General features: G+C 40.7%; 1 protein-coding gene and 1 long non-coding RNA gene across 2 annotated transcripts; one reads left to right on the forward strand and one right to left on the reverse strand.

Annotated features, from left to right (window-relative positions):
• Positions 1 to 18,679: 18,679 nt before the first annotated feature.
• Positions 18,680 to 28,134, reverse strand: LOC122981968. Its single transcript, XM_044350863.1, has 5 exons — positions 27,933 to 28,134; positions 26,534 to 26,766; positions 22,124 to 22,940; positions 20,388 to 20,431; positions 18,680 to 18,769 (listed from the first exon to the last, which is right to left on the reverse strand). Exons 1-5 carry the CDS (start codon positions 28,132 to 28,134, stop codon positions 18,680 to 18,682), a joined length of 1,386 nt encoding a protein of 461 aa, XP_044206798.1.
• Positions 28,135 to 58,322: 30,188 nt separating this feature from the next.
• On the forward strand, positions 58,323 to 58,643 carry LOC122981698. The gene is made up of 2 exons (XR_006403295.1): positions 58,323 to 58,424; positions 58,484 to 58,643. It is a non-coding gene; the product is annotated as an uncharacterized LOC122981698 (long non-coding RNA).
• The last annotated feature ends 13,446 nt before the right edge of the window (positions 58,644 to 72,089 follow it).

Consider the following 72,089-nt stretch of genomic DNA (forward strand, 5'->3'; position numbering starts at 1 on the left):
ATGAGTTTGGATGATTCTTCCTAATGGGAGTATGTAAAGACAGAAAAGAAGAGGACCTAAAACTGAACCCTGCGGAACCCCACATGAAATATTTGCTGGTGTGGAGGATGAGCTGCCAATAGAAACAGTGAATTGTCTGTTTGAAATGTAGCAGTGGGACCAATCAAGGGTGTATCCAGAGAGGCCGACCCAGCGTTGCAAGCCATCCAGGAGAATTGTGTGGTCAACAGTGTCAAAGGCTGCACTGAGATCTAGAAGAATTGAGATGGAGCATTTACCGACATCTGCAGCACAGAGGTCATTAGTCACTCTTAGTAAAGCTGTCTCTGTGCTGTGGTGTTTGCGGAACCCTGACTGGAATTTCTCAAAAATATTGTTTTGGACAATATCTGATTAAAAACAATCTTTCCTAAAACCTTAGATAAAAAAGAAAGCTTAGAAATTGGCCTAAAATTGTTTGGAATAGCCAGGTCAAGACCAGGCCTCTTAAGGAGTGGCTGAACTATGGCATGTTTAAAACAAGACGGGACTGTGCTTGTGGCTAGAGAACTGTTAAAAATCATCAGTATGCTAGGACCAACTGCTGCAAATGACTGTTTTAGGAGCTTTGTTGGAATTTTATCAAGCTGACAGCTAGTGGGCTTCGTGCCTGCAATTATCCGACCAAGCAGGGGGAAAGAGACAGGGTGGAAATTATTTAAAACAGGAAGGTTCTCAGTAGCCAGTGAGAAATTTTTGATAGGGTGTGAAATATTTGAACTAATGCTGTCAATTTTGTTTATAAAGAAGTCCTTAAACTCCTGACAAATGATTTGGGAGGAATTTGTAGTGCAGCAAGCAGAGGGGTTAACGATAGAATTTATGGTGCTAAACAGGATCCTGGAGTTATGACTGCTCTTGGTGATGATATCTGAGAGGTGTTGGGTCTCACTAGCTGACCACATGTTTCAAGACAAGGAAACAGCAGGAGTCCTCAAGAAACTCTACCCATGGATCCAGAAGACGCAAGAGCCTCAGGCAGTTTTGGTATGGATAGAGGAAGCTGAGTGTCAAATAAAATAACTTTACAGTCAGACACACAGATGTCATGTAGAACACAATCGCTAAGTGAAAGGCCAAAGGAAAGGACTAAGTCCAGAGTATTATTTTTAACATGTGTTGGGCAGGTCATAGATTGAACTAAGTTAAAAGAGTCAATAAGATGCAAAAAATCTGTAGCCAATGTATTGGTAGGACAGCATACATGTATATTAAAATCACCTAAAATTAAAAGCCTGTCATATCTTGACATGACAACAGAAAGGAGCTCAGAAAATTCACTAAGAAAGGCTCTGTTCTGATTTGACAGTCTATAGACTAAAACACACAATACAGGTAATTTACCATTTAGTACAAAACCCAGAGATTCAAAAGTAGAGAAAGCGCCAAGGGAAGCAGGAGAGCAAGTTAAATATTTCTAAAGATTACGGCAACACCAACACCGCGACCTGTAAGTCTTGGCTGATGGAGATGTTCTTAACCGGGGGGCGTGGCTTCTATTTGTGGAATGATGTCTGTATTTAGCCACGTTTCCGTGACGAAAAACAGCTTATTAGAGGAGATAATGTCTTGACATATAAATGCTTTATTTGATGGGGACCTCACATTCAGTAAGGCAACTCTGGTTGGGGTTTGAAGAGGTAAACTGATAGGTTTAATAATGATTAGATTTTCAGAAATGACACCTCTGCTTTCTAGGCTGTCATAAAAATAAGTTGGGCGGGAGAGGGAGCCAGAGGCACAGACCGGTGGTGACGGAGGTAAAGGAGAAGATACTGGGGGCGAAGAGAAACAATTAATCATAATGTTTTCCTGCAACTGCCTGTTGCTAATCCTGGCAGGGATTTTAAAAGTGTCATTTTATGGTCCAAGTCCAGTAGAAAGTGTACTGCTGTAAGCGGCGGAACAATTATGGACCAGGACCAAGGGAGCATCAATGACTGACGGACCGGTCAGCACTTGACTGGTGGATGGGCATGCTGTAGTGACGTGATGGGCAGGTGGACATGGGAGCATGAGGATGGTTGATGTTGTATGTCAGGTTGGCAAAAAGCATACGTGCGCCAGCATTGTTCAGTTGGAGACCATCTGCTCCAAAAAGGTGTCCACGTTCCCAGAAGAGATTGAAATTGTCAATGAAGTGCACACTGTTGGAGTTGCATGCAGACAAGAGCCAGGTGTTGAGGCTGAGCAGTCTACTGAAACACCCCACTCCACGGCCGAAAGAGGGGGTTGGTGCTGATATGTAGGTACTGCCACGGGACTGTTTAAGGACATTGAAGAGATGGGTAAAGTCTCGTTTTAACAATCTGGACTGCTGTTATTTAATATCATTCATACCCACATGTATGACAATTTTGTCGACTTCAGAGTAGGATTTTATTATGTACCTGTTTGAACCTGTATGTACCTGTTTGAACAGAGGTATTGTTTCCATTCTGCATTTGTTTGAATATTGTTCAATGTAACACAGAAATAATCAAATGTGGTATTAGAATTAGTACTGGAACAATTGTCTTCAAAATAATTTAACTTGACAATTAATACAGTACCTGTATAACAATTTGACTTTAAGTAAAAATTATGGATTTAGAGAGGAAATGAAAAACAATTGAATACAGACTTGTGTTTTCAGGCAATATCATGGCAATGAGAATCAAAAAAAATTTTGAACAAATATTGCTTTAAAGGACTACACTACGGTTAGTCTGCTCAACCAGACTCCATAGTAATTTCCTGTTGAAACCTAATGACTTTTATGACCTTTTACAATTGGCTTGGTCATCAGTAATAACAGTGCTTACTGTGTGTTAACTTTTGAACTTTCAAATTTTACATTTAACTATCAATGACATCAAGTGACAAGATGGAAATTTTGTCCACATTTAGTTATAATCTCAGTACCTGATTTTCATATTATAACAACGTAATCTTTTCTAAAGTATTTCTTTTGTGGACTCTGAACAAACAGTGTTTATCTCAGTTTGAGTGTATGCTTAAGAAATATAGTCGATTATATCAATCAGTAATTTTCAACATATTTCCCATTTACATGTCTTTTTTTCAAAGATACAATGACTTAGTCCATGTTATGTTTTCCTCCTGCTGTTGGAGCCTGGTGATATGTAGGATCAGCGTTGAGAGGTGGAGAAACACATCTTCCCATCTTCTGCGTCAAGTGTAGGGATGAACAGCCTGTGTACACAGAGGTACCTAGACTGTCTGCAGCACTGGCCTTTTTAAGGTCCCTGACCTAAAGAGGACAGCAGTTCAATTTAGTGTGTTCTGTACTGTATGTTCAAGTTCTATGTTCAGTGTTCTGTGTTGAACTAGAACTCAGGTCATGTCTCTTTGCACCTGAAGGGGGCTACCATGGCACTGGATGCAGATGTAACACTCCTGAAAGATTTTGGACTTTGAGTAACACTTGTTCTGTACTAAATTATTTATGTTTTTGAGCTTGTTGATTTCCCCTCACCAAAACAATCTCACATTTGTCAGGCTCCTGATGAGCATGCATGAGGCATTCTGAGTTTTACATGGGTTTGGTCTGGTCTCAAAAAGTAATTTTCAACAGATTTCCCATTTACATCTTTTTTTTTAAACCTGTTTGATGCTCAGTGTTTGTCTGTTTGATGTTCACTCTTGAATAAATCAAAAATACTGTTTGAATGTGTGTCCATTGTATATTTAAATATGTGTTTAAACATGCAAACGTACCAATATTAAATTTTATTTTATACACATATCTAGATATTATTTCTTCATTGAATTTCAAAATCACATCAGCTAAGGTATGGATGGATAGCAGCTACAGACATAATTGTGCTAAATGATAATATAAGGGCTACAAACGTTCAATGCTGCTTTTTTTTTTCTTACTCAGGGATTTGGCTGAGTACAAATGTAGTCAGTCTGTTTGAGTAGACATGAAAATGTGTCTGCTGCAGAAAATGAATTAAAGGCTAAAGGGCATCGTAGTCGCCAATACGAGTATGGTCTGTGATCGTGAGGTAGCCTTGTCTGTCTGTTTGTCTGTCTGTCTGTGTATGTTTCACTATATATGTATGTATGTATGTATGTATGTATGTATGTATGTATGTATATGTATTTGTGTTGACATGCACTGTCTAAAGGCAAAGAGGTAGAACCTTTATTTTGAAGAGTACAGTGCTAACATAATTGATAGAGCACACTAGCCATTCAGGGGCAAGGGGGCGCTGAGGGCCCACCCACCAATGAAAATGAAACATTGAGCGGTAAAGTTGTACGTTTACGTATATTTATATACGTGAATGTATATTTATGTACGTTTATGTATATGTATATACGTTTATGTATATTTATGTATGTTTGTGTACATTTGAGGCACTGCGCGGGGCGCACTTGACTGACATTTTCGCCACATCACTGGGTTCACATCACTGCTCTGTAACGTGTCAACAACACACAGACTGGTATGAAGTACTTTTACATGTCCACTGTTTGCCTCTTACAACGTGTTCTGCTTTTAGTCCTGTTCAGGATATGCCTGTATGAGTCTTACATTATCCAGGTTTCTGATGGTCTGTGTTGGAGTGACAACCTCTGTCATTTCTGCATTAAGGTGGCTTCTATTCTCATCTGCATCAGTTATCCATGTCCTGACCACGTTTATATTATGTTATGTCAACTTTCTTGTCAAACTCAGTCCATTCGAAAAAATATACAATACAAACAATGTACATCACATACATTCAAATGAAAAGAAAAAAATCACAACTTTTTATTTATTTGTTTATTTTTAATAAAAGTCAGTTATACCATTCTTCAAAACGATACTCCCTCATTTGTTGTTTTGATGGTGGTGGAGAGCGCTGTCTAACACGTCAGTCCAAAAGTTCTCATAGGTGTTGAATTTGGGTTGAGATCTGGTCACTGCGAGGGCCATAGTATAGACTATGACTCACATCATTTTCATACTCATCAAAACATTCAGTGAACCCTTTTGAACATATAAATTGGGGCATTGTCATCCTGAAAGAGACCACTCACATCAGGATAGAAATGTTTCATCATAGGATAAAGGTGATGACTCAGAACAACTTTGTGTTGATTTGCAGTGACTCTTCCCTCTGAGGGGACAAGTGGACCCAAACCATGCCAGCAAAATGCCCCCCACAGCATAACAGAGCCACCAGATCCCCTCACTGTAGGGGTCAAGCATTCAGACCTGGAGCAGCTTTTCCTTGAATTTGTCAAGCGTCTGTATGTATATAGGATGATATGAATAAATTGATAATGAGCATAGATTAAAAGAGCAATTGGCCATATGTTATACAAGTATGTATCTTTATTGAAAACATGAGACATTATCAGTGAGTGATCTTTGGGAAAGTGTTGACCTGTTTGATGAAGCTTCAACACTGTAGTTGGCATTTTGGAAGCTAGATGGCGCTGGAAGGTGCTTGTTGGCGACATGACTTTTGTTAAATCCCAAAACTGGGATGAATCAGGTGTCTCTGGCCGGGTGCGGTGGCGCGCGCCTGTAATCCAAGTTACCGGGAGGCTGAGGCTGGAGGATGGCTTGAGCTCAGGAGCTCTGAACTGCAGCGGACTATGTGGATCGGGTGTCGGCACTAAGTTGGGTATGGATATGGTGCTCCTGGGGGAGCTCGGGACCACCAGGTGGTCTGAGGAGGGGTGCACCGGCCCAGGTCGGCAACGGAGCAGGTCAAAGCCCCCGTGCCGCTCAGTAGTTGGATGGCGCCTGTGAATAGACGCTGTAGTGCGGCCTGAGCGATACAGCGGGACCCAGTCTTTTTACACTCTGCACACTTTACAACAAACAGCTGTGACAGCTTCATGTTCCAGGAAGAAACCTCAGAAAGCAATGCTGCTTAGTCTGGCCCACACTGCCTCCATCTGGAGAAGAGGAGCACTTACTATCAATGGCACCAATCAATGCAGCACCACAGACACACATCACTATAACACTAAAACTAGCCTATATTGTGTTAGAACTATTTTGTTGTATACCATAACACTAGTTTTTACGGTGGTGGAAGAAGTAAGCAAAGTATTATCTTCCGGCCTCATACACAGCTCCCACAATACCATCACACATAGCACAGAGGGCTTTGGGGTGAGAAATGTCCATCACAATTGACATCAGAACACATAATTGCTCCTTTGCTGAGATATACATCACTCAGGAGGACATCAGTTTTCCCATAGTATGACAAGACATCCTCATGATCCAATATTAACTCTATGACAATTTTTTCCTAAGTTACACCGTTTACAGATCATACAGCCTAGTAACATTACTGACACAATTTGGGAATGATTTCAAGTTGATTACTTGTGTAAAAGGAATATTTACAAGAACCTGCTGGTTTCATGTAATATTTTGTACATTATATGCTAATTGTCTGCTAACAATGTGCACACTGCACGTGGTGACAGGAATTTCAGTGTCTCCTGCGACCGAAATTCAAATCTTACCTCCAAAGCATATTTGGCATACTGTATAAATGTGGGTGCTGTCTGTTAATATTCGGTGTGCTCGGGCTGTATAGTCATATTTAGGGAAGTGTATATATTTTTTTATCTTGGGAAGAAGAGTTTTCTCCGGAGCTCTTGGCTCATTAAACTGCCTGCTGCTTATGAGAGGAGCTGTTGTGATTGGCATCAATCAAGCTTCCCTTAACTCCACCTGTTGTTGTGAGAAATATTCTATTTATCAATGAATTTGAGTTTGAGATGTTTATTTTACTCTTTCATTTCATCTTATGTTCGTCGTGACGGCTATGTGACATCACAGAGGATGTCCATATTGATGTGTCATCAGTTGTCAGTTGACAGCAGTGCTTATTTGACGTCATCAATGACAGCGTCAAGGCTTGGAACCGAGTTTATAAATAGGACCCCGTCCTGCCATCAATCTCCATTCCACACTCCCTCACAGGAGACGTGGAGGCTCTGATGCACCGCAAGCAGCATGCGGCAGCCGTCGCCTCGGTCCGCAGCCGAGGGGAGTCCTCGATAGCCGCCAGGTGTCATGCATGGCTGAGCTCGAGCTCGCGGTCCACCGCTTAGCTCGAGCTCGCGGTGCACAGCTGAGCTCAAGCTCGCGATGCATGACACCGGGGGGCCCTGCCAGTGCATAGATCTGGCCTAGTCTGTCGTGCTGGTATGGGAGGCTCAGGCAGCCTGGTTGCTTCAGAGCCTGTATATATTGCTGCTTCTTTTTTTCTTTCTTTTCTTTTCTTTTCTTTTCTTTTCTTTTCTTTTCTTTTCTTTTCTTTTCTTTTCTTTTCTATCCTCTTGCTTTCTTTCTTCACTGCATGCATACATTTATCTACATTTATGTATATTTTTGTACGTGAATGTACATTTATGTATATTTATGTACTTTTATGTATATTTATATACGTGAATATATATTTATGTACGTTTATGTACATCTGCGCTGCGCGGGGCGCAATTGACTGAGATGACTGCCTGCACACATGTCCCGAACAGGACTAAATCCAGGACAAGTTGTAACAGGCAAACAGTGTAGGTGTTAAAGTACTTGTAAGCCAGTAGAGAATTGGGTCCAATTCTATCTTTATTTTTCTATAGTTTCCTTATTTAGCTCATTTTCATTTGTTAATCAATCTGTCAATGACTTATTTTCCACACACAGTCCTTATTTGTCATATCAAGTAGAGCAAACTTATGATTGGTTAGAGGGAGTTAAGTCCCACCCTCTCTTTACGCAGAAGTCAGTGAGTTGCAGTGCGGGTAAAACAGCAGCGGTCGGAGTAGATGAGAAATAGAGAGTTAGAACAGCGATTATTAACATACCCATGAGATAAAATAGTCATCTGAAGACGTCAGAGGTGTGCGAGGGTCCGTGAGCCAGGAGTAGTAGTACTTTTGGCATTATCGTCTGGGTGAGTTGCCGAGCTAATTAGCGCCAGCGCATGCTAAGTGTATTAGCCACAGTGTGAGTTGATGTGTGAGGTGGCAGAAAACGTGTCTGTGCTCCATAAACGCTTGAACTTGGCTTATCACTGCTGCTCACTGTTTCTGTTAACTATCTTAAGAGTTAAAAACTGAATATTATTGCTCTGATAATTTAGAAGAAGTAAGGTATGATGTTTATTTTGATAGTGTGTGTGTCGTTATATTGAGATACCTTGTATGATGAAACTGATGGATAAGTTCATTTATAACTAAAAGTTAAAACATCATAATTCATGGGTTAACAGCTAAAATTCATGTTGATTAAATTCATGTTTAAAAGGTTGATTAAAAATGTATAAAATGTGGGAAATACTTACATTTAGATTAAAAAAACAACAACAACAACAACTGTACAGTTAAAAGAGAGAATTCATTTAATCATTATTGTGCTACAGTAATGTGTGGAGAATTATTATATTACTATGGCCATTAGAGAAAAGTAGTGATGTCATGAAAATAACAGTCCTGTCTTCATGCAGGCTGGGTTTTTTTGAGAACTAGAGAACTGGATCTGGATTCTCCCTGTGGATGGGAGATGGCGAGCCCCCAGTGAGAGCTCTTCTTAACCTAAGGAGTGAGGAACCGAGACCTGAGAAGAGGACCTGGTATCTTTTTTTGCTTCCACTCAAGTATCAGTGTGGTAGGACCACCACACATCCGACTACTTGAATTTTTCCCCCTGACTTGACATAAAACATTGACTTGAGCGCGCTGACTGATATGGCAAAGACATTAAAGGGACATTGCACTCATGGACACTTTCAATTCAAGTTCTGCTTAAAGACTGTGAAATCTTGGGATATTGATGATAATTGCACTGCATTTTATGTTCATGTTTTATAACTTGGTACAGTAAACTTACCTGAAACGTTCCTGGTGGCTCCATTTACCTGTTTTGTCTGCCATTCCCTTTTCAACCCTCCCATTACAAACCTAGCCCCTGGTCCATATATTCTTTATTCTTTACCCTGTAGCACCTAGTGGGTTACATACTCAATAACAGGTGGTGTGCCATTGACAAGTTAAAGAGTGATGTGGCGAAAATCTCAATCAAGTGCGCCCTGCATGTGTGTTCTCATGTTATGTTATTGTCACCATTCACCGTTATGTCTAGACAGTCTAAAGCAGTTATAGCAACCAGCTCGAAACTCGACTCCCCCCACCGTCCTCCTCCCCCCTTTCACTGGCTTCTTCTTTATGCTTCACTCAAAACAAGATAAACCAAACACATAACAATGCAGACACTCAACCTGGTAACGTGGAATGTACGTGGCTTTCGTACACGGACTAAAAGAATCAAAATCATCAATCATCTCATAAAATTAAAGGCTGATATATGCTTTATGCAAGAAACCCACCTTACAAACTCTGAATTACAATATATTAGACTCAAACAATATGATAAAATATTCTCATCCACACTCAACACAAAACAAAGAGGAGTTTCGATCTTAGTCAATAAAAACATCCCATTCATCCATAACTCATCCATCACTGACCCACAAGGAAGATTCATCATTGTTAATGCATCTATTAATCAGACAACATACACATTCGCAAACATTTACGGCCCTAACAATGATGACCCATCCTTTTTCCATAATTTTTTCTCCTCACTATACAACTCAGCAAACATCATAATAGCCGGAGATTTCAACACTGTTATCAATCCTACAACCGACCGCTCTAGCACACCCGGTAACACAAGAACCTGGCACTCAACTGAAGTTATTAAACAATACATGAAGGAACTTGGACTTGGCGATAGTTGGAGAATGAAAAACCCATCATCCAGACAATATTCATATTTTTCCTCTCTCCATCAGTCTTCCTCCAGAATTGACTTCTTTCTTGTAAGTAATTCACTCTCCCAGCACATCCAAGGAAACAAAATCCATCCAATCATAATCAGTGATCACGCTCCAGTTTCCTTATCAATAAAAACTCAAACACATATCAAGTCTCCCACAAGATGGCGTTTCAATACATCACTCTTGGAGGATCCAGATTTCATCACATTAATTCAGAAAGAGTGGGCATCCTTTCTGGAGATGAATGACTCTCCAGAGATCTCAGCATCACTCTTATGGGAAACAGGAAAAACAGTCATCAGAGGAATAATCATTTCATATTCATCACATAAGAAACGACAGCAACAGGAACAAGAAACTAGCTTAAACTAGACAAAAATCAAACACCTAACACACCAACTAACCAGCAATCCCTGTGAACAAAAACAAAATGAATCAGCTCAACTTAAAACCCAATTGGAAAGCATAATATACAAGAAAACACAATTCATTATCCAACAGCTCAAATATGAAAACTTTCAGTACAATAATGAATCAAGTAAATATTTGGCTAATCTATTACAACTCAAAAAAGAAAAAGCAATAATCCCATCCATACTCAATTCCACAGATAGTCACACATAATCCGCAAGAAATCAATGACATATTTCATAAATTTTATAGCAACCTCTACTCCTCAAATCACAAACCCAGTCAATCAGAAATAGACACTTTTTTAAGTAATCTGGACCTACCAACCGTACCATCAGATTTAGCCCACCTTTTAGATTCACTACTCAGCCTCGAAGAATTACATAAAGCTCTACTCAAAATGCCAAACAATAAATCACCTGGACCAGACGGTTTTCCTGCAGAATTCTACAAACATTTCTGGAATATATTATCACCGCTATTCTTCAGAGTAACTACAGAAATTAAAACTACCTCCATTATACCCACCCACATGAACACCGCCGTAATGACATTACTCTTAAAACCCAATAAGGACCCAACCCACCCCTCCAGTTATCGCCCCCTATCACTAATTAACACAGACCTCAAAATCATTATAAAAACATTGGCAACCAGAATAGAAACGGTCATTCCACTTATAATCCATCCCGACCAACCAGGCTTCAACAAGAATAGACACGCTTCAGACAATATCCGTCGACTTTTTAATTTGATCAATACATCACAGCAAAAACACAACAAAACCGTAATTGTATCACTGGACGCAGAAAAAGCATTCGACAGAGTAAACTGGACTTTTCTATTTTCCACCCTCCACAGGTTTGGCTTCGGAGAGTCATTCATCCACTGGATTAAAAGACTATATGCTTCACCAAGGGCCACAGTTACCACAAACGGGATCACTTCACCAAGCTTCACACTCCACCAGGGAACCAGACAAGGATGTCCACTCTCTCCATCTCTATTTGCAGTTTTCATTGAACCACTCGCCACAGCCATACGACAAAACAATAAAATCAAAGGAATACAATATACTAATTCAGAACATAAGCTTAGCTTATATGCAGATGATTTATTACTACACCTACAAGATCCTTTCACATCATTACAAGAAACATTCAAAATAATCAACAACTTCTCCTCAATCTCACACTATAAAATAAACTGGAACAAATCCACTATTCTACCTTTGACCGCAAATGCCTGGGATTCTGCAGCCCAAGATCCCTCTCTCCCACTCCACACTGGTAATATCAAATACTTAGGCATTAATATTTCCTCCAGGCTGTCAGAGTTGTTTAACCTCAACTACACCCCTCTGCTGAAAAACATAGAAGATGATTTTAAACGCTGGACCAAGTTACCACTTACTCTTATTGGACGCATTGCAACAGTTAAAATGAAAACCCTTCCACAAATCAACTACCTATTTTCATTACTTCCCATTACCCCCACTGACAACTGGTTTCAAACTTTAAATTCTTTAACAACTCAATTCTACTGGAACCAAGAATCTCACTTTCAACCTTACAGAGCACAAAATCACAGGGCGGCCTAGAAGCACCAAACTTCCTTCATTACTTCTTATCAAATCGACTACAATATTTATTCAAATGGATCCATAAAGATAATTACAGTACACCATGGTTACAGATAGAACAAAATCAATGTAAAACCACCTCACTCACAGACATCCCATTCCTACCACAATCAATCAAGAAACAAGACTACTACAAGAACATCACAATCTCCTCAACTCTGACAGCCTGGTGGAAAGCCCACAAAATCACCAAATCATCACTGGCACCATGTAGGTTCACCCCGATTTGGTACAATCCAGATTTCCAACTGTACAACACTTCTGTTCACTTTCCATCATGGCACCAAAAAGGAATCACTCACCTCCACCACTTATTTGAAAATAACCAGTTCATATCATTCAATACACTTATCCAGAGGTATGGGGTTGGGAGAGACCAATTCCTCCAATATCAACAACTAAAATCTATTATTAAATCCAAAATCAACATATCCAATAACACATTACAACCTTCCAAATTAAGCGAAGACATCCTCAAAATTACAAACCCCAAAAGAATAATTTCAAAAATTTACAAACTTCTTTCATTGACAGACACCTCCATAACACTCCCAACCTCAAAATGGGAAAAGGACCTGGCTCTATCTCTATATTGCTATCACTAATATAGTCATTTATGCCCCATACTATGAATTATACAATTATTATTATCACTACTATTGTTATTCCAGATATGATCAACTACACTATTATTATTATGGTTGTTGCTGTTGATGTTATCATTATTATCATATTCATTATTATTTTATAATCATTATTATTATTATTACTGCTGTTGTTCTAGTCCTTGAGTGTGGTGGCGGTGGAGGTAGAGGCAGTCGTAAGTCCGGGTAAAGTCTTATTTGCAGGGCGGTGGGGGGTGGAGCCATGCGGGGCGTAGGGCGGGGGGGGCGCCTACCTCTCCCGACTCCTTCGCCTCCGGTGGTATGGCCGCGGTCCTTGGCGAGAACGGCGGGAGGTAACTGGCTGTGGGACCTCTACCCCTACCTCTCTTAAAAAAAAAAATCTATGGTCACCTTCCACTGGACAAACTCTCTCCCAAAGGGTCTGAGAGTGGTCCAGCTGGACTAGGTTTGGACCATCTCCAAAACAGAACGGCAAACAAACAAACAACAGGAGACAGAGAAGGGGAAAAGGGGAAAGAAGCAAAACAAACAAATACTACAAGAGGAATACCCCTTAGCTGGTCTCAGCTGGTCTGGTCCCTGGGCTGTGGCTGTGTTGCTGGGGGGGCTGGCTGTCGTGTGGGAGGGTGATGGTGGCCTCCCCTCCTTGGGCTCTGCATGTTTGGCTCCACCCCCCATAGCCATATTAAATTAATTTAATTAATATACACTCAAATAGAAATAAATTGATATAAATTAATATAAATAGCTAATTATTTAACCCTTTTCACTGTTATTGTGGCTGAAAGAAGGAAATAGCAAATATTCAGGCTCTGAAACTCCCATGGAGCCAGAGCCTCCCATACCAGCAGCGATTAAACAGAGTTGGCCAGGTCTGCGCGCTGGTAGGGCCCCCAGGTGTCACCGACAGATTAAACTCAGCAGCTTCACCTGGAGGTAACGAGAAGCATGGAGGAGACTCCTCGTTAGCAGCCAGATGACTGGAGGAGTTCCTGTTCACAACCTAAGGTCTGAGCCTTGATGGCGTTATGGATGACGTCAAATGACCACTGCTGTCAACTGAGAACTGATGACACATCAATATGGACATCCTCTGTGATCCTCACAGGTGCTACAGGGTAAAGAATAAAGAATATATGGACCAGGGGCTAGCTTCGTAATGGGAGGGTTGAAAAGGGAATGGCAGAAAAACAGGTAAATGGAACCACCAGGAACGTTTCAGGTAAGTTTACTGTACCAAGTTATAAAACATGAACATAAAATGCAGTGCAATTATCATCAATATCTCAAGATTTCACAGTCTTTCAGCAGAACTTAGAGTGTAATGTCCCTTTAATGTCTTTGCCATATCAGTCAGTGCGCTCAAGTCAATGTTTTATGTCAAGTCAGGGGGAAAAATTCAAGTAGTCGGATGTGTGGTGGTCCTACCACACTGATACTTGAGTGGAAGCAAAAAAAGATACCAGGTCCTCTTCTCAGGTCTCGGTTCCTCACTCCTTAGGTTAAGAAGAGATCTCACTGGGGGCTCGCCATCTCCCATCCACAGGGAGAATCCAGATCCAGTTCTCTTGTTCTCAAAAAAACCCAGCCTGCATGAAGACGGGACTGTTATTTTCATGACGTCACTACTTTTCTCTAATGGCCATAGTGATATAATAATTCTCCACACATTACTGTAGCACAATAATGATTAAATGAATTCTCTCTTTTAACTGCACAGTTGTTGTTGTTTTGTTATCTCAATGTAAGTATTTCCCACATTTTATACATTTTTTTCAACCTTTTTATACATTTTTAATCAACCTTTTAAACATGAATTTAATCAACATGAATTTTAGCTGTTAACCCATGAATTATGATGTTTTAACTTTTAGTTATAAATGAACTTATCCATCAGTTTCATCATACAAGGTATCTCAATATAACGACACACACACTATCAAAATAAACATCATACCTTACTTCTTCTAAATTATCAGAGCAATAATATTCAGTTTTTAACTCTTAAGATAGTTAACAGAAACAGTGAGCAGCAGTGATAAGCCAAGTTCAAGCGTTTATGGAGCACAGACACGTTTTCTGCCACCTCACACATCAACTCACACTGTGGCTAATACACTTAGCATGCGCTGGCGCTAATTAGCTCGGCAACTCACCAAGACGATAATGCCAAAAGTACTACTACTCCTGGCTCACGGACCCTCGCACACCTCTGACGTCTTCAGATGACTATTTTATCTCATGGATATGTTAATAATCGCTGTTCTAACTCTCTATTTCTCATCTACTCCGACCGCTGCTGTTTTACCCGCACTGCAACTCACTGACTTCTGCGTAAAGAGAGGGTGGGACTCAACTCCCTCTAACCAATCATAAGTTTGCTCTACTTGATATGACAAATAAGGACTGTGTGTGGAAAATAAGTCATTGACAGATTGATTAACAAATGAAAATGAGATAAATAAGGAAACTATAGAAAAATAAAGATAGAATTGGACCCAATTCTCTACTGGCTTACAAGTACTTTAACACCTACACTGTTTGCCTGTTACAACTTGTCCTGGATTTAGTCCTGTTCGGGACATGTGTGCAGGCAGTCATCTCAGTCAATTGCGCCCCGCGCAGCGCAGATGTACATAAACGTACATAAATATATATTCACGTATATAAATATACATAAAAGTACATAAATATACATAAATGTACATTCACGTACATAAATATACATAAATGTAGATAAATGTATGCATGCAGTGAAGAAAGAAAGCAAGAGGATAGAAAAGAAAAGAAAAGAAAGAAAAAAAGAAGCAGCAATATATACAGGCTCTGAAGCAACCAGGCTGCCTGAGCCTCCCATACCAGCACGACAGACTAGGCCAGATCTATGCACTGGCAGGGCCCCCCGGTGTCATGCATCGCGAGCTTGAGCTCAGCTGTGCACCGCGAGCTCGAGCTAAGCGGTGGACCGCGAGCTCGAGCTCAGCCATGCATGACACCTGGCGGCTATCGAGGACTCCCCTCGGCTGCGGACCGAGGCGACGGCTGCCGCATGCTGCTTGCGGTGCATCAGAGCCTCCACGTCTCCTGTGAGGGAGTGTGGAATGGAGATTGATGGCAGGACGGGGTCCTATTTATAAACTCGGTTCCAAGCCTTGACGCTGTCATTGATGACGTCAAATAAGCACTGCTGTCAACTGACAACTGATGACACATCAATATGGACATCCTCTGTGATGTCACATAGCCGTCACGACGAACATAAGATGAAATGAAAGAGTAAAATAAACATCTCAAACTCAAATTCATTGATAAATAGAATATTTCTCACAACAACAGGTGGAGTTAAGGGAAGCTTGATTGATGCCAATCACAACAGCTCCTCTCATAAGCAGCAGGCAGTTTAATGAGCCAAGAGCTCCGGAGAAAACTCTTCTTCCCAAGATAAAAAAATATATACACTTCCCTAAATATGACTATACAGCCCGAGCACACCGAATATTAACAGACAGCACCCACATTTATACAGTATGCCAAATATGCTTTGGAGGTAAGATTTGAATTTCGGTCGCAGGAGACACTGAAATTCCTGTCACCACGTGCAGTGTGCACATTGTTAGCAGACAATTAGCATATAATGTACAAAATATTACATGAAACCAGCAGGTTCTTGTAAATATTCCTTTTACACAAGTAATCAACTTTAAATCATTCCCAAATTGTGTCAGTAATGTTACTAGGCTGTATGATCTGTAAACGGTGTAACTTAGGAAAAAATTGTCATAGAGTTAATATTGGATCATGAGGATGTCTTGTCATACTATGGGAAAACTCATGTCCTCCTGAGTGATGTATATCTCAGCAAAGGAGCAATTATGTGTTCTGATGTCAATTGTAATGGACATTTCTCACCCCAAAGCCCTCTGTGTTATGTGTGACGGTATTGTGGGAGCTGTGTATGAGGCCGGAAGATAATACTTTGCTTACTTCTTCCACCACCGTAAAAACTAGTGTTATAGTATACAACAAAATAGTTATAACACAATATAGGCTAGTTTTAGTGTTATAGTGATGTGTGTCTGTGGTGCTGCATTGATTGGTGCGATTGATAGTAAGTGCTCCTCTTCTCCAGATGGAGGCAGCGTGGGCCAGACTAAGCAGCATTGCTTTCTGAGGTTTCTTCCTGGAACATGAAGCTGTCACAGCTGTTTGTTGTAAAGTGTGCAGAGTGTAAAAAGACTGGGTCCCGCTGTATCGCTCAGGCTGCACCACAGCGTCTATTCACAGGCGCCATCCAACTACTGAGTGGCACGGGGGCTTTGACCTGCTCCGTTGCCGACCTGGGCCGGTGCACCCCTCCTCAGACCACCTGGTGGTCCCGAGCTCCCCCAGGAGCACCATATCCATACCGAACTTAGTGCGGACACACCATCCACATAGTCCGCTGCAGTTCAGAGCTCCTGAGCTCAAGCGATCCTCCAGCCTCAGCCTCCCGGTAACTTGGATTACAGGCGCGCGCGCCACCGCACCCGGCCAGAGACACCTGATTCATCCCAGTTTTGGGATTTAACAAAAGTCATGTCGCCAACAAGCACCTTCCAGCGCCATCTAGCTTCCAAAATGCCAACTACAGTGTTGAAGGTTCATCAAACAGGTCAACACTTTCCCAAAGATCACTCACTGATAATGTCTCGTGTTTTGAATAAAGATACATAGTTGTATAACATATGGCCAATTGCTCTTTTAATCTATGCTCATTATCAATTTATTCATATCATCCTATATACATACAGACGCTTGACAAATTCAAGGAAAAGCTGGTCCAGGTCTGAATGCTTGACCCCTACAGTGAGGGGATCTGGTGGCTCTGTTATGATGTGGGGCATTTTGCTGGCATGGTTTGGGTCCACTTGTCCACTCAGAGGGAAGAGTCACTGCAAATCAACACAAAGTTGTTCTGAGTCATCACCTTTATGCTATGATGAAACATTTCTATCCTGATGTGAGTGGTCTCTTTCAGGATGACAATGCCCCAATTTATATGTTCAAAAGGGTTCACTGAATGTTTTGATGAGTATGAAAATGATGTGAGTCATAGTCTATACTATGGCCCTCGCAGTGACCAGATCTCAACCCAAATTGATTGAATTGAATCATTGATGACGTCAAATAAGCACTGCTGTCAACTGACAACTGATGACACATCAATATGGACATCCTCTGTGATGTCACATAGCACATGTTTTGTCTGCCATTCCCTTTTCAACCCTCCCATTACGAACCTAGCCCCTGGTCCATATATTCTTTATTCTTCACCCTGTAGCACCTAGTGGGTTACATATTCAATAACAGGTGGTGTGCCATTGACAAGTTAAAGAGTGAGTGGCGAAAATCTCAATCAAGTGCGCCCTGCGCAGTGCGTCGGGACGTGCCCAGCGCACTTTAGTGGATTGATGGAAATCTGGCCGGGCGCACCTGAACCACAACTGGACAACTGGACAACCTGTGGAGAAAAAAAGAAGCGGATGAAAGAAGGAAATAGCAAATATTCAGGCTCTGAAACTCCCATGGAGCCAGAGCCTCCTGTACCAGCAGCGATTAAACAGAGTTGGCCAGGTCTGCGCGCTGGTAGGGCCCCCAGGTGTCACCGACAGATTAAACTCAGCGGCTTCACCTGGAGGTAACGAGAAGCATGGAGGAGACTCCTCGTTAGCAGCCAGATGACTGGAGGAGTTCCTGTTCACAACCTAAGGTCTGAGCCTTGATGGCGTTATGGATGACGTCAAATGACCACTGCTGTCAACTGAGAACTGATGACACATCAATATGGACATCCTTTGTGTTTGTTTTATTGAATGTTTGTGGTGACGTCATCTATCATGCCAGGGCTATGTGACACCACAGAGGATGTCCATGATGATGTCCCATCAGTTCTCAGTTGACAGCAGTGCTTATTTGACGTCATCAAGGACAGCTTGAAGGCTTTGACCCGAGTTTGTAAATAGGTCCCCCTCCTGCCATCAATCTCCATTCCACACACCCTGACAGGAGACGTGGAGGCTCTGATGCACTGCAGCACCATGGCAGCCCACGCCTCGGCCCACGTCTGCAGCTGAGGGGAGTCCTCGATAGCCACCAGGTGTCATGCATGGCTGAGCTCAAGCTCGCGGTGCACCACTGAACTCAAGCTCGCGGTGCATGACGCTTTGGGGCCCTGCCAGTGCATAGACCTGGCCCAGTCTGTAGTGCTGGTATGGGAGGCCCTGGGTGCTTCAGAGCCTGTATATCAATCAATCAATCAATCAATTTTTTTTATATAGCGCCATATCACAACAGAAGTCATTTCAAGGCACTTTTCACATAGAGCAGGTCAAGACCATACTCTTTAATATACAGAGACCCAACTATTCCCCCATGAGCAAGCACTTGGCGACAGCGGTAAGGAAAAACTCCCCTTTAACGGGTAGAAACCTCAAGCAGACTCCGGCTCTTGGTGGGCGGCCATCTGCTTTGACCGGTTGGGTTGAGAGAGAGAAAGAGAGAGGGAAAGGGGGAGGGGGGACAGAAGAAAAACAATCACAACAACAACAACAAGCACAAGCAGCAATAGCCAGGGAAGGATGCCATCAGGACTGTGAAGGACCGCAAAGGTTCGGCCCGGGACTCAGGTTTTCCTGTGAGATGAGAAAGCACAAAAAACTCCGGGGAAGAAGCAAAGTTAGTGACATGCATTGATGTTACATGAATGCATACAGATGGAGAGGAGGAGAGAGGAGCTCAGTGCGTCATGGGAAGTCCCCCAGCAGCCTAGGCCTATAGCAGCATAACTAAGGGCTGATCCAAGGCGAGCCTGGCCGGCCCTAACTATAAGCTTTATCAAAAAGGAAAGTTTTAAGCCCACTCTTAAACATAGAGAGGGTGTCTGCACCCCAGACTGAATCCGGTAGATGGTTCCATAGAAGAGGAGCCTGATAGCTGAAGGCTCTGCCTCCCATTCTACTTTTAAAGACTGTAGGGACCACCAGTAAGCCTGCATACTGGGAGCGCAACTCCCAGATTCCTTACGGTGATGCTGGAGGCCAGGGTAATGCCATCCAGAGTAGCTTTATCATTAGATAATGTGTTTCTAAGGTGTTTAGGGCCAAGCACAATAACTTCAGTTTTATCTGAGTTTAGTAGTAGAAAATTGCAGGTCATCCAGGTCTTTATGTCGTTAAGGCATGTTTGGAGTTTGTTTAACTGATTGGGTTCATCTTGCTTCACTGATAAATATAATTGGGTGTCATCTGCGTAACAATGAAAATTTATGGAGTGTTTCCTAATAATATTACCTAAAGGAAGCATATATAAGGTGAAAAGAATTGGTCCAAGTACAGAACCTTGTGGAACTCCGTGTCTAACTTTTGCCTTCACGGAGGATTCATCATTAACATGTACAAACTGAAATCGGTCTGATAAATAGGACTTAAACCAGCTTAATGCAGTTCCTTTAATGCCAATTAAATGTTCCAGTCTCTGCAAAAGGATTTGATGGTCAATTGTGTCGAATGTGGCACTAAGATCTAACAGGACAAGTATGGAGACAAATCCTTTGTCTGATGCAGTTAGGAGGTCATTTGTGACTTTCACCAGTGCTGTCTCTGTGCTATGATGCGCTCTAAATCCTGACTGAAAATCCTCAAATAAACTATTGTTATGTGGAAAGTCACATAACTGATTAGAGACTGCTTTCTCAAGGATCTTGGATAGAAATGGAAGGTTAGATATAGGTCTATAATTGGCTAAAATGCCTGAATCAAGAGTAGGCTTCTTAAGAAGAGGTTTAATTACAGCTACTTTAAAGGACTGTGGTACATAGCCTGTTACTAAAGGCAGATTGATCATATCTAGTAAAGAAGTGCTCACTAAGGGTAAGGCTTCCTTAAGCAGCCTAGTTGGGATGATCTAAGAGACAGGTTGATGGTTTAGCTGAACAAATCATTGAAGTTAGTTCAGACAAGTCTACTGGAGAAAAACAGTCCAAATATATGTCAGGATTTACTGCCGTTACCAAGGTTCCTGTGTTTGGGGAGAGAACGGTGCCTGTTGAGGGCAGGAGGTGGTTAATTTTGTCTCTAATAGTTAGAATTTTATCATTAAAGAAGCTCATAAAGTCGTTACTACTGAGAGCTATAGGAACACATGGATCAGTAGAGTTATGACTCTTTGTCAGCCTGGCCAAAGTGTTGAAAAGGAACCTAGGGCAGTTTTTATTCTCTTCTATTAATGCTGAGTAATAGGCGGCTCTGGCATTACAGAGGGCCTTCCTATATGTTTTAAGACTATCTTGCCAGACTAAGTGAGATTCTTCTACTTTGGTGGAACGCCAAATCCTTTCCAATTTTCGCGATGTTTGCTTTAATTTGCGGGTTTGGGAGTTATACCATGGAGCTAACCTCTTATGTTTTATTATCTTCTTTTTTAAGGGGGTGATGGAGTCGAGTGTTTGTTTTAGTGAGCCTGCAACACTATCAATAAGATTATCAATTTGGGAGGGACTAAAGTTAACATAAGAGTCCTCTGTAGTATTGAGACATGGCAGTGAATTCAGTACTGACGGCATTGCTTCCTTAAATTTATCTACAACACTATCAGAGAGACATCTAGTGAGGACATTTTTGTCTAATGGTGTATAATCCAGTAATAGGAATTCAAAAGTTATTAAAAAATGATCTGATACAATAGGATTTTGTGGAAAAATTATTAAATGTTCAATTTCAATCCCATAAGCCAGAACAAGGTCTAGGGTGTGGTTAAGACGGTGAGTGGGATTATTTACACACTGAGGGAAGCCAATTGAGTCTAATAATGCGATAAATGCAGTGCTGAGACTGTCATTATCAACGTCCACATGAATATTAAAATCACCTACTATAATTACTTTATCTGTACTAAGGACTAATATATACTAATATGACAAAAACTCTGAGAATTCAGATAGGAATTCAGAGTACGGGCCAGGAGGACGGTACACTATAACAAATAGAACTGGCTGTAAAGTTTTCCAGGTTGGCTGAGAGAGACTAACAACAAGGCTTTCGAATGAGTTATAATTAAATTTAGGTCTAGGGTTGATGATTAGGCTTGAGTTGAAAATGGCTGCAACTCCTCCTCCTCGGCCAGTGTCTCAAGGAATATGAGTATTAATATGACTGGGGGGAGTGGATTCATTAAGGCTGACATATTCTTCATGACACAGCCAGGTTTCAGTGAGACAAAATAAATCAATATGATGATCTGAAATTAAATCGTTTACTAAAACAGCTTTAGATGAAAGAGATCTAATGTTCAAGAGTCCACATTTAATTATCTTATTTTGTTGTACTATTGCAGTAGTGGTTTTAATTTTTACTAGATTTTCATGAAAGACTCTTCTTTTGTTTACTTTGGATTTAATTGATTTATGTGGTCGGGGGACAGACACAGTCTCTATGTGGTTTTGGGTGGGTAACTGCTCTAATGGAAGCGCAGAGAAGCGTGTAAGACTGCAGCTCTGCCTCCTGGTCTCAACTCTGGGTTGTCATGGTTTTGGTCTACTAATAAACTTGGCCATATTTCTAGATATGCGTTTTCAGCATATGGTTGTATGCTGTCTCTCCTAATCAGACCAGCTCTTCCCCAGAAATTCTGCCAATTATCTATGAAGCCCACATCGTTTGCTGGACACCACCTCGACAACCAGCGGTTGAATTGTGACATGCGGCTATACATGTCATCACTGGTCAGATTAGGGAGCGGTCCAGAGAAAATTACGAAGTCCGACATAGTTTTTGCAAATGTACACACCGACTCAACATTAATTTTGGTGATCTCCGATTGGCGTAATCGGGAGTCGTTGCCGCCGACATGGATGACAATAGTACCATATTTACGTTTATTCTTAGCCTGCAGTTTTAAATTTGACTCAATGTCGCCCGCTCTGGCCCCAGGAATACATTTAACTATGGCTGCTGGTGTCGCTAACTTCACGTTTCTGACTATGGAGCTGCCAATAATCAGAGTTTGTTTCTCAGCGGGTGTGTTGCTGAGTGGGGAGAACCTGTTAGAAACATGAACTGGTTGGTGGTGAACCGTGGGCTTCTGCTTAGGGCTATGCTTTCTTCGGACAGTCACCCAGCCGCCCTGGCTTCCCGGCTGCTCGGGAGCTACCGTGGGAGTGGGAGCTACGCTAGGTCGGCCCGCACCGGATACTAGGGGCTGGCTAACTATATTAGCAGCTGATTGTTTTTCCATGGTGCGTAACCGCGCTTCCAATTCACTAAGCCTTGCCTCCAGTGCTGCAAATAAACTACACTTATTACACTTACCACTATCGCTAAAGGAGGCAGAGGAATAACTAAACATTTGACACACCGAGCAAGAGAGAGCAGGAGAACGAGAGGGAGAGAGAGAAGCCATCGCTAACTGCTTAGTTTAAGTTAGCTGCTAGTGCTAGCTGCAGTGCTAAAGTGACTAACAACTTGTGCGATTAGCGAGAAAAGCGCTGAGAGTGCTTGTGTAAAACTAGCGAAAGTTTAAATATACAGCAGATATTAATCCACAGTAATGTGATATATATAGGAAAATCAACTGAGATGAGAGCAGCAACAACGCTATCAGTAGACACAGTCGGCAACCGGAAATGGTACAATACGCTTACCGTAGCACGTCAGCACGTCACTTCGGGGAGAATATGCCGCTTCTTTTTGTTAAATTTTATTTCTTCACTGCATGCATACATTTATGTACGTTTATGTATATTTATATACATTAATGTATATTTATGTGTGTTTATGTACGTTTATGTATATACGTTTATGTATATTTATGTATGTTTGTGTACATTTGAGGTACTGCACGGGGCGCACTTGACTGACATTTTCGCCACATCACTGGGTTCACATCACTGGTCTGTAACGTGTCAACAACACACAGACTGCTATGAAGTACTTTTACATGTCCACTGTTTGCCTCTTACAACGTGTTCTGCTTTTAGTCCTGTTCAGGATATGCCTGTATGAGTCTTACATTATCCAGGTTTCTGATGGTCTGTGTCGGAGTGACAACCTCTGTCATTTCTGCATTAAGGTGGCTTCTATTCTCATCTGCATCAGTTATCCATGTCCTGACCACGTTTATATTATGTTATGTCAACTTTCTTGTCAAACTCAGTCCATTGGAAAAAATATACAATACAAACAATGTACATCACATACATTCAAATGAAAAGAAAAAAATCGCAACTTTTATTTATTTGTTTATTTTTTATAAAAGTCAGTTATACCATTCTTCAAAACGATACTCCCTCATTTGTTGTTTTGATGGTGGTGGAGAGCGCTGTCTAACACGTCAGTCCAAAAGTTCTCATAGGTGTTGAATTTGGGTTGAGATCTGGTCACTGCGAGGGCCATAGTATAGACTATGACTCACATCATTTTCATACTCATCAAAACATTCAGTTGTGGTGTATTTTCATTAAAAGTCATTAGTGTGCTTAAAGACAATATTAAGCTATGCAGATTGATTTTATAAGTTTATAAGTAATAAGGGCTAGTGTGATACAATTTGTATTGGTGTAGTTATAATCCCATGAACCATATTTAATCACACTGTACGTATAGAGGCACGGTAGAAGAATCATAATCATACACTGGAGAAATTTGAGTGTGTTTGTATTACATGTCACTTTGCTTGGGTCTGCATTAAAGTCTTCACCTTTTAAAAAAAAATACCCTCTGAAGGAGATCAAGAAATAATGGTGTAAAATGATTCCCAATACTTATATATAAAAATTGGATATAATCAGGTAGAATTATATATGCCAGTACATATCCTCAAACAGCTCAAAACCTGTTTTGAAGAGTTTTGACCAACAACGAGTGACGGAGATAAAAGATACATAATAATTGGTCAAAAATTAGGGAGGGTGGATGATAAGGTGTGACCTAAGCCGACCCAAGGACATAAAAACAATGCCCCAAAGAAAAATCTTTGGAGTGAGTTGGTTCTTTGTAAAAAGTGCTACTTGTTCCCCTTTTACTTGCCGGCAATAAAAGAACACTTTGCTGCTTGGACCTCTGACTCCCTCTTTATTTACAAGAGAGAGGTTTTTTTTGCTCTGGTACCTTTTTCTGCAACAATTTGATACAAAACATGCTGTGGTTGCGTAAAACATACTGGCGGTGGATGGGACACTACAGGCAAAGCAGTTGAAAATATCGCATTTCTACATGTTTATGCTTGTTGAACAGGTGGGTTTGATAAAGTATTTATTGGCTTTTTACTGGAAATGTTTTTTTTGCCCAGCCCCCAAACTGAAAAAAACTCCTGTATTTTGAAACCTAAATGTTGGCAGGTATGACAGTAGGTTCTCCTACACGCTTGGGGGGTGGGGTGGGGGGTTGCAACCTAACTGCTAGATATCACTAAATCCTACACACGGCACCTTTAAGTCTGTTCTCATCTAAAATCTGTTTAAATCTGTTTATTTTTCTCATTTTGTTTTTATGATCTGCTCGTTTTGAAGTAAGTTTTTGCCTTATGTGGAGCACTTTGTAACATGGGTTTAGAAATGTGCTCTATAAATAAATATTGTTATTATATATACAAAAAAATAACCAAACGCCACATAAAATATAAAGTATTCCGATAAAAGACAACTAAGTGAAAGTAGTGGAATACACCTGGGAATATTTTTTAGTAGTAGTGGCAATGGTTAATCTGTTTGTTAGCAACCCTTAAATAAAATACCTGAACTAAATTTTACTGTTATTTTGATCTATGTGTATGTCCACGCTTCAAATACGGCAAAGTAATCTGAACATACCGGGGTAGACACAATAACATGATCACCTGTTCTCTATGAAATGATCCAGTGTCACAATCCTGCAATAAATATCACCTATATTAAAAAAAAAAAAAAAAAAAAAAGATTTAAGTGTTATTAAGAGAATTCATTTAATCATTATTGTGCTACAGTAATGTGTGGAGAATTATTATATTACTATGGCCATTAGAGAAAAGTAGTGACGTCATGAAAATAACAGTCCCGTCTTCATGCAGGCTGGGTTTTTTTGAGAACAAGAGAACTGGATCTGGATTCTCCCTGTGGATGGGAGATGGCGAGCCCCCAGTGAGATCTCTTCTTGCCCTAAGGAGTGAGGAACCGAGACCTGAGAAGAGGACCTGGTATCTTTTTTTGCTTCCACTCTAGTATCAGTGTGGTAGGACCACCACACATCCGACTACTTGAATTTTTCCCCCTGACTTGACATAAAACATTGACTTGAGCACGCTGACTGATATGGCAAAGACATTAAAGGGACATTACACTCTAAGTTGTGCTGAAAGACTGTGAAATCTTGAGATATTGATGATAATTGCGCTGCATTTTATGTTCATGTTTTATAACTTGGTACAGTAAACTTACCTGAAACGTTCCTGGTGGCTCCATTTACCTGTTTTGTCTGCCATTCCCTTTTCAACCCTCCCATTACGAAATGTTTCATCATAGGATAAAGGTGATGACTCAGAACAACTTTGTGTTGATTTGCAGTGACTCTTCCCTCTGAGTGGACAAGTGGACCCAAACCATGCCAGCAAAATGCCCCCCACAGCATAACAGAGCCACCAGATCCCCTCACTGTAGGGGTCAAGCATTCAGACCTGGAGCAGCTTTTCCTTGAATTTGTCAAGCGTCTGTATGTATATAGGATGATATGATTAAATTGATAATGAGCATAGATTAAAAGAGCAATTGGCCATATGTTATACAACTATGTATCTTTATTGAAAACATGAGACATTATCAGTGAGTGATCTTTGGGAAAGTGTTGACCTGTTTGATGAAGCTTCAACACTGTAGTTGGCATTTTGGAAGCTAGATGGCGCTGGAAGGTGCTTGTTGGCGACATGACTTTTGTTAAATCCCAAAACTGAGATGAATCAGGTGTCTCTGGCCGGGTGCGGTGGCGCGCGCCTGTAATCCAAGTTACCGGGAGGCTGAGGCTGGAGGATGGCTTGAGCTCAGGAGCTCTGAACTGCAGCGGACTATGTGGATGGGGTGTCGGCACTAAGTTGGGTATGGATATGGTGCTCCTGGGGGAGCTCGGGACCACCAGTTGGTCTGAGGAGGGGTGCACCGGCCCAGGTCGGCAACGGAGCAGGTCAAAGCCCCCGTGCCGCTCAGTAGTTGGATGGCGCCTGTGAATAGACGCTGTAGTGCAGCCTGAGCGATACAGCGGGACCCAGTCTTTTTACACTCTGCACACTTTACAACAAACAGCTGTGACAGCTTCATGTTCCAGGAAGAAACCTCAGAAAGCAATGCTGCTTAGTCTGGCCCACACTGCCTCCATCTGGAGAAGAGGAGCACTTACTATCAATCGCACCAATCAATGCAGCACCACAGACACACATCACTATAACACTAAAACTAGCCTATATTGTGTTAGAACTATTTTGTTGTATACTATAACACTAGTTTTTACGGTGGTGGAAGAAGTAAGCAAAGTATTATCTTCCGGCCTCATACACAGCTCCCACAATACCGTCACACATAGCACAGAGGGCTTTGGGGTGAGAAATGTCCATCACAATTGACATCAGAACGCATAATTGCTCCTTTGCTGAGATATACATCACTCAGGAGGACATCAGTTTTCCCATAGTATGACAAGACATCCTCATGATCCAATATTAACTCTATGACAATTTTTTCCTAAGTTACACCGTTTACAGATCATACAGCCTAGTAACATTACTGACACAATTTGGGAATGATTTCAAGTTGATTACTTGTGTAAAAGGAATATTTACAAGAACCTGCTGGTTTCATGTAATATTTTGTACATTATATGCTAATTGTCTGCTAACAATGTGCACACTGCACGTGGTGACAGGAATTTCAGTGTCTCCTGTGACCGAAATTCAAATCTTACCTCCAAAGCATATTTGGCATACTGTATAAATGTGGGTGCTGTCTGTTAATATTCGGTGTGCTCGGGCTGTATAGTCATATTTAGGGAAGTGTATATATTTTTTTATCTTGGGAAGAAGAGTTTTCTCCGGAGCTCTTGGCTCATTAAACTGCCTGCTGCTTATGAGAGGAGCTGTTGTGATTGGCATCAATCAAGCTTCCCTTAACTCCACCTGTTGTTGTGAGAAATATTCTATTTATCAATGAATTTGAGTTTGAGATGTTTATTTTACTCTTTCATTTCATCTTATGTTCGTCGTGACGGCTATGTGACATCACAGAGGATGTCCATATTGATGTGTCATCAGTTGACAGCAGTGCTTATTTGACGTCATCAATGACAGCGTCAAGGCTTGGAACCGAGTTTATAAATAGGACCCCGTCCTGCCATCAATCTCCATTCCACACTCCCTCACAGGAGACGTGGAGGCTCTGATGCACCGCAAGCAGCATGCGGCAGCCGTCGCCTCGGTCCGCAGCCGAGGGGAGTCCTCGATAGCCGCCAGGTGTCATGCATGGCTGAGCTCGAGCTCGCGGTCCACCGCTTAGCTCGAGCTCGCGGTGCACAGCTGAGCTCAAGCTCGCGATGCATGACACCGGGGGGCCCTGCCAGTGCATAGATCTGGCCTAGTCTGTCGTGCTGGTATGGGAGGCTCAGGCAGCCTGGTTGCTTCAGAGCCTGTATATATTGCTGCTTCTTTTTTTCTTTCTTTTCTTTTCTTTTCTATCCTCTTGCTTTCTTTCTTCACTGCATGCATACATTTATCTACATTTATGTATATTTATGTACGTGAATGTACATTTATGTATATTTATGTACTTTTATGTATATTTATATACTATATATTGATGTGTCATCAGTTGTCAGTTGACAGCAGTGCTTATTTGACGTCATCAATGACCTGCCTCTACTGCATCTCAAAACCTTGTCATTGGCTATGCTAATAGCCTAGATAGATAGAATGAAGTTACGCTGCTATGCCTCATGCAAAATGTGCACAGTGTCTCTCTTAATAGGGAAACACACTTATCGTTTCATCTGCTTGAGTTTATCATTTAATAAACTCAAGCAGATATCTTTCAATCTTACAGTCGTTTTAGTACCATATTTTATCTTTTTGTTATGATCCTTCCACTACAGCTCAACAGGGAAATACTGTACAAGGAGACAAAAAGTGGGAAGCAGAGTAACTTGATTATTTAAATCTCCAGACATGCCAACAGGACCAGTCAGGAACTGATGTTAATTAATGTTGATTGAGTGTTTCCTAGTTGAGCTACAATGGAAGGATCAAAACATAAAAAGAGAATATGGCAACATAAAAAAGACTTTAACATTGAGAAATATCTACATGAGGTTATTAAATACCTACAGCATCACACCCACCCTGAAGCAGAAACTATAAGTGTGTTTCCCCATTAAGAGAGATGCTGTGAGCATTTATGCATGAGGCACAGCAGCATAACTTCATTGATTATCTGTCTGTCTATCTATCTATCTATCTATCTATCTATCTATCTATCTATCTATCTATCTATCTATCTATCTATCTGTCTGTCTGTCTGTCTGTCTGTCTGTCTGTCTAGGCTATGGGCATAGCCAATGACACTGTTTTGAGATGCAGTGGGGGCAGATAATATAGATATAACAACAAAAGCGAAAAACAAGTTGTTTTCTGGTTTTGGTATCGTTTCTCTTCTGATTTGAGGACGAAAACGGGAAAAGCATGTGAATTTCCATTTAATTTAATTTACATGAAAAACAGAATAACAAAATAATGCATTGTATATTTGTTTATCAAATAAGTTGAACACAGCTTTGGACGGAGGGTACACGGACTGCTGTGGATGTGTAATGTGGGTTTAATTGTTTGAGTTTATGAATGGTGCATCGCTTGGTCACTTTAAGTGTTGCTGCCGCAAAGAATCGTGGGACGGAATTATCTCCTTTCCTTTCGTAGAGGATAGTCAAGTGTACCGTGTGCTAAAGGAGATTAGAAAGGAAGCATTGAAGCACCTTTCCTTAGCAGTTAGAGAATTCGACCAGCTCTTATCATGGCTACCACATAGATACTTCCGGTTCACTTCACTCAATAAGGAAACTTCCTAAGCAAAAAAGACTATGGGCACATCTCAAGTCTCTTATTTTATGTCTCCTCGCTCCTCGCCTGAACCAGAAGTTGTTCCTGATGCCCCATTTTGACAGGCGTCCCAAGTCTCTTATTCTGCTCCGAGGAGCGTGGAGCGAGGAGGGATCTCTGAGGGATCTCTGAAGAGCGAGGAAACACGAGAGCAGCCTTCATGGAAGTCTTTTACCGGCCGACATGCCCCTTTATTGGATATCAGTTATTGACTGGATGCTGCAGCTGCTCAGACTGATCTGATACATCACTGCAGTTTCATACCCAAGTGGAGACAGATTACAGATTAAATTTAAGTGTATCATTCCCAAATTTATGTTTTGTTTTCTGATTCATCATATAGTTAAAAATCTGTTAATTGTCGGTCTGATCAACAAAAGAACCATAAACAACTTTCTTCATTGATTAGAAAGATTTTTCTTTTCATGATGTTATTTCCTCCATCAAACTGTTTCTTGCAGACAGACAGACTCTTCCTGACTTTAATTTTATCCATAATAACAGTTAAACACATTCATATTTTACATCCTTTATTGTCATTTCCATTCAGTCACATGTGAGGCTGAAAATTCCTGAGCGTCGGGTTTGATATGAGTTACATAATTTCCATTTTCCCTGAAACATTAAGCCAAATACATATTTTCCAGTGTTCAGAAGACACCCTGATTATATTCTGAGTTACCGAATAATGAATTCACGGTCAGGATTATCAAAAAATACAGATGCGAATAATCAATAGAAATAAATAAATAAATAGTATAAACGCATTCTGCGAGTAGAAATGGTTCCTGTGCCTCTGAGCAGGACACAGTATAAATACAGAATGCAGGTTTTTATTTAGGTGTTTGTTAAACAGGTAACAGGCTGCAGAGAGGAAACAGCTGCTCTAGCGGTGATAACTGTGCACCTTTATTAGTTTATCACAGTGCCCATGTGAACTTCTGGTTCAGACGAGGAGTGAGGAGCAAGGAGCGAGGAGACATAAAATAAGAGACTTGAGACGTGTCCATAGTCTTTTATGCTTAGGAAGTTTCCTAATTGAGTGAAGTGACCCAGAAGTATCTAAGTGGCAGCCATAGACTAGCCTAAGACTGACACGGGGGAAATTTACATACAATTTACAAAATACATACAATTTTATTGTGTGATATGAAAAGAGAAGACCATGTGTCACAAGACTAAGTGTCATTATTTGGAAAATGTTTGGGTGCATAATGTGACCAAATATCAAGATAAATACTAACACTGGTGGACAGCAACTAGTGTACTGATATACACTATACACTGATGTACCAGGCTGATATACAGAATGTGTAAAAAATAATATACTCTTCAAGAAGGCTGAATCACCTGTAGAGCAAAAATGTTATCACACTCACAGAAAAGGGGAAACATAAAACACCCAGAAGCCAGACATTTTTCGAAGGACAAACATTCATTGGTGTGTTCCTTTATTAGTCTTAATAAGGTCAATATGGGGCCCAGAGGGAGTGACATGAACTTCCTTAGGAAATGTAAAAAAGCTTTCTGATTTTACAATCTTAAAAAGCTAATTTTAGCATCAGAGTTTTCGTAATTTTGTAGTGTTTAACTGTATTAGCTGTTTATTAGCACCCAGGTTTTAAATTCTATCCCCATTTTTGTGATGGGTATGTTTTCTGCTTTTCACCTTTCATTTTGTTGTGTACTTTTATTTTCAAGTTGCTCTCATTGGATAAAAACAAAATTCAGCCATATTCTGTAACTAAGCCTTATGAAGGCCCTGCATCGAAACACATTGGTAAAATAAAGATTCTTCCATTGTTGTTTTTCACATTTTTTCTACTTTTAAAATTTATACTGAAATGAATAGAAAAATGAATCTACAATTTTATATATTTTAATATGTGATTTAATTAGGCAATTTAAGGATTCAAAATGCATGAATTCCTGTGGAGTCAAATTCCTGTGGAGAGGACAGTTACTGATACTCTGCTGAGCTAAGCCAATGTTAGTTACATTTTAGCAGAACTAGTTAACTGTTCTTTTTCTTCATCATGTTTTGATGCTGCTGCCTCAGTTTAATTGGATAACAAATTTAGCTTTAGCTAAGACTAACCTCTGGCTATCTCATCAGCTAGTTTTGAATTTATATAGTTCTCTTGTTTTAGCTGTGTAGTTGGCTGTGGCACAGTGCAGTAGGTATGATGGTGGTTACTGGTTTTTAGCTCCTTTTTGTAGTTGAAGCAAATTTTATGTGCTGTTTTGACAGAAATTATACTTTGCTATGACATACTAACTTAATGGTAAAACAGATGTCAAAAAGGTGCAAGGTTCATTTTAACTGTCATTATACAGTGCAGAATTGCACAATGAAATTCTGTTGTAACCCCCTCGATACTACACATGTATTGACAAATATTAAAACATTTTAAATTAGAATAGAAAAAAACAATACATTTAGCCACAAAATAGAACAAACTAAAAAAAAAGTAGCACTCAAGAAGAAATTAAAAAGGAAAAATAATATTTATAGACTGTAAATACCCAGTTTTTACAATATGTGCAAAATAAATGTAATATACAAGTTATAGTGCAACAGAATATTTCAATGTAAATTTCATTGTGCAATAAATATAAGGGATGCAGAGGATGTGGTGGAGTTCAGAAGCCTCACAGCCAGAGGAATGAAGCCAGTTGTCTGTTGGTGTGGTATAAGATAGGGTGTACAGACTGTGGTTGGGGTGGCTCTTGTCTATTAGAATCCTTTGAGCTCTCAACCCAAAGTAATTTTGCTTTGTTGGGCAGCAACACTTTTCCACTTGTCCATGGTAGAACAAGCCTGGTCAGTACAAGTTCAGACAATCAATCCGTAAGAAACATTTCTGTAAAACACTTTAAAGAGGCGTTTCCAGTGATGCATTTTACAAGTGCAGTTACAAGTCTGCTCTGTGACATGTCTTCTTTTTCTTCTCAATGCTGCTATCTAGTGGAAAGTAAGAGTCATGTATATACAGTGTATGTGATGAACTATGTGCAAAACATAATACATAAATAATGGGTGAATGTAATGTTAGTATATAATAATAGTAGTTGTGATGAGTAAGAAATGATGTCTGTGTGTCTCTGGATTCTGCATCCAGAAACTTGTGTGGGTTTGGGGTACCTTTGTTATAATCTACTTCACAGTATAGAGATAACATGTGCAGTACATCAAGAAACTATTCATGTAATCAATCATATCAATAAATACTTCTTCAATTGCACAGACTGTAATACTACACCTTCACCAGCAGAGGTCACTAAATGATTACTTTCTTCAAATGACCTCTTGTAATACAGGATGATCTTGAATTGTACACAAACAAATTAACAAATTAGATTTCCAAGAATTAATTAATTCATCAATAGTTGATCCACGCAACTAATATTGACAGCTTTTTAAGTAAAACAGTGATATGATTCTTATTTAAGGTTACATTCAAGATTAAGTTAAAACTGGGGGACAAAAGCAGCTACTATACTGAGCGTCCTTCTGAAATAGCCTGTCCCAAGAGATCAAGCTATTCTTTGAGATCTATATCTAATATCTCCTGCTGAGATATATTGTTTTCATGATTAAACTGTGACATTGTTATTTAACAACTCCTTTTTAGATAAATTTAAAAAATGTATTTTCATAGATGACTGTCTTCTCTCTGGCAAATCAGTAAACAGTCACTAAAATGAAAATGTACTAATAAGCTTCTATTTCTTACCCCTGCATTCAAAAGCTTATAGTTGGAAATAATACAATAGAATGTACTCATTAACTCTGAGGCATTGTGTTCATTGTGGCAGATCAGTCACGTCACAGACACTGTCAGCGATCTCTTTCAGCTAACAAGTCTCCAGTCATGTTCAATAAAGACAAGGAGGTGGTCTTTGTAATGTAACAAGCTTTCACTCTCACTCATTATGCTGCCTGGTTATGCTTTGTTTTTGTGTGTTGTGTTGTGTTGTGTTGTGCATCTTTGTCTTTGTTGGATTCTGTTCTGCAGCCTTTTGGGAGGAGGGGGTGGTGGGAGTTACTATTCTCACATACACACCGTATGCACTGCTGCTTGGATTACTGGGGAAGACCCGGAGGAGCCCAACCTATTCCTTCAAATAAAAATACATACCCATTTATCCTCTCAAAGGATTTTTGTGGATGTTGTTTTATTTATTTTTATCTCATTCAGCACAGACACAATTGTGCTACAGTGACAAACTAAAACAAAGAAAAGGGATGGAATAAATATTGTATAAGATCTGCCAATAGGTAAGAAAAGATGACAGTAGAACAGTACCACATTTGTTTACGCGTGACAGTGAACTAAGACATGTAAAATATAATAATTTTACCATTAGCTGCCATCATACATGCACAGCTCAAAATTATAATATTTCTGAGAAAACGTTAAAGGATAAGACTGGTGATATTCTAAGTTTTTGTTATTGTTAACGAATCCCATGAAAAGACAACAACAGTGTTAGTCTGTATCTAAATACTTTCAGACTTCCCTGTGTGTGGCATTCAGTTCCAAGCACTTTCATCCCTATTGAATCTTTAAAAACACATTGTGAATATATAGTTTCATTTTTTAAAAAGGCTAAATAATTTCCCCAAAACAGCTGGGCATTGTAGTTTTTAGCAATACTTGCTACTCATATAGGAGTGAAAAGTGCTTTTGTTGGGGACTACTTTCAGTAGGGGATTAATACACGTTTGGTATGCTTGTGAGTCAGCAGGACAGTGTGTTTGGGATTGAGTCAAAACAAACTACAGTGTGTGTGTTCATGGTAGTGAAGAAACATGTCACCCAGAGCATTGATGTCTTTTAATAGTTTTTGGACAACAATGGAGCTCTATGACACACAGGAATATATCAGGTTGTATGCACACAATACTTGATAGTAGATCAATTAATTGTTGGTTTCAGTCTCTTCATTGTATTTGTTCACAATAATCAACAGACTTATCCTTTAATGCAACATTGGGTAAGAAAGCTTTGTGATCGTTCACAAAATACATAAGTTGACACTAGTTTTGGCCATCATTGGTGATATGGAATGGGAGGCTCCAAACATCAGACTTCCTGTAAATGTAAATGAGATGATTTGACAATGGAACAGACTTGTGAATATGCCTGAACAGCAAGCCACTAGAGAGATCTTTAACTGGGACATTTTGCATGAAAATCCCTGGATTAGTGAGGTGAAATCTTTATTATGTATCATTCCGGTACATAGCTAAGCATTCCTCACGGTCCACTAGCTAAGCAAATGACACTTTCAAATGTGCAACTGCTACAGTACTTTATTTTAGAGTGATTTTTTTCCACACAAGGTCAACCATGAAGACTTTCATTGTATGTCTAGTAGTAGTCTGTGTGAGGTAGTTGGGAGAGATATTAAATAAAAAGGAAATTCAGCTGGATAATAATATTGGGCAATAAAATCCTAAATTTCATCTGAGCGTCTGTTTTTCAGTCATATCTTTGTTGCAGCATAAATGCCCTTCCTGTTTCATCTTTTAGGGGTTTGATATGATGTTGCATCACTGTGTGGGTGTGCATTCAAGCCGGCATGTCCGACAGCAACACCCTAGGTTCCTTTTCATTTTGCACACCTTTTGGATGCATCCCACCATGTGATGTCTGGATTCAATTTCATGGCTGATGTGTGTTGGATAAGAGTCCAGGGAACAGTTCTGTGACAGTACTTCTGTGAACTGCGTATGAGGGGCTATCAAAGGCGTGATGGAAATAGCAAAAGCATTACAACAGGTGGACACAGGCTCTCTTGTACCGAGTGTCTATTAACTTTCTCATTCAACCCCCTTAGGTAATCCTAAGAGGCCTTAAGGGGCTACATAAGGGAACTGCACTACTTTCACCTCTCTCTATTGTTTACTCCTTTCTTTTTCAACTTCCCGTTGACTTTATTGTTGCTGAAATTACTTCAAAATGATGCCATTTATTTTTTTAAAAGACAAGTCTTCTTCATCTTTACAGACATTTATTTCCAGAGATCAGGATGTACCCTGTCCTGCACTGAGCAAAATCTTGTATCAATGGGCCACAAAATGTCTTCATACTGTAACAAAAGAATTTTTGAATGAAAATTAATTGCATTTATTTGAGGAGGGACAAATGGAAATATGTTAATTTCTGGATTTGAGTTTTGAAGGAATTGTACTTTACACCTGGGTTCAGATAAGATTTTCTGTCTTTATCTCATTGCTTGGACTTCCAAATCAACTTATGTGGAAAATATACATTCTTTAAAACAAAATGCTCTTTTCATTAACATACTACCTTTGAGATCTATCTATGAAACAGACAAACTGTTCAAGTCTATAATGTACATCAGTAATTTGGAGCCCTTCATGACTGTAAAGAGGAAAAAGTAACCCAGTGGATGTCTTTTGCAAAATAAAATGATTCACAACATCGTCCCTGCATCCCTGAAATTAAGTTTTCTATGCAATAAACTATGGATGAAAGGAAAAATACTGCCATGTAGCTCAAATGAAAAAAACTATGGCATCACCCTTGTAGGAGAAAAGTCCCCTCATTGCTTTGAATACAGATGGTACCAACAAAAGGACCAGCTCTTTCTTCAGCCCCCTAGGAATGTAGCCAAAAAGACATCAGTGAGATTTAAAATCCTGCAAACAGCAATGATCAGATAAAGAGACCCCTTTTCTCCTACATGGCCACTGAACCAGACTACTGACCCAACCACCTTTGACCCTACAAGACCTCCAAGAGCCAGTCACCCACAGAAACTAGGTGGCACCAACTTTAATCCTACTGTGAACTCTGATGCCATTTACAGTCAGACCTAAGTGAGAAAAGGACTGACAACCCATGAACATTTTGTCTAAGGACAATTAATAAAATGTATTAGTATGTGTGTGTGTTAGTTAGTTAGACTTTATTAGCCTGCCTTTAAGCTAGGAAGTCTATCACTAACATAGTTCCATTACCTTTGATAACACTAATGTCATATTTAGTACTGCTCTGCTTGTTTCACTCTCAAAATAATGAAGCTATTATCAAAAATGCAAAATTAGAAATCATGCATTTGTTATAAGACTCACAATTTTGATTAAAAGAGTAACAGCATTCAGGAGTTGAACAAACCTGTCCATGGACAGGAGGGGACTGATGCTGCCCCCCAGACCTCGGCAATCCGTGTGATTGGCAAGGATGCATCTTCTGGTTGGGCAGACTGAAACTTTGAAATAATCTCTTATCTGAGAAACCAGGCTTTTGCTTTTTGCTCCCTTCTTGCTTTTATCTTTGTCTTCCAGCCCTTTTGCCATGCTGGTTGGAAGTTTTCTCTTTGCTAGTCTGAAGATGTGATTTGGAACAATAGGAGGTGAAACCTCAAAATCTAGAGTAGTGAGTTAAGAATCAAAACTAGAAAAGCTGAAACCAGGAGCTCCCTTCCAATGGGAGCTTTTGAAATCCGGACTGGATGACCTCAATTGGCAATTCAGAACTATGCTGTTGTACCGCTGATTTGACTTGCTGTTTCTCAGGTAACAGTCATCTCGTCTGTTTATCAGGTCTATCATACCAATCACACAATAGATAACTCTACATCATTAATTCTATTTGTATATGTATATGCTGAGTTATTGCCTATTCATCCCTATCCCTTGGTAGTTCAATAAATAAATTGATTTAAAGCCAAGTCATTGTATTTGTGTATTCCTTTACAACAGAGATGAATATCCCTATATTCATGACTTTCAGACATAAGACTGATTCATTTGATTTATTTATTTTGAATTAATTCATTAATTAATGGAGGTGGCGCCCCTGTTTATTTCACAAGTGCAAGATATTAATTTCCATGTGTAGTAACCCCTACACCCTCTTGTCTGTTTTAATCAGTGAGTCATACAGTTAAACCTGCTTTACTTATAGATTATGATTTCACTTACATAGCATGTGACTAGTTTAAATGATGTGATGTTCTTGAATAAACAACACAACAAGTAGTTAAAATAAACTCCACCTGTCAACCAGCTGCAACATTAATTTAATCTAAATTAAGCTGATTAAATCATATAACTGTAATAACCATTTGGTTAGTTTATTTGACTTCATGTCAGCACCGCATGCTCTTCATGATGCAGAACAAGCTAGCATAGTAGGCATGGCTTGCGTGTCTCTTTTCAAGGGAGCAAGATGACATACAAGGTCATACTTTGGGACTGGGATTTCCATGGGTCTTTTATTTACTTTGTTATCTACAGTACATTTATGAAAAATCATGTAAAAGTTTTAATCAAAGGGGGGGTCCTCCCACTACATTATCCTGGGAGTGTCCCACAAAATTTGTTGCTGTTGCTTTGAGGTCAGTGGTATCTGTTCATTCTAAGGAATGTGAGACAGCAGGGATTAAAAATAATTAAAACATATGACTCCGTGTTTGTGTGGTAAATGCTGATATTTCATATCTTGTTGACATTGATGCTGTTTAAAGATACCTTCTAGGCATGTTTTAGGATATATAAAAATACCCCGCTTTGAATAATAATTTGTGTTGAATGGTTTTTTCCCTCAAAAAAAGAGAAAAAGTTCAGTTACCTTGTTAAAGTCCTTAAAGATCCCCCCCCACTCCTAAGGTGGTAATTGATGAAACAAAACTGAGATTCCCATATATGAAAACCTAACAGCCACCCACTAGGCCAGGGAAGAATGAACAGTTGAAGTACGTTAAATTACGTGCGTGCACTCGCCACTGGCTGTCATAACAGATTAGGGAATAACAGATCAGAGATATGAAATGACTATTTAACTATTTACTAATGTAGAATTTTCTTTTGTAACTTTTTCTTTTTCTTAAGAAAATAGGGAGCTAGAAACGGAGACAGTTCACCTTCAAAGTAAAAGTTGCGCGTTTTGAAGTGTGTTGGCTGCAGCTCAATTTAAGGAGAGCTAAAGTAAATAAAGAAATAGCCTAAATAATGAACATAATTCATAACTTCTTTTAAACACTTTGAGGATAAAACTATCTAAAAAAGAAGCAGAGGCAGCGGAACCAGTCTGGGGATTTTCAAAGTAAATGCAGTGTGTTTTACAGAGACGCACTGAGCTGCTGCAGACATTAACGTTACATACAGGTGAGTCCAACTTTATGTTTGTGGTCTTGTTGTGTGCATGAGTTTATCGAGTTAACCTCTCCAACCCATAGACTGTATATAAATATGGACAATGCGTCTCCACTTCTTACTGCTATGCAAAAGTGGAGCCAAAATATGTCCTTTCTGGGAGCTGCCATCTTGCTTGTGTTATGTCATTTGGAGCCAGAGTCTGCACAGTATAGTCAGGAGACAGGTTGATGGCCCGCAGAACATGCCCCCTCAGTCGTTCCACTGCCTGACTGAAGTTTCAGAGCGGCTGTCACAGCTGTCAGTCATGATGTCGGACCCCCATCTTTGGGAAAAGTTTGTTTGACATGTACTTTGATTTTTTAGTTTGGCTCATGTCCCATCCACTAACATGGAGAGGACAGGACTTATGACCTATACTGCAGCCAGCCACCAAGGGGCACTCAAGATGTTTTGGCTTCACTTTTGGAGAGCTGTCATGACATCCATCTTTATATACAGTCAATGCTCCAACCAAACACAGTTTAAATTGTTTACCTGCCCACCACTGTCGCTAACTGTTAGCTTCAGGTGATAACCAAAGCTAGCAATGCTAATTGATTTGTAAGTAAACTAGCTACATGTTGTAGCTAACAAACTGCTGTTGTATGTTAATGTTACTCCATTATTATTATCAGCTGTTTTGCACATCATTTGGATTATTGCTGTGTGAATGTCTACATATATGGGAGAAGTGAGTTAACTGGACCCTCTTCAGTCATATATGTAAGGATAAGGGGTGTTTTGACATGCATTTTAAGCTCACAAATGTTTACATTACCAGCAATGTGTTTATATATACAGACTACAAACTAAAGAAATATTGTAAATAATATAATAAATGTCATGTGTCCTATTTGATGGGTGTGAGACCTCCACTGGTAGGCTGATGCATAAACTCCCCCTATGACTGCACCAGGATAACCTGGAAACAGCCAGGGGAAAACTAGCAGCAGTGTAAAGTCCATCATTCAGACAGTGACACATTTAGGTTGTTTTGACTCCGGCATATTTGATTTTAAATGAAATAATGACTGAAAGAAAGTGCTGACTTGGTTTTAAGTAGTTTTTTTGTATTTATGTCCATAAATGCACCTTAGGTTGTGAACAGGAACTCCTCCAGTCATCTGGCTGCTAACGAGGAGTCTCCTCCATGCTTCTCGTTACCTCCAGGTGAAGCCGCTGAGTTTAATCTGTCGGTGACACCTGGGGGCCCTACCAGCGCGCAGACCTGGCCAACTCTGTTTAATCGCTGCTGGTACGGGAGGCTCTGGCTCCATGGGAGTTTCAGAGCCTGAATATTTGCTATTTCCTTCTTTCACCCGCTTCTTTTTTTCTCCACAGGTTGTCCAGTTGTGGTTCAGGTGCGCCCGGCGAGATTTCCATGAATCCAATAAAATGCGCTAGGCACGGCCCGACACACTGCGCAGGGCGCACTTGATTGAGATTTTCGCCACATCACTCTTTAACTTGTCAATGGCACGCCACCTGTTATTGACTATGTAACCCACTAAGTGCTACAGGGTAAAGAATAAAGAATATATGGACCAGGGGCTAGGTTCGTAATGGGAGGGTTGAAAAGGGAATGGCAGACAAAACAGGTAAATGGAGCCACCAGGAACGTTTCAGGTAAGTTTACTGTACCAAGTTATAAAACATGAACATAAAATGCAGTGCAATTATCATCAATATCCCAAGATTTCACAGTCTTTCAGCAGAACTTGAATTGAAAGTGTCCATGAGTGTAATGTCCCTTTAATGTCTTTGCCATATCAGTCAGCGCGCTCAAGTCAATGTTTTATGTCAAGTCAGGGGGAAAAATTCAAGTAGTCCCATGTGTGGTGGTCCTACCACACTGATACTTGAGTGGAAGCAAAAAAAGATACCAGGTCCTCTTCTCAGGTCTCGGTTCCTCACTCCTTAGGTTAAGAAGAGATCTCACTGGGGGCTCGCCATCTCCCATCCACAGGGAGAATCCAGATCCAGTTCTCTTGTTCTCAAAAAAAGCCAGCCTGCATGAAGACAGGACTGTTATTTTCATGACGTCACTACTTTTCTCTAATGGCCATAGTAATATAATAATTCTCCACACATTACTGTAGCACAATAATGATTAAACGAATTCTCTCTTTTAACTGTACAGTTGTTGTTGTTTTTTTTATCTCAATGTAAGTATTTCCCACATTTTATACATTTTTTTCAACCTTTTTATACATTTTTAATCAACCTTTTAAACATGAATTTAATCAACATGAATTTTAGCTGTTAACCCATGAATTATGATGTTTTAACTTTTAGTTATAAATGAACTTATCCATCAGTTTCGTCATACAAGGTATGTCAATATAACTACACACACAGTATCAAAATAAACATCATACCTTACTTCTTCTAAATTATCAGAGCAATAATATTCAGTTTTTAACTCTTAAGATAGTTAACAGAAACAGTGAGCAGCAGTGATAAGCCAAGTTCAAGCGTTTAAGGAGCACAGACACGTTTTCTGCCACCTCACACATCAACTCACAGTGTGGCTAATACACTTAGCATGCGCTGGCGCTAATTAGCTCGGCAACTCACCAAGACGATAATGCCAAAAGTACTACTACTCCTGGCTCACGGACCCTCGCACACCTCTGACGTCTTCAGATGACTATTTTATCTCATGGATATGTTAATAATCGCTGTTCTAACTCTCTACTTCTCATCTACTCCGACCGCTGCTGTTTTACCCGCACTGCAACTCACTGACTTCTGCGTAAAGAGAGGGTGGGACTTAACTCCCTCTAACCAATCATAAGTTTGCTCTACTTGATATGACAAATAAGGACTGTGTGTGGAAAATAAGTCATTGACAGATTGATTAACAAATGAAAATGAGATAAATAAGGAAACTATAGAAAAATAAAGATATAATTGGACCCAATTCTCTACTGGGTTACAAGTACTTTAACACGTACACTGTTTGCCTGTTACAACTTGTCCTGGATTTAGTCCTGTTCGGGACATGTGTGCAGGCAGTCATCTCAGTCAATTGCGCCCCGCGCAGCGCAGATGTACATAAAAGTACATAAATATACATGGACATACATAAATATACATAAATCTACATTCACGTACATAAATATACATAAATGTAGATAAATGTATGCATGCAGTGAAGAAAGCAAGAGGATAGAAAAGAAAAGAAAAGAAAAGAAAAGAAAAGAAAAGAAAAGAAAAGATAGAAAAAAAGAAGCAGCAATATATACAGGCTCTGAAGCAACCAGGCTGCCTGAGCCTCCCATACCAGCACGACAGACTAGGCCAGATCTATGCACTGGCAGGGCCCCCCGGTGTCATGCATCGCGAGCTTGAGCTCAGCTGTGCACCGCGAGCTCGAGCTCAGCGGTGGACCGCGAGCTCGAGCTCAGCCATGCATGACACCTGGCGGCTATCGAGGACTCCCCTCGGCTGCGGACCGAGGCGACGGCTGCCGCATGCTGCCGCGGTGCATCAGAGCCTCCACGTCTCCTGTGAGGGAGTGTGGAATGGAGATTGATGGCAGGACGGGGTCCTATTTATAAACTCGGTTCCAAGCCTTGACGCTGTCATTGATGACGTCAAATAAGCACTGCTGTCAACTGACAACTGATGACACATCAATATGGACATCCTCTGTGATGTCACATAGCCGTCACGACGAACATAAGATGAAATGAAAGAGTAAAATAAACATCTCAAACTCAAATTCATTGATAAATAGAATATTTCTCACAACAACAGGTGGAGTTAAGGGAAGCTTGATTGATGCCAATCACAACAGCTCCTCTCATAAGCAGCAGGCAGTTTAATGAGCCAAGAGCTCCGGAGAAAACTCTTCTTCCCAAGATAAAAAAATATATACACTTCCCTAAATATGACTATACAGCCCGAGCACACCGAATATTAACAGACAGCACCCACATTTATACAGTATGCCAAATATGCTTTGGAGGTAAGATTTGAATTTCGGTCGCAGGAGACACTGAAATTCCTGTCACCACGTGCAGTGTGCACATTGTTAGCAGACAATTAGCATATAATGTACAAAATATTACATGAAACCAGCAGGTTCTTGTAAATATTCCTTTTACACAAGTAATCAACTTTAAATCATTCCCAAATTGTGTCAGTAATGTTACTAGGCTGTATGATCTGTAAACAGTGTAACTTAGGAAAAAATTGTCATAGAGTTAATATTGGATCATGAGGATGTCTTGTCATACTATGGGAAAACTGATGTCCTCCTGAGTGATGTATATCTCAGCAAAGGAGCAATTATGTGTTCTGATGTCAATTGTGATGGACATTTCTCACCCCAAAGCCCTCTGTGCTATGTGTGATGGTATTGTGGGAGCTGTGTATGAGGCCGGAAGATAATACTTTGCTTACTTCTTCCACCACCGTAAAAACTTGTGTTATAGTATACAACAAAATAGTTCTAACACAATATAGGCTAGTTTTAGTGTTATAGTGATGTGTGTCTGTGGTGCTGCATTGATTGGTGCGATTAATAGTAAGTGCTCCTCTTCTCCAGATGGAGGCAGTGTGGGCCAGACTAAGCAGCATTGCTTTCTGAGGTTTCTTCCTGGAACATGAAGCTGTCACAGCTGTTTGTTGTAAAGTGTGCAGAGTGTAAAAAGACTGGGTCCCGCTGTATCGCTCAGGCTGCACTACAGCGTCTATTCACAGGCGCCATCCAACTACTGAGCGGCACGGGGGCTTTGACCTGCTCCGTTTCCCACCTGGGCCGGTGCACCCCTCCTCAGACCACCTGGTGGTCCCGAGCTCCCCCAGGAGCACCATATCCATACCCAACTTAGTGCCGACACCCGATCCACATAGTCCGCTGCAGTTCAGAGCTCCTGAGCTCAAGCCATCCTCCAGCCTCAGCCTCCCGGTAACTTGGATTACAGGCGCGCGCCACCGCACCCGGCCAGAGACACCTGATTCATCCCAGTTTTGGGATTTAACAAAAGTCATGTCGCCAACAAGCACCTTCCAGCGCCATCTAGCTTCCAAAATGCCAACTACAGTGTTGAAGGTTCATCAAACAGGTCAACACTTTCCCAAAGATCACTCACTGATAATGTCTCATGTTTTGAATAAAGATACATACTTGTATAACATATGGCCAATTGCTCTTTTAATCTATGCTCATTATCAATTTATTCATATCATCCTATATACATACAGACGCTTGACAAATTCAAGGAAAAGCTGCTCCAGGTCTGAATGCTTGACCCCTACAGTGAGGGGATCTGGTGGCTCTGTTATGCTGTGGGGGGCATTTTGCTGGCATGGTTTGGGTCCACTTGTCCACTCAGAGGGAAGAGTCACTGCAAATCAACACAAAGTTGTTCTGAGTCATCACCTTTATCCTATGATGAAACATTTCGTAATGGGAGGGTTGAAAAGGGAATGGCAGACAAAACAGGTAAATGGAGCCACCAGGAACGTTTCAGGTAAGTTTACTGTACCAAGTTATAAAACATGAACATAAAATGCAGTGCAATTATCATCAATATCTCAAGATTTCACAGTCTTTTAGCACAACTTAGAGTGTAATGTCCCTTTAATGTCTTTGCCATATCAGTCAGCGCGCTCAAGTCAATGTTTTATGTCAAGTCAGGGGGAAAAATTCGAGTAGTCCCATGTGTGGTGGTCCTACCACACTGATACTTGAGTGGAAGCAAAAAAAGATACCAGGTCCTCTTCTCAGGTCTTGGTTCCTCACTCCTTAGGTTAAGAAGAGACCTCACTGGGGGCTCGCCATCTCCCATCCACAGGGAGAATCCAGATCCAGTCCTCTTGTTCTCAAAAAAAGCCAGCCTGCATGAAGACAGGACTGTTATTTTCATGACGTCACTACTTTTCTCTAATGGCCATAGTAATATAATAATTCTCCACACATTACTGTAGCACAATAATGATTAAATGAATTCTCTCTTTTAACTGTACAGTTGTTGTTGTTGTTTTTTATCTAAATGTAAGTATTTCCCACATTTTATACATTTTTAATCAACCTTTTAAACATGAATTTAATCAACATGAATTTTAGCTGTTAACCCATGAATTATGATGTTTTAACTTTTAGTTATAAATGAACTTATCCATCAGTTTCATCATACAAGGTATCTCAATATAACTACACACACAGTATCAAAATAAACATCATACCTTACTTCTTCTAAATTATCAGAGCAATAATATTCAGTTTTTAACTCTTAAGATAGTTAACAGAAACAGTGAGCAGCAGTGATAAGCCAAGTTCAAGCGTTTATGGAGCACAGACACGTTTTCTGCCACCTCACACATCAACTCACAGTGTGGCTAATGCACTTAGCATGCGCTGGCGCTAATTAGCTCGGCAACTCACCAAGACGATAATGCCAAAAGTACTACTACTCCTGGCTCACGGACCCTCGCACACCTCTGACGTCTTCAGATGACTATTTTATCTCATGGATATGTTAATAATCGCTGTTCTAACTCTCTATTTCTCATCTACTCCGACCGCTGTTGTTTTACCCGCACTGCAACTCACTGACTTCTGCGTAAAGAGAGGGTGGGACTTAACTCCCTCTAACCAATCATAAGTTTGCTCTAGTTGATATGACAAATAAGGACTGTGTGTGGAAAATAAGTCATTGACAGATCGATTAACAAATGAAAATGAGATAAATAAGGAAACTATAGAAAAATAAAGATAGAATTGGACCCAATTCTCTACTGGCTTACAAGTACTTTAACACCTACACTGTTTGCCTGTTACAACTTGTCCTGGATTTAGTCCTGTTCGGGACTTGTGTGCAGGCAGTCATCTCAGTCAATTGCGCCCCGCGCAGCGCAGATGTACATAAACGTACATAAATATATATTCACGTATATAAATATACATAAAAGTACATAAATATACATAAATGTACATTCACGTACATAAATATACATAAATGTAGATAAATGTATGCATGCAGTGAAGAAAGAAAGCAAGAGGATAGAAAAGAAAAGAAAAGAAAAGAAAAGAAAAGAAAAGAAAAGAAAAGAAAAGAAAAGAAAAGAAAAGAAAAGAAAGAAAAAAAGAAGCAGCAATATATACAGGCTCTGAAGCAACCAGGCTGCCTGAGCCTCCCATACCAGCACGACAGACTAGGCCAGATCTATGCACTGGCAGGGCCCCCCGGTGTCATGCATCGCGAGCTTGAGCTCAGCTGTGCACCGCGAGCTCGAGCTAAGCGGTGGACCGCGAGCTCGAGCTCAGCCATGCATGACACCTGGCGGCTATCGAGGACTCCCCTCGGCTGCGGACCGAGGCGACGGCTGCCGCATGCTGCTTGCGGTGCATCAGAGCCTCCACGTCTCCTGTGAGGGAGTGTGGAATGGAGATTGATGGCAGGACGGGGTCCTATTTATAAACTCGGTTCCAAGCCTTGACGCTGTCATTGATGACGTCAAATAAGCACTGCTGTCAACTGACAACTGATGACACATCAATATGGACATCCTCTGTGATGTCACATAGCCGTCACGACGAACATAAGATGAAATGAAAGAGTAAAATAAACATCTCAAACTCAAATTCATTGATAAATAGAATATTTCTCACAACAACAGGTGGAGTTAAGGGAAGCTTGATTGATGCCAATCACAACAGCTCCTCTCATAAGCAGCAGGCAGTTTAATGAGCCAAGAGCTCCGGAGAAAACTCTTCTTCCCAAGATAAAAAAATATATACACTTCCCTAAATATGACTATACAGCCCGAGCACACCGAATATTAACAGACAGCACCCACATTTATACAGTATGCCAAATATGCTTTGGAGGTAAGATTTGAATTTCGGTCGCAGGAGACACTGAAATTCCTGTCACCACGTGCAGTGTGCACATTGTTAGCAGACAATTAGCATATAATGTACAAAATATTACATGAAACCAGCAGGTTCTTGTAAATATTCCTTTTACACAAGTAATCAACTTTAAATCATTCCCAAATTGTGTCAGTAATGTTACTAGGCTGTATGATCTGTAAACGGTGTAACTTAGGAAAAAATTGTCATTGAGTTAATATTGGATCATGAGGATGTCTTGTCATACTATGGGAAAACTGATGTCCTCCTGAGTGATGTATATCTCAGCAAAGGAGCAATTATGCGTTCTGATGTCAATTGTGATGGACATTTCTCACCCCAAAGCCCTCTGTGCTATGTGTGATGGTATTGTGGGAGCTGTGTATGAGGCCGGAAGATAATACTTTGCTTACTTCTTCCACCACCGTAAAAACTAGTGTTATAGTATACAACAAAATAGTTATAACACAATATAGGCTAGTTTTAGTGTTATAGTGATGTGTGTCTGTGGTGCTGCATTGATTGGTGCGATTGATAGTAAGTGCTCCTCTTCTCCAGGTGGAGGCAGTGTGGGCCAGACTAAGCAGCATTGCTTTCTGAGCTTTCTTCCTGGAACATGAAGCTGTCACAGCTGTTTGTTGTAAAGTGTGCAGAGTGTAAAAAGACTGGGTCCCGCTGTATCGCTCAGGCCGCACTACAGCGTCTATTCACAGGCGCCATCCAACTACTGAGCGGCACGGGGGCTTTGACCTGCTCCGTTTCCCACCTGGGCCGGTGCACCCCTCCTCAGACCACCTGGTGGTCCCGAGCTCCCCCAGGAGCACCATATCCATACCCAACTTAGTGCCGACACCCCATCCACATAGTCCGCTGCAGTTCAGAGCTCCTGAGCTCAAGCCATCCTCCAGCCTCAGCCTCCCGGTAACTTGGATTACAGGCGCGCGCCACCGCACCCGGCCAGAGAGACCTGATTCATCCCAGTTTTGGGATTTAACAAAAGTCATGTCGCCAACAAGCACCTTCCAGCGCCATCTAGCTTCCAAAATGCCAACTACAGTGTTGAAGCTTCATCAAACAGGTCAACACTTTCCCAAAGATCACTCACTGATAATGTCTCATGTTTTGAATAAAGATACATACTTGTATAACATATGGCCAATTGCTCTTTTAATCTATGCTCATTATCAATTTATTCATATCATCCTATATACATACAGACGCTTGACAAATTCAAGGAAAAGCTGCTCCAGGTCTGAATGCTTGACCCCTACAGTGAGGGGATCTGGTGGCTCTGTTATGCTGTGGGGGGCATTTTGCTGGCATGGTTTGGGTCCACTTGTCCACTCAGAGGGAAGAGTCACTGCAAATCAACACAAAGTTGTTCTGAGTCATCACCTTTATCCTATGATGAAACATTTCTATCCTGATGTGAGTGGTCTCTTTCAGGATGACAATGCCCCAATTTATATGTTCAAAAGGGTTCACTGAATGTTTTGATGAGTATGAAAATGATGTGAGTCATAGTCTATACTATGGCCCTCGCAGTGACCAGATCTCAACCCAAATTCAACACCTATGAGAACTTTTGGACTGACGTGTTAGACAGCGCTCTCCACCACCATCAAAACAACAAATGAGGGAGTATCGTTTTGAAGAATGGTATAACTGACTTTTATTAAAAATAAACAAATAAATAAAAAGTTGTGATTTTTTTCTTTTCATTTGAATGTATGTGATGTACATTGTTTGTATTGTATATTTTTTCGAATGGACTGAGTTTGACAAGAAAGTTGACATAACATAATATAAGCGTGGTCAGGACATCGATAACTAATATGCAGATGAGAATAGAAGCCACCTTAATGCAGAAATGACAGAGGTTGTCACTCCAACACAGACCATCAGAAACCTGGATAATGTAAGACTCATACAGGCATATCCTGAACAGGACTAAAAGCAGAACACGTTGTAAGAGGCAAACAGTGGACATGTAAAAGTACTTCATACCAGTCTGTGTGTTGTTGACACGTTACAGAGCAGTGATGTGAACCCAGTGATGTGGCGAAAATGTCAGTCAAGTGTCAGTGCCTCAAATGTACACAAACATACATAAATATACATAAACGTATATACATATACATAAACGTACATAAATATACATTCACGTATATAAATATACATAAACGTACAACTTTACCACTCAATGTTTCATTTTCATTGGTGGGTGGGCCCTCAGCGCCCCCTTGCCCCTGAATGGCTAGTGTGCTCTATCAATTATGTTAGCACTGTACTCTTCAAAATAAAGGTTCTACCTCTTTGCCTTTAGACAGTGCATGTCAACACAAATACATATACATACATACATACATACATACATACATACATACATACATACATACATATATAGTGAAACATACACAGACAGACAGACAAACAGACAGACAAGGCTACCTCACGATCACAGACCATACTCGTATTGGCGACTACGATGCCCTTTAGCCTTTAATTCATTTTCTGCAGCAGACACATTTTCATGTCTACTCAAACAGACTGACTACATTTGTACTCAGCCAAATCCCCGAGTAAGAAAAAAAAAAGCAGCATTGAACGTTTGTAGCCCTTATATTATCATTTAGCACAATTATGTCTGTAGCTGCTATCCATCCATACCTTAGCTGATGTGATTTTGAAATTCAATGAAGAAATAATATCTAGATATGTGTATAAAATAAAATTTAATATTGGTACGTTTGCATGTTTAAACACATATTTAAATATACAATGGACACACATTCAAACAGTATTTTTGATTTATTCAAGAGTGAACATCAAACAGACAAACACTGAGCATCAAACAGGTTTAAAAAAAAAGATGTAAATGGGAAATCTGTTGAAAATTACTTTTTGAGACCAGACCAAACCCATGTAAAACTCAGAATGCCTCATGCATGCTCATCAGGAGCCTGACAAATGTGAGATTGTTTTGGTGAGGGGAAATCAACAAGCTCAAAAACATAAATAATTTAGTACAGAACAAGTGTTACTCAAAGTCCAAAATCTTTCAGGAGTGTTACATCTGCATCCAGTGCCATGGTAGCCCCCTTCAGGTGCAAAGAGACATGACCTGAGTTCTAGTTCAACACAGAACACTGAACATAGAACTTGAACATACAGTACAGAACACACTAAATTGAACTGCTGTCCTCTTTAGGTCAGGGACCTTAAAAAGGCCAGTGCTGCAGACAGTCTAGGTACCTCTGTGTACACAGGCTGTTCATCCCTACACTTGACGCAGAAGATGGGAAGATGTGTTTCTCCACCTCTCAACGCTGATCCTACATATCACCAGGCTCCAACAGCAGGAGGAAAACATAACATGGACTAAGTCATTGTATCTTTGAAAAAAAGACATGTAAATGGGAAATATGTTGAAAATTACTGATTGATATAATCGACTATATTTCTTAAGCATACACTCAAACTGAGATAAACACTGTTTGTTCAGAGTCCACAAAAGAAATACTTTAGAAAAGATTATGTTGTTATAATATGAAAATCAGGTACTGAGATTATAACTAAATGTGGACAAAATTTCCATCTTGTCACTTGATGTCATTGATAGTTAAATGTAAAATTTGAAAGTTCAAAAGTTAACACACAGTAAGCACTGTTATTACTGATGACCAAGCCAATTGTAAAAGGTCATAAAAGTCATTAGGTTTCAACAGGAAATTACTATGGAGTCTGGTTGAGCAGACTAACCGTAGTGTAGTCCTTTAAAGCAATATTTGTTCAAAATTTTTTTTGATTCTCATTGCCATGATATTGCCTGAAAACACAAGTCTGTATTCAATTGTTTTTCATTTTCTCTCTAAATCCATAATTTTTACTTAAAGTCAAATTGTTATACAGGTACTGTATTAATTGTCAAGTTAAATTATTTTGAAGACAATTGTTCCAGTACTAATTCTAATACCACATTTGATTATTTCTGTGTTACATTGAACAACATTCAAACAAATGCAGAATGGAAACAATACCTCTGTTCAAACAGGTACATACAGGTTCAAACAGGTACATAATAAAATCCTACTCTGAAGTCGACAAAATTGTCATACATGTGGGTATGAATGATATTAAATAACAGCAGTCCAGATTGTTAAAACGAGACTTTACCCATCTCTTCAATGTCCTTAAACAGTCCCGTGGCAGTACCTACATATCAGCACCAACCCCCTCTTTCAGCTGTGGAGTGGGGTGTTTCAGTAGACTGCTCAGCCTCAACACCTGGCTCTTGTCTGCATGCAACTCCAACAGTGTGCACTTCATTGACAATTTCAATCTCTTCTGGGAACGTGGACACCTTTTTGGAGCAGATGGTCTCCAACTGAACAATGCTGGCGCACGTATGCTTTTTGCCAACCTGACATACAACATCAACCATCCTCATGCTCCCATGTCCACCTGCCCATCACGTCACTACAGCATGCCCATCCACCAGTCAAGTGCTGACCGGTCCGTCAGTCATTGATGCTCCCTTGGTCCTGGTCCATAATTGTTCCGCCGCTTACAGCAGTACACTTTCTACTGGACTTGGACCATAAAATGACACTTTTAAAATCCCTTAGCAACAGGCAGTTGCAGGAAAACATTATGATTAATTGTTTCTCTTCGCCCCCAGTATCTTCTCCTTTACCTCCGTCACCACCGGTCTGTGCCACTGGCTCCCTCTCCCGCCCAACTTATTTTTATGACAGCCTAGAAAGCAGAGGTGTCATTTCTGAAAATCTAATCATTATTAAACCTATCAGTTTACCTCTTCAAACCCCAACCAGAGTTGCCTTACTGAATGTGAGGTCCCCATCAAATAAAGCATTTATATGTCAAGACATTATCTCCTCTAATAAGCTGTTTTTCGTCACGGAAACGTGGCTAAATACAGACATCATTCCACAAATAGAAGCCACGCCCCCAGGTTAAGAACATCTCCATCAGCCAAGACTTACAGGTCGCGGTGTTGGTGTTGCCGTAATCTTTAGAAATATTTAACTTGCTCTCCTGCTTCCCTTGGCGCTTTCTCTGCTTTTGAATCTCTGGGTTTTGTACTAAATGGTAAATTACCTGTATTGTGTGTTTTAGTCTATAGACTGTCAAATCAGAACAGAGCCTTTCTTAGTGAATTTTCTGAGCTCCTTTCTGTTGTCATGTCAAGATATGACAGGCTTTTAATTTTAGGTGATTTTAATATACATGTATGCTGTCCTACCAATACATTGGCTACAGATTTTTTGCATCTTATTGACTCTTTTATCTTAGTTCAATCTATGACCTGCCCAACACATGTTAAAAATAATACTCTGGACTTAGTCCTTTCCTTTGGCCTTTCACTTAGCGATTGTGTTCTACATGACATCTGTGTGTCTGACTGTAAAGTTATTTTATTTGACACTCAGCTTCCTCTATCCATACCAAAACTGCCTGAGGCTCTCGCGTCTTCTGGATCCATGGGTAGAGTTTCTTGAGGACTCCTGCTGTTTCCTTGTCTTGAAACATGTGGTCAGCTAGTGAGACCCAACACCTCTCAGATATCATCACCAAGAGCAGTCATAACTCCAGGATCCTGTTTAGCACCATAAATTCTATCGTTAACCCCTCTGCTTGCTGCACTACAAATTCCTCCCAAATCATTTGTCAGGAGTTTAAGGACTTCTTTATAAACAAAATTGACAGCATTAGTTCAAATATTTCACACCCTATCAAAAATTTCTCACTGGCTACTGAGAACCTTCCTGTTTTAAATAATTTCCACCCTGTCTCTTTCCCCCTGCTTGGTCGGATAATTGCAGGCACGAAGCCCACTAGCTGTCAGCTTGATAAAATTCCAACAAAGCTCCTAAAACAGTCATTTGCAGCAGTTGGTCCTAGCATACTGATGATTTTTAACAGTTCTCTAGCCACAAGCACAGTCCCGTCTTGTTTTAAACATGCCATAGTTCAGCCACTCCTTAAGAGGCCTGGTCTTGACCTGGCTATTCCAAACAATTTTAGGCCAATTTCTAAGCTGTCTTTTTTTATCTAAGGTTTTAGGAAAGATTGTTTTTAATCAGATCTTGTCCTTTTTAAACCAAAACAATATTTTTGAGAAATTCCAGTCAGGGTTCCGCAAACACCACAGCACAGAGACAGCTTTACTAAGAGTGACTAATGACCTCTGTGCTGCGGATGTCGGTAAATGCTCCATCTCAATTCTTCTAGATCTCAGTGCAGCCTTTGACACTGTTGACCACACAATTCTCCTGGATGGCTTGCAACGCTGGGTCGGCCTCTCTGGATACACCCTTGATTGGTCCCACTGCTACATTTCAAACAGACAATTCACTGTTTCTATTGGCAGCTCATCCTCCACACCAGCAAATATTTCATGTGGGGTTCCGCAGGGTTCAGTTTTAGGTCCTCTTCTTTTCTGTCTTTACATACTCCCATTAGGAAGAATCATCCAAACTCATAACATCTCTTTTCACTGTTATGCAGATGATACTCAAATCTACCTCCCCCTCAATTCCCAAAATCAGGCTGATGTAACTAAATTACAAAACTGTCCCAAAGATATTAAAGACTGGTTGGCTCATAACTTCCTGCAATTAAACGAGGACAAAACAGAGATCTTACGCTTTGGCCCCCCACATCATACTACTGCTATTACTCAGAACCTCAATCACCTCTCCACCTACATCAGACCACATGCTAAGAACCTGGGTGTTATACTTGATAGGGACCTAAATTTAAACAAACAAGTAAATTCCATTGTCAGGTCCAGCTTCTTCTAACTCAGAACCATTTCCAAAATTAGGCATTTCCCCTCACCCTCTGACCTAGAAAGAGTTATTCATGCACTAATATCATCCAGGCTGGACTACTGTAACTTCCTCTACCTAGGCATCTCTCAGGCTACCATTTCCTGTTTACAACTTATCCAGAATGCTACTGCACAATTATTAACAAGGTCCAAGAAACAAGACCACATCACCCCTATCCTTGCATCCTTACACTGGTTCCCCGTTCATTACAGGATAAACTTCAAAATTCTTCTAATTGTCTGTAAATCTCTCCACAGTCTTGCCCCTATTTATATCTCAGAACTTCTCACCCTTTACAGCACCACCAGACCCCTCAGATCCCCCCAGTGTGGTATATTGGCTGTGCCCAGTTCATGGAAAAAAACGGCTGGGGACAGGGCTTTTTCTGTAGCGGCTCCTCGGCTCTGGAATAGCCTGCCAGAGACCATTAGACAGGCTGAGTCTGTTGATGCTTTTAAGATGCACCTGAAGACTCACTTTTATTCTCTGGCTTTTAGCTGTGTTTAATCTGTTTTTTATCAGAATTTTGGGTTTTAATTTGTGCTTAAAAGTGTTTCTATTTTTCTCTTGCTCTATTTTTTATGATTATCTGTCATGCACGTATATGTCTTTATGCTTGTATCTGTATACATATGCCTGTCTTTGTGAAGCACTTTGGTGCAAAACCTGTTTGCTTTTAAGTGCTATATAAATAAAATAAACTTGAAACTTGAACTTACTGCCATGACTTGCACTGCCGTCAAGTCATGGCTGGCAGCCACTATGATCTTCTTAGTGACTACATCCAGGCCTTGGGATGCCTCCAGCAGGTCCTCCATGTGGTTCCTCAGTGTGTGGACTTCAGATTGCTCATTTCTGCATTTGGTACAAATGCAAATAGTTATCAGATCAAGTAATTACACCCATTTAAGACAGATTACTATTTGAAGAAATTTAGCACTGTGTGCAGATACGTATTCCCTAGCAAATAGAATGTTCCTAAATTAATAAGAACATGTTGAAAAATATTTTAGATTTTCTTGACAGCTTCCATGAAAATTAACTTTCCATGAAAATGTGTGTATCTGTAGTAGAAGTTTGAGCTATGAGTTATGAATATTTTGGAAATGGGATGAATTGGCGACACAGATGTAGAAGCAGTGAATTGAAGCAAGTGATAGCTGCTGCACACTAATGTTACTCTCTATATCGTCATTATAAATTTTGATCATAATGCAGGATATGTTTACCTGAACAAAAATTCAGCACAGTGGGGTCAAATTATATTTATTTATCCAAATTACATTTAAAAAGATATTGTTAAAAGATTATCAGTAATTGACTGATAATAGAACTGAAGGTGACAGTGGCTCCTCATACCATATGCTGACCCACAAAGCACAGAGGAGGTGCGCTACAATGAAGTCCATACTTGTGCATGCTCAGTTGTAGAGCGCATCTTCAAGCTACTTAAATGCTGGTTTGACTGGACGCCTCAGATGGCAGACCTATGTTGTACTGCAAAAGTCTGCCAAACAGTCAGCGCTTGTACTGTTTTAGTTTAGCATAGAGGTTTGGCATTTGGTTAGATATCTAATAAAGTTACAAAGTTATACAAGTTTTATGTAAAAGATGGTCATTGATACAGTGAGAGACAATTTGTTAAGGGTGGATGCAGCTATAGCAAAAACACAAAATGGATGCCTGCCAGAAAGCAACCTTTTGCAAATTATCTGATGGTTTTGTCAGTCTGTTGTTTGGCAGTGAAATAAAGTGCAGTATATCACGATCCTTCAATATGAATGCTAGCCCTTTTTTTACACATTAATATATTTTTCTTATTGATGGACCAGTTCACACCTTCACCAGAGAAAATTAGTCTTGTTATCTAAACAATACCTGTTTCTTGATCTTCTTTAACACCATTACCTAAATGCAGATATCTCAACAGCAGGGATTTTCCTTGCATTCTGTCTGTATGTATTTGGCACAAATGAAAATTAAATTAAAAAAATATTTTATTTACCAGTTGTCCCTTCAGACTGTCTGTAAGGATGTAGTCTTCACTACCCATGGCCACCTCCACTTACTCAAGGATCACTGGTACACTTGCTTTTACTTCCACAAATCTAACCACGACTACCCTTGTGGATACCATATTTCCATCCATTATAAAGAACAGTGAAAGAAACCAAGCTACCACATAACATGCAGTACACTGCAGTGATTCAAGTTGTCCAGCAACAGAGAGATATCGCCTGAGTTCTAGTTCAACACAGACCTGCCTTTTCATGTTTTCACACAAGCAGTTCAGTCTTCAAGATTATTTGGATGTGTATACAGCCTAATTCTAATATTAAACCACAGTATTGATACAAAGTCCAAATGTTAATGACAAGCTGAAACTCTGAACAATTAACATAGTAAATAAGTAAATATCTCACTGGACTGTAGAATAAAATTGAAGAAGTAGCTTCTTCAGTTGTGTTAGTTAGAAACATGTTAATTTAAACCCTGACAGGTATGTTAATCTCCTGATGTCATCTAATGTTCCATTCAGGAGTGAGCTACTTGGATGAGTGGCGAAAACTTAATTTAATTCCACAGTCCAGTGAGAGATTTACAGGATACCTGGTTGATTGAGATGAACCTACAAACATCTGAGCAATTAAGCTATCAACTCAACAGTTTGCAAAATACCTGGAAAGTGTGGGCAATTCTGTCAACGTGCACGTCATCTATTTTAAGAGTAACTCTTGCATCCTCTGAAAAGAACAAATGTCTCCCTTTTATGTGAATTATAGTTGCTTGAAGAACAGTTTGCTTCCTATCTGCACACTGCTCTGAAGCATTGGTCCTGCAGGGGGAAATGTGGAAAAGAGGAGGGTAGATGTGCAAGCCAAGGCCGAGATGTAATACAAAGTTTGATTAAACATGGCTATTCTGATAGATAGAAATATCCAATCATCTCCAGTTTGAATGTGGATTGACTAAATGGTTCTCCAAAACAAACATACGTTGATTTTGCACCCAAAATGGCATTGGCAGAAAGCAGGTGCACGATTCCCAACTGTAAGTCGAGGTTGCTAAAGCCACCGCAATTCCTTACTGGCAGACCTTCCCGAATATACGTTCAAACCTCTGCAGATGATCCAGAATGCGGCGTCACGGCTGGTCTTCAACCAGCTCAAAACAGCATATCACCCCACTTTTCATATCCCTCCACTGGTCCCCAGTTGCTGCCTGCATCAAATTCAGAACCCTGACACTTGCTTATAAAACAGCAACTAAAACAGCTCCAGCCTACCTGAACTCCCTCATTCAGGTCTACGCTCCCTCCTGCTCACTACACTCAGCCAATGAAAGGCACCTTGAACATCCACCACAACAGGGCCCTAAGTCACTAGCTAGACTCTTCTCTTCTGTGTTTCCCCGGTGGTGGAACGAGTTACCAAACTCTGTTCGATCCTCAGAATCCCTCTCAATCTTTAAAAAAAGACTAAAGATCCAGCTCTTTCAAAAACACCTCTGCACTTGATGGACTGAAGGAAGAGAAAAAACAAAAATACAAAAAAACTAAGCTTTTAGGGAAAATGGAACCATCATTAAAAAGTTAACCAAGTCACAGAGCATATTCAGAACTGAATGGATGGGGACTAAACTATTATTTTATGTAAGCCTTTTCATTTTTTTTTGTTACATTGGTCTGGCTAGTATGAGACACAAAATACAAATTAAAAAAATACAAAACAATTTATGAGCACTGGATTATGCTTTTATTGATTGGTTGATGCTTAGGAGCTGACTGGAGACTTGACACTTAGATTAGAGATTTGTGACTGAAATGCTTACAAGAAGGACTTTGGACAGAAATCTGTCTGTAATATGTGATAATTGATTTGTATCAAGAATCGATACAGTTGAATAGACACCTATTGATTAGGCTCTCTCATGTTTATTTTCTCAATTTCCAACTGGACCAGCATATGAAAGAACAATGATAACTGGCTACCTGGCCTCAAAAGGAAGCCGAACATCAGAGGGGTGCATTGGTCATGTCCTCGTTATAAACCAGCCATATCATGCAGATTGGTATCATGTAGGTGTTATTAAAGGCTACTAGATTGCTTGTGTTGTAGATTACTGTGACAATACCCTGAGGAAAGTAATTGTTCTTGCTTATTTATTCATCAGAGATCAAGAAACTTAAATCCAGTGCCATACATTGCAGAGTACATGGGTAACAAATTGCACATTGTCCAAAATGAGAAACTGGTAATGTTTGGGGTGCCCCATGTCCTTTCTGTTGATGGTTTCTCCAGCAAAACTGTCAGCCACTCCACCATGCAGGTGAAAAACTTATTTAAAATAAACAATCACAAACAGTACAAATTGTTTGGTGAGGTAGATGAGGCAATAAAACCATATAAAAAGGAATGCTCAGCAAAAACCTATGTTTTGAATACCCCTCATCCACTGTCAATTCAGAAGTGGATCATGCTTTTCGAAGTTTCTATGGAAATTTGAAAAACTATTGGCATCCATTGTAACAAAAAATCCTTACAAACATTTTGTCATGACCCCTCCTGCTTGTGATGCCTGCTTGTTTTATGTATGTGAGTGTGTTTTTGTTATTTTCAGCCTTTAGTTTGAGTGAGGTGTGCTTGGTGTGTTTTCGTTTGGTCTATCTGTTTGCTTGTTCCCTTCCCCCTTTGTCCTCTCTCTCTCTCTCTCTCTCTCTCTCTCTCTCTCTCTCTCGCCCTCCCTCTTGCTGCGCACCTGCCTGTTATCTGCAGTCAGCACACCTGTCTGCCATCAAGTTATCTCCTCTTCACTACAAGAAACCTACACCAACAGCCAATCAGTGCCAGATTGTTGTGCCATACACGGTTTGTTTGCCTGTCTGCCTGTGAACATGAAGATTTACACCTGTTCTCCTTGTCTCCAGGAATATCTGTCTGCCTACTCACCTCACCTGCCAGCTCTCATTCTCAGGATACCCTCTGCCAAGCCTTCTTCCCTGGATACCCTTCTCAGCCAATACCCTGGCCTGTCTTCATCTCACTGTACCTGTTAATTGTCTAAATAAAATACTTTTTTTTCACCTACCTGCCGGTCCAGCATCTGCCTTTGGGTTCTGCCTGAGATTCGTGACACATTTACAAGCTACCTTTCAAGCTCACAAGGTCTTTGATACCAAAACATAGGTTTTCATAGGAGTATTTCTTTAAATTTTGTAATGTTTCTTTGTCATAAATTTTATTTAATAACAAAATGACAGAAGCAGATCCATATATGTACCCTTATAGCACTTGTCACTTAGTTCACCCTTTCAACAAGTAGTAGTTTTTCAGATTCAGTAGGAACTGTTTCAGTGGTTTAATATCATGAAGACACATTCATTTTTCCAGATAAAGGTTGTTGGGACGTGCAGGAAAGTGTTTGGTTATTAGCAATAATTTGTAATTATCATAGATAATTATGAATTAATATTAATCAATAGTTCAGGCACCAACTGTTGGATCTGTAAGGAGCACAGTGGATTACTTGCAATAATTATCAATTATCAATGATAATTAATCAATTATAACAATTTATAGAATTATTAATATGAATTAACAAATACGGGGTACCACCCGGAAACCGGGACCAATAACCAAACAGGGTAGTCTCATAAAAGGAGTTCATCTAGAATGTTAATATCTGAGAGATATCAACATTCAAGGGTGAACAAAGAAGGATGGATTCAAGCTCTGACTCCTTCAATCAGCCACTTTTAACAATATATTAGACACAATAATGACAAAATAACTGCTCTTTAAAGATATAATAGTGTTTATTAAACTTAGCAAAATTAACAAAGTTAACAAATGCGTCATTCAATAAACAACTACTCTAAAATCTAATTCTACCAAACAAAACACACCAGCTATGTACAGGGTTGAACACATGCAGGGGAATGCATGTGTGTGTGTGTGTCAATGTATGTGAGTGGGTGTAAGTGTGTGTGTGCCAAGATGGCGACGGGGCCTGACGTGATGACGTCGTCGGTCTGCGATGCGGACGTGACTCTGGGAGGAAGTCATGTCACACGAGACCCGAATGGTGAAAGTACGGCGGTGTCTCGGTTAGACAATAGCAAGATGGCGCCGCCTGGTGGTCGGCATCTTGCACTCACCCAATTCTGTGAAAAGCACACGTGTCTGATGGCAGATAAGGAACGACAAAGAAAAGCTTTGTCCGACATTATCTGACCATCAGATGTGCATGTTGGTGCGTGTGTGTGTGTGTGTGTGCACACATGTATGTGTTAGTCAAAAGAGAAGGAAGAAGGAGAGAAAGCGGTTCCTTTGTCCACAGAGAGCACAGTCAGCACACGTATGGACGGCAATCTGTAACGCATGTTGTCTGGTTTCTGATCGACAAAGCAATTTACTTTCTCACTCACGATGGCACAAACACAACGGTAGTCCCGGGCAGGACAAACACAAAACAGTCTAGTTTGGTGAACACAACTAAACAGGCAGCAAACTTAAAATACTAAGCAGGAAAAATGGATTCGGCGGTCCGTCAACCCACACAACAAGAAACAATAGCAATAAAGCTAAAAAGCTAAATGCTAAACAACAGCACTGATGCTGAAATGAACCAGACTTATGCCTCTTACTTGATCGCTTCAGAGGGTGAGCAGGGTGTGTGTGAAGTCTGTCTTTCTGTCCGGTTCTGTCCTCGGCTCGGATTCAGACGGTGGCCATTCTCGCACGGTCGGCGAACGTTTAACGGCAGCTGGCTGATTCTCGGTGGTGTGGCAGAGAGAACAGCAGAGTTAACTCGGTGAAGAAGAGCGGGGGAGAGAAGTTCCACATCTTCCTGAAGAAACTCTGTTTCTTCCTTCTCAAGGGAATTTGAAGACGCTGGTTGAAGCAGCGGTCTCTCTTGGATCCAGGAATGTGTTCGGGGGAACACGGGCGAAGTCTCATTTCTTCCAGCAAGGGGAGTGTTCAGTGAGGGGAAAAACATGTGCGTGGGGTACCTACATTAGTGAAGCTGACTCACAGGAGGACGGTGTTTCTCCCGGCTCAGTTCACAGTGAAGGTGTATTTTTCAGGGCATGCTCAATTTTTAAAGGGGCGGTGATGTCATGGCTGCGTCATCAGGATGCTCCGCTGTGTAGGAGCATCTCCGCCAATGAGAGACTATATGTTGACTGTTCCCTGCTGAGGTGTGAAAATCACAAAGCATCCCTGGAAATGGAGTTTGCAATGGACTCCCATTGTCTGTAAGCAGCATTTTGGCGCTATTCCTTTGTCTCAGGGGAAGCAAAGGAAAAAGCACCGTGGTCAGGCTTCACAGGTTACATGTAGGCCTTCTCTGTGTGACCTCGTGGTTTGAGGCCCAACAAGATGAACATGTGAATGAGTTCTAGCTCACACAGGCTCTGCCCTCTACTGGACTCTATGGGTAATACTCCTCTCCAATAACACTCGGTAATCGCTCATTGAAATTTGCATGTACGTAGCCAGCCAGTAAGGATGCGCTTACCGATTACATGCGTCCTGCACCCTATATAAACAGCATCGCGCTGTCACTTGACTATCCTCTTTTCTTCAGCATCTGCAAATCAACTCACTGATCTCTCTTCTCCAGGGATGGAATCACCAGTACCTGCTCGTTCCTGCCTGTTGTGCCCTGTGTCTCATTGCCATGCTTCCTCCCGATCTATGCCAGAAGCGATGGGAACATTTTGATGATGTGATGCCTCACTCCACTGTGATGAGAGTGAGCGGGAGCTCGAGATAGATCTCTGCAGCTGGATGAAATACCACCACTGTCGAATGCCTTGGCTGAGACACTCCAAGTGGCTTCTCCAATGGATGATGACAACAACCTCTCATCTGTCTCGGCAACTTTGCTGACCTTTGGAAATCTGCAGCCGACGTCTGTTCGCCAGGATTTCCTGAAAGTCATGGCCATGGCAGCAGAGCATGTCAGGCCATGCGCCTTCGTTTCGCCTCCTCTACCAGATATCTGGCAGTGCGTTAAAGTGTCCTGGAGGGAGCTGCTGAAAACGAAGTCACCAGTGGTGGGACTGGTATCCTTCCTGAGAGTGCAGGGCCACTGACCCCCCTGGAAGAGGCCCTTGCAGCTCTCTTGCGTCCCCACTTGGAAGTTCCTGCATTTTTGCCTTCCAAGGGATAGCCCAGGCTACTCTTCGGCTACTCCCTGGCTCCCTGCACATTCAGCATGTGTGTGGACGTGGCACTGCAACTGCTGTGCGACCATGGCATGAGGGTTTTCTACTTAGATGACCTCATTGTCATGGCCAGGTCCAGAGAATGGACCATTTTCCACACAGCCAGGTTGGTGCTACACCTACCCCAATTAGCTTTTGCCATCAACTGGAAAAAACCGCGCCCCCAGCCACGCCAGTAGGTGTAATATCTGGCAGCCGTGCTCGATTCGGCAAAGGCTGCAGGCTCTTCTGTCGTAACCCAGACAGCTGGCAGTCCTCCGACTGCAGCAGGGAGTGGCAGTGGCAGTGACAACTTTGTCATGCAGGCATTGGGGCTCATGGTGGTGGGCCATCCAGTCATTCCACTGTTGCTCCTGCACATGCGCCGCCTGCAACCATGGTTCACCAGACTATGCTTGAATCCACAGAGGCACAAGCACTTGGTGAATGTCCTCCCATCAGTGCGAAATGAGGTGCGAGGTTAGGCCAGACAGACCTCTACCTATTTATACACCCATAACACAGACACAGCACACTGTGTAATGTGTAAGGAAGTGTATATACACACACACACATGTAATAAGAGCTGGATAGGGCACTGCTGCTCTGCCTTGCAGCCAATTTTCCCCAGTGGCCACTTGTGGTATTGCAGCAAAAAATCCCCCTGCAAACAACGTTAATTATGACTCTTTCTATTATGAACTTTTGCTCCATGGAGGTTTTATGTTTGTAAAACTTTCCTTGAGCCGAGAAAATCAATTTAAAAATCCATGACATCATCATAATGTAAAGTCTATGGACCGGAAAAGACTACTGCGCATATTCAGTGGGCTGCACAATGCAGAAGAAAACCCAGAAGCTAGAAACTTTTTTTTGGCATATGCACCAGGCAAGCAAGTCTGAAAAACTGAATATTATTGCTCTGATAATTTAGAAGAAGTAAGGTATGATGTTTATTTTGATAGTGTGTGTGTAGTTATATTGAGATACCTTGTATGATGAAACTGATGGATAAGTTCATTTATAACTAAAAGTTAAAACATCATAATTCATGGGTTAACAGCTAAAATTCATGTTGATTAAATTCATGTTTAAAAGGTTGATTAAAAATGTATAAAAAGGTTGAAAAAAATGTATAAAATGTGGGAAATACTTACATTGAGATAAAAAAACAACAACAGCTGTACAGTTAAAAGAGAGAATTCATTTAATCATTATTGTGCTACAGTAATGTGTGGAGAATTATTATATTACTATGGCCATTAGAGAAAAGTAGTGACGTCATGAAAATAACAGTCCTGTCTTCATCTATCATGCCAGGGCTATGTGACACCACAGAGGATGTCCATGATGATGTCCCATCAGTTCTCAGTTGACAGCAGTGCTTATTTGACGTCATGAATGACAGCTTGAAGGCTTTGACCCGAGTTTCTAAATAGGACCCCCTCCTGCCATCAATCTCCATTCCACACTCCCTGACAGGAGATGTGGAGGCTCTGATGCACTGCAGCACCATGGCAGCCCACGCCTGGGCCCACGTCTGCAGCTGAGGGGAGTCCTGGATAGCCACCAGGTGTCATGCATGGCTGAGCTCAAGCTCGCGGTGCACCGCTGAACTCAAGCTCGCGGTGCATGACGCTTTGGGGCCCTGCCAGTGCATAGACCTGGCCCAGTCTGTAGTGCTGGTATGGGAGGCCCTGGGTGCTTCAGAGCCTGTATATATGCCGCTTCTTTTTTTTAAAATTTTATTTTATTTCTTCACTGCATGCATACATTTATGTACGTTTATGTATATTTATATACGTGAATGTATATTTATGTACGTTTATGTACGTTTATGTATATGTATATACGTTTATGTATATTTATGTATGTTTGTGTACATTTGAGGCACTGCGCGGGGCGTACTTGACTGACATTTTCGCCACATCACTGGATTCACATCACTGGTCTGTAACGTGTCAACAACACACAGACTGCTATGAAGTACTTTTACATGTCCACTGTTTGCCTCTTACAACGTGTTCTGCTTTTAGTCCTGTTCAGGATATGCCTGTATGAGTCTTACATTATCCAGGTTTCTGATGGTCTGTGTCGGAGTGACAACCTCTGTCATTTCTGCATTAAGGTGGCTTCTGTTCTCATCTGCATATCAGTTATCCATGTCCTGACCACGTTTATATTATGTTATGTCAACTTTCTTGTCAAACTCAGTCCATTCGACAAAAATATACAATACAAACAATGTACATCACATACATTCAAATGAAAAGAAAAAAATCGCAACTTTTATTTTTTTTTATAAAAGTCAGTTATACCATTCTTCAAAACGATACTCCCTCATTTGTTGTTTTGATGGTGGTGGAGAGCGCTGTCTAACACGTCAGTCCAAAAGTTCTCATAGGTGTTGAATTTGGGTTGAGATCTGGTCACTGCGAGGGCCATAGTATAGACTATGACTCACATCATTTTCATACTCATCAAAACATTCAGTGAACCCTTTTGAACATATAAATTGGGGCATTGTCATCCTGAAAGAGACCACTCACATCAGGATAGAAATGTTTCATCATAGGATAAAGGTGATGACTCAGAACAACTTTGTGTTGATTTGCAGTGACTCTTCCCTCTGAGTGGACAAGTGGACCCAAACCATGCCAGCAAAATGCCCCCCACAGCATAACAGAGCCACCAGATCCCCTCACTGTAGGGGTCAAGCATTCAGACCTGGACCAGCTTTTCCTTGAATTTGTCAAGCGTCTGTATGTATATAGGATGATATGAATAAATTGATAATGAGCATAGATTAAAACAGAATTGGCCATATGTTATACAAGTATGTATCTTTATTCAAAACATGAGACATTATCAGTGAGTGATCTTTGGGAAAGTGTTGACCTGTTTGATGAAGCTTCAACACTGTAGTTGGCATTTTGGAAGCTAGATGGCGCTGGAAGGTGCTTGTTGGCGACATGACTTTTGTTAAATCCCAAAACTGGGATGAATCAGGTGTCTCTGGCCGGGTGCGGTGGCGCGCGCCTGTAATCCAAGTTACCGGGAGGCTGAGGCTGGAGGATGGCTTGAGCTCAGGAGCTCTGAACTGCAGCGGACTATGTGGATCGGTTGTCGGCACTAAGTTGGGTATGGATATGGTGCTCCTGGGGGAGCTCGGGACCACCAGGTGGTCTGAGGAGGGGTGCACCGGCCCAGGTGGGAAACGGAGCAGGTCAAAGCCCCCGTGCCGCTCAGTAGTTGGATGGCGCCTGTCAATAGACGCTGTAGTGCAGCCTGAGCGATACAGCGGGACCCAGTCTTTTTACACTCTGCACACTTTACAACAAACAGCTGTGACAGCTTCATGTTCCAGGAAGAAAGCTCAGAAAGCAATGCTGCTTAGTCTGGCCCACGCTGCCTCCATCTGGAGAAGAGGAGCACTTACTATCAATCGCACCAATCAATGCAGCACCACAGACACACATCACTATAACACTAAAACTAGCCTATATTGTGTTATAACTATTTTGTTGTATACTATAAGACAAGTTTTTACGGTGGTGGAAGAAGTAAGCAAAGTATTATCTTCCGGCCTCATACACAGCTCCCACAATACCATCACACATAGCACAGAGGGCTTTGGGGTGAGAAATGTCCATTACAATTGACATCAGAACACATAATTGCTCCTTTGCTGAGATATACATCACTCAGGAGGACATCAGTTTTCCCATAGTATGACAAGACATCCTCATGATCCAATATTAACTCTATGACAATTTTTTCCTAAGTTACACCGTTTACAGATCATACAGCCTAGTAACATTACTGACACAATTTGGGAATGATTTAAAGTTGATTACTTGTGTAAAAGGAATATTTACAAGAACCTGCTGGTTTCATGTAATATTTTGTACATTATATGCTAATTGTCTGCTAACAATGTGCACACTGCACGTGGTGACAGGAATTTCAGTGTCTCCTGCAACCGAAATTCAAATCTTACCTCCAAAGCATATTTGGCATACTGTATAAATGTGGGTGCTGTCTGTTAATATTCGGTGTGCTTTGGTCTGTATAGTCATATTTAGGGAAGTGTATATATTTTTTTATCTTGGGAAGAAGAGTTTTCTCCGGGGCTCTTGGCTCATTAAACTGCCTGCTGCTTATGAGAGGAGCTGTTGTGATTGGCATCAATCAAGCTTCCCTTAACTCCACCTGTTGTTGTGAGAAATATTCTATTTATCAATGAATTTGAGTTTCAGATGTTTATTTTACTCTTTCATTTCATCTTATGTTCGTCGTGACGGCTATGTGACATCACAGAGGATGTCCATATTGATGTGTCATCAGTTGTCAGTTGACAGCAGTGCTTATTTGACGTCATCAATGACAGCGTCAAGGCTTGGAACCGAGTTTATAAATAGGACCCCCTCCTGCCATCAATCTCCATTCCACACTCCCTCACAGGAGACGTGGAGGCTCTGATGCACCGCAAGCAGCATGCGGCAGCCGTCGCCTCGGTCCGCAGCCGAGGGGAGTCCTCGATAGCCGCCAGGTGTCATGCATGGCTGAGCTCGAGCTCGCGGTCCACCGCTTAGCTCGAGCTCGCGGTGCACAGCTGAGCTCAAGCTCGCGATGCATGACACCGGGGGGCCCTGCCAGTGCATAGATCTGGCCTAGTCTGTCGTGCTGGTATGGGAGGCTCAGGCAGCCTGGTTGCTTCAGAGCCTGTATATATTGCTGCTTCTTTTTTTCTTTTCTTTTCTTTTCTTTTCTATCCTCTTGCTTTCTTTCTTCACTGCATGCATACATTTATCTACATTTATGTATATTTATGTACGTCCATGTACATTTATGTACTTTTATGTATATTTATATACGTGAATATATATTTATGTACGTTTATGTACATCTGCGCTGCGCGGGGCGCAATTGACTGAGATGACTGCCTGCAGACATGTCCCGAACAGGACTAAATCCAGGACAAGTTGTAACAGGCAAACAGTGTAGGTGTTAAAGTACTTGTAAGCATGTAGACGTCAGAGGTGTGCGAGGGTCCGTGAGCCAGGAGTAGTAGTACTTTTGGCATTATCGTCTTGGTGAGTTGCCGAGCTAATTAGCGCCAGCGCATGCTAAGTGCATTAGCCACACTGTGAGTTGATGTGTGAGGTGGCAGAAAACGTGTCTGTGCTCCATAAACGCTTGAACTTGGCTTATCACTGCTGCTCACTGTTTCTGTTAACTATCTTAAGAGTTAAAAACTGAATATTATTGCTCTGATAATTTAGAAGAAGTAAGGTATGATGTTTATTTTGATACTGTGTGTGTAGTTATATTGAGATACCTTGTATGATGAAACTGATGGATAAGTTCATTTATAACTAAAAGTTAAAACATCATAATTCATGGGTTAACAGCTAAAATTCATGTTGATTAAATTCATGTTTAAAAGGTTGATTAAAAATGTATAAAAAGGTTGAAAAAAATGTATAAAATGTGGGAAATACTTACATTGAGATAACAAAACAACAACAACTGTACAGTTAAAAGAGAGAATTCATTTAATCATTATTGTGCTACAGTAATGTGTGGAGAATTATTATATTACTATGGCCATTAGAGAAAAGTAGTGACGTCATGAAAATAACAGTCCCGTCTTCATGCAGGCTGGGTTTTTTTGAGAACAAGAGAACTGGATCTGGATTCTCCCTGTGGATGGGAGATGGCGAGCCCCCAGTGAGATCTCTTCTTAACCTAAGGAGTGAGGAACTGAGAAGAGGACCTGGTATCTTTTTTTGCTTCCACTCAAGTATCAGTGTGGTAGGACCACCACACATGGGACTACTTGAATTTTTCCCCCTGACTTGACATAAAACATTGACTTGAGCGCGCTGACTGATATGGCAAAGACATTAAAGGGACATTACACTCTAAGTTGTGCTGAAAGACTGTGAAATCTTGAGATATTGATGATAATTGCACTGCATTTTATGTTCATGTTTTATAACTTGGTACAGTAAACTTACCTGAAACGTTCCTGGTGGCTCCATTTACCTGTTTTGTCTGCCATTCCCTTTTCAACCCTCCCATTACGAAGCTAGCCCCTGGTCCATATATTCTTTATTCTTTACCCTGTAGCACCTGTGAGGATCACAGAGGATGTCCATATTGATGTGTCATCAGTTCTCAGTTGACAGCAGTGGTCATTTGACGTCATCCATAACGCCATCAAGGCTCAGACCTTAGGTTGTGAACAGGAACTCCTCCAGTCATCTGGCTGCTAACGAGGAGTCTCCTCCATGCTTCTCGTTACCTCCAGGTGAAGCTGCTGAGTTTAATCTGTCGGTGACACCTGGGGGCCCTACCAGCGCGCAGACCTGACCAACTCTGTTTAATCGCTGCTGGTACGGGAGGCTCTGGCTCCATGGGAGTTTCAGAGCCTGAATATTTGCTATTTCCTTCTTTCATCCGCTTCTTTTTTCCTCCACAGGTTGTCCAGTTGTCCAGTTACGGTTCAGGCGCGCCCGGCGAGATTTCCATGAATCCACTAAAGTGCGCTGGGCACGTCCCGATGCACTGCGCAGGGCGCACTTTTTTAAAAAAAATTTTTTTTTTTTTTTTTATTGGTGATATTGTTGACAAGACATAGTGGGAAGGAAAAGTAAATAAATAAAAGACAAATCAAGCAAATAGACAAACAAACAAAAATAATGACAAACAACAGCAATGACAACATCATATTACAATGAAAAACAATATGGGTTGATTGTGGGAAAGGGGAAGGGGGGGTGAGTGAATGAAAGTGAGAGAAGAAGAGAGAGAGGAGGGGGAGAAAGAAAAAGTGAGAGCGTCAATAATTATTATAATAATAACGATAATAATAATAATACAGCAATATAATGTAATAATGATAATAGTCTTGTTTGATAGTGTACTGTGACGGCAGTAGCGGCAGAGGCAGCCACAATAACAGTGAAAAGGGTTAAATAATTAGCTATTTATATTAATTTATATCAATTTATTTCTATTTGAGTGTATATTAATTAATTTAATTTAATATGGCTATGGGGGGTGGAGCCAAACATGCAGAGCCCAAGGAGGGGAGGCCACCATCACCCTCCCACACGACAGCCAGCCCCCCCAGCAACACAGCCACAGCCCAGGGACCAGACCAGCTGAGACCAGCTAAGGGGTATTCCTCTTGTAGTATTTGTTTGTTTTGCTTCTTTCCCCTTTTCCCCTTCTCTGTCTCTTGTTGTTTGTTTGTTTGCCGTTCTGTTTTGGAGATGGTCCAAACCTAGTCCAGCTGGACCACTCTCAGACCCTTTGGGAGAGAGTTTGTCCAGTGGAAGGTGACCATAGATTTTTTTTTTTGCTATAAGAGAGGTATGGGTAGAGGTCCCACAGCCAGTCACCTCCTGCCGTTCTCGCCAAGGACCGCGGCCATACCACCGGAGGCGAAGGAGTCGGGAGAGGTAGGCGCCCCCCCCGCCCTACGCCCCGCATGGCTCCACCCCCCACCGCCCTGCAAATAAGACTTTACCTGGACTTACGACTGCCTCTACCTCCACCGCCACCACACTCAAGGACTAGAACAACAGCAGTAATAATAATAATAATGATTATAAAATAATAATGAATATGATAATAATGATAACATCAACAGCAACAACCATAATAATAATAGTGTAGTTGATCATATCTGGAATAACAATAGTAGTGATAATAATAATAATTGTATAATTCATAGTATGTGGCATAAATGACTATATTAGTGATAGCAATATAGAGATAGAGCCAGGTCCTTTTCCCATTTTGAGGTTGGGAGTGTTATGGAGGTGTCTGTCAATGAAAGAAGTTTGTAAATTTTTGAAATTATTCTTTTGGGGTTTGTAATTTTGAGGATGTCTTCGCTTAATTTGGAAGGTTGTAATGTGTTATTGGATATGTTGATTTTGGATTTAATAATAGATTTTAGTTGTTGATATTGGAGGAATTGGTCTCTCCCAACCCCATACCTCTGGATAAGTGTATTGAATGATATGAACTGGTTATTTTCAAATAAGTGGTGGAGGTGAGTGATTCCTTTTTGGTGCCATGATGGAAAGTGAACAGAAGTGTTGTACAGTTGGAAATCCGGATTGTACCAAATCGGGGTGAACCTACATGGTGCCAGTGATGATTTGGTGATTTTGTGGGCTTTCCACCAGGCTGTCAGAGTTGAGGAGATTGTGATGTTCTTGTAGTAGTCTTGTTTCTTGATTGATTGTGGTAGGAATGGGATGTCTGTGAGTGAGGTGGTTTTACATTGATTTTGTTCTATCTGTAACCATGGTGTACTGTAATTATCTTTATGGATCCATTTGAATAAATATTGTAGTCGATTTGATAAGAAGTAATGAAGGAAGTTTGGTGCTTCTAGGCCGCCCTGTGATTTTGTGCTCTGTAAGGTTGAAAGTGAGATTCTTGGTTCCAGTAGAATTGAGTTGTTAAAGAATTTAAAGTTTGAAACCAGTTGTCAGTGGGGGTAATGGGAAGTAATGAAAATAGGTAGTTGATTTGTTTGATTTGATGATTTGATTTTTCATTTTAATTGTTGCAATGCGTCCAATAAGAGTAAGTGGTAACTTGGTCCAGCGTTTAAAATCATCTTCTATGTTTTTCAGCAGAGGGGTGTAGTTGAGGTTAAACAACTCTGACAGCCTGGAGGAAATATTAATGCCTAAGTATTTGATATTACCAGTGTGGAGTGGGAGAGAGGGATCTTGGGCTGCAGAATCCCAGGCATTTGCGGTCAAAGGTAGAATAGTGGATTTGTTCCAGTTTATTTTATAGTGTGAGATTGAGGAGAAGTTGTTGATTATTTTGAATGTTTCTTGTAATGATGTGAAAGGATCTTGTAGGTGTAGTAATAAATCATCTGCATATAAGCTAAGCTTATGTTCTGAATTAGTATATTGTATTCCTTTGATTTTATTGTTTTGTCGTATGGCTGTGGCGAGTGGTTCAATGAAAACTGCAAATAGAGATGGAGAGAGTGGACATCCTTGTCTGGTTCCCTGGTGGAGTGTGAAGCTTGGTGAAGTGATCCCGTTTGTGGTAACTGTGGCCCTAGGTGAAGCATATAGTGTTTTAATCCAGTGGATGAATGACTCTCCGAAGCCAAACCTGTGGAGGGTGGAAAATAGAAAAGTCCAGTTTACTCTGTCGAATGCTTTTTCTGCGTCCAGTGATACAATTACGGTTTTGTTGTGTTTTTGCTGTGATGTATTGATCAAATTAAAAAGTCGACGGATATTGTCTGAAGCGTGTCTATTCTTGATGAAGCCTGGTTGGTCGGGATGGATTATAAGTGGAATGACCGTTTCTATTCTGGTTGCCAATGTTTTTGTAATGATTTTGAGGTCTGTGTTAATTAGTGATAGGGGGCGATAACTGGAGGGGTGGGTTGGGTCCTTATTGGGTTTTAAGAGTAATGTCATTACGGCGGTGTTCATGTGGGTGGGTATAATGGAGGTAGTTTTAATTTCTGTAGTTACTCTGAAGAATAGCGGTGATAATATATTCCAGAAATGTTTGTAGAATTCTGCAGGAAAACCGTCTGGTCCAGGTGATTTATTGTTTGGCATTTTGAGTAGAGCTTTATGTAATTCTTCGAGGCTGAGTGGTGAATCTAAAAGGTGGGCTAAATCTGATGGTACGGTTGGTAGGTCCAGATTACTTAAAAAAGTGTCTATTTCTGATTGACTGGGTTTGTGATTTGAGGAGTAGAGGTTGCTATAAAATTTATGAAATATGTCATTGATTTCTTGCGGATTATGTGTGACTGTATCTGTGGAATTGAGTATGGATGGGATTATTGCTTTTTCTTTTTTGAGTTGTAATAGATTAGCCAAATATTTACTTGATTCATTATTGTACTGAAAGTTTTCATATTTGAGCTGTTGGATAATGAATTGTGTTTTCTTGTATATTATGCTTTCCAATTGGGTTTTAAGTTGAGCTAATTCATTTTGTTTTTGTTCACAGGGATTGCTGGTTAGTTGGTGTGTTAGGTGTTTGATTTTTTGTCTAGTTTAAGCTAGTTTCTTGTTCCTGTTGCTGTCGTTTCTTATGTGATGAATATGAAATGATTATTCCTCTGATGACTGTTTTTCCTGTTTCCCATAAGAGTGATGCTGAGATCTCTGGAGAGTCATTCATCTCCAGAAAGGATGCCCACTCTTTCTGAATTAATGTGATGAAATCTGGATCCTCCAAGAGTGATGTATTGAAACGCCATCTTGTGGGAGACTTGATATGTGTTTGAGTTTTTATTGATAAG

Source organism: Thunnus albacares, chromosome 5 (assembly GCF_914725855.1).
Source record: "Thunnus albacares chromosome 5, fThuAlb1.1, whole genome shotgun sequence".
NCBI lineage: Eukaryota > Metazoa > Chordata > Actinopteri > Scombriformes > Scombridae > Thunnus > Thunnus albacares.

Coding starts and splice junctions, on each gene's coding strand:
- LOC122981968 (XM_044350863.1), bottom strand. CDS start 28,134: ATGCACTGGCAGGGCCCCCCGGTGTCATGCATCGCGAGCTTGAGCTCA. Junction 22,941..26,533: donor CCTCCAGCCTCAGCCTCCCG/GTAACTTGGATT, acceptor TCTCTCTCTCCC/TCTCGTTCTCCTGCTCTCTC. Junction 20,432..22,123: donor ACCATATGCTGAAAACGCAT/ATCTAGAAATAT, acceptor AGGAAGCCTTAC/CCTTAGTGAGCACTTCTTTA.